At 44.2% G+C, this 60,948-nt stretch overlaps 4 protein-coding genes across 7 annotated transcripts in view; 2 read left to right on the forward strand and 2 right to left on the reverse strand.

The window, feature by feature from the left end:
* Nucleotides 1-5,753, reverse strand: part of cemip2 (cell migration inducing hyaluronidase 2) — a 27,725-nt gene extending 21,972 nt beyond the window's left edge. The window contains exons 1-4 of one of the 2 annotated variants that reach the window (XM_076999014.1): nt 5,521-5,749; nt 3,171-3,504; nt 2,722-2,862; nt 1,693-2,260 (exon numbers count right to left, since the gene is read on the reverse strand). In XM_076999014.1, the coding sequence (XP_076855129.1) occupies nt 1,693-2,260; nt 2,722-2,862; nt 3,171-3,483 (1,022 nt within the window). In that variant the 5' untranslated portion in view covers nt 3,484-3,504; nt 5,521-5,749. Of the gene's footprint in view, nt 1-1,692; nt 2,261-2,721; nt 2,863-3,170; nt 3,505-5,520 lie in introns of both variants that reach the window. The other variant, XM_076999015.1, reaches the window with a different exon arrangement.
* Nucleotides 5,754-8,320: 2,567 nt separating this feature from the next.
* Nucleotides 8,321-19,977, reverse strand: abhd17b (abhydrolase domain containing 17B, depalmitoylase). Its single transcript, XM_076999026.1, has 4 exons — nt 19,705-19,977; nt 17,959-18,435; nt 10,416-10,595; nt 8,321-10,182 (listed from the first exon to the last, which is right to left on the reverse strand). The coding sequence occupies exons 2-4, from the start codon at nt 18,423-18,425 to the stop codon at nt 9,963-9,965; spliced, it is 867 nt and encodes a 288-aa protein (XP_076855141.1). The 5' UTR covers nt 18,426-18,435; nt 19,705-19,977; the 3' UTR covers nt 8,321-9,962.
* Nucleotides 19,978-20,839: 862 nt separating this feature from the next.
* c3h9orf85 (chromosome 3 C9orf85 homolog) lies at nt 20,840-29,935 on the forward strand. Its single transcript, XM_076999036.1, has 4 exons — nt 20,840-21,054; nt 25,781-25,887; nt 26,064-26,177; nt 29,108-29,935. The coding sequence occupies exons 1-4, from the start codon at nt 20,953-20,955 to the stop codon at nt 29,271-29,273; spliced, it is 489 nt and encodes a 162-aa protein (XP_076855151.1). The 5' UTR covers nt 20,840-20,952; the 3' UTR covers nt 29,274-29,935.
* Nucleotides 29,936-38,977: 9,042 nt separating this feature from the next.
* Nucleotides 38,978-59,781, forward strand: gda (guanine deaminase). 3 transcript variants are annotated; one of them, XM_076999021.1, is made up of 14 exons: nt 38,978-39,127; nt 40,038-40,126; nt 43,663-43,834; nt 44,205-44,292; nt 45,153-45,258; nt 45,516-45,543; nt 45,680-45,787; nt 48,862-48,969; nt 53,528-53,625; nt 54,000-54,067; nt 54,233-54,379; nt 54,652-54,770; nt 55,286-55,313; nt 59,580-59,781. In XM_076999021.1, exons 1-14 carry the CDS (start codon nt 38,999-39,001, stop codon nt 59,648-59,650), a joined length of 1,359 nt encoding a protein of 452 aa, XP_076855136.1. In that variant the 5' UTR covers nt 38,978-38,998; the 3' UTR covers nt 59,651-59,781. The 3 variants fall into 3 exon arrangements, with proteins under 3 accessions (XP_076855136.1, XP_076855138.1, XP_076855135.1); XM_076999023.1 differs by lacking the exon at nt 55,286-55,313 and having other exon boundaries at nt 59,580-59,779; XM_076999020.1 differs by lacking the exon at nt 59,580-59,781 and having other exon boundaries at nt 55,286-58,451.
* Nucleotides 59,782-60,948: the final 1,167 nt, after the last annotated feature.

Consider the following 60,948-nt stretch of genomic DNA (forward strand, 5'->3'; position numbering starts at 1 on the left):
ACACAGACCCACACGGCCCCCCTCAACACTGCCACACAGACCCACACACCCCCCCCCCCCTCAACACTGCCACACAGACCCACACGGCCCCCCTCAACACTGCCACACAGACCCACACCCCCCCCCCCTCAACACTGCCACACAGACCCACACGGCCCCCCTCAACACTGCCACACAGACCCACACGGCCCCCATTAACACAGACCCACACACCGCCCCCTCCCCCACTACCAAACTGCTGCACTTCCGGACACGTTGCCACTGACACTTCTCAGGAGTGCATTCCATCAGATGCATAATTAAAAACCAGTAGCTTCTGGTGAGTGTCTTAACTGTCCCCGCTCACACCACTCTTTCTGTCCCCGCTCACACCACTCTTTCTGTCCCCGCTCACACCACTCTTTCTGTCCCCGCTCACACCACTCTTTCTGTCCCCGCTCACACCACTCTTTCTGTCCCCGCTCACACCACTCTTTCTGTCCCCGCTCACACCACTCTTTCTGTCCCGCCGAAGACACCAAACCTACTGAAACTGCTTCTTTCCAGCACAAATCCTGGAAACATTGGCTAACCTTCCAGCGAAGGTTTTCTTACAGGAATACGGACGTCAGAAACACCGGGTGGGGGGGGGGGGTTGAGGGGGGTTGGCTTCTCGGGAGTGTTTTCCCTGGAACACACACACCCGGGTTGAAAGGGGAGGTGTGAAGATGGAGAGGAATTCAGTGCGACACAGAGGAACTAACGAAACCTTGCAAACACTGAGGCAGCTACGGTGTACAGCTCAAAATGTTCCATATTGGGAGCCCTGGCACTGCGAGTGTGTGTGTGTGTGTGTGTTGCCATTGGTTGCCATCTTTGACCTTGTGAGCATTTAACATGTAGCATGTACCGCTTACACACCCAGATAGCCACGACCCAGCGGGAATGAGTCAGACTCTTCTGCGATTCGTGGAAAACGCGATTCTTTCTGGCTTCTGATCAAATGTGACTTGCAAGGCGTAGTCTGATTTCCCCTGCTACTGTTCCACCGAAGTCAACAGAACAGCTTGCACAAACGTGTCGGAGCACAGAGATTTCTGCATCAACACCAGGAAAGATCTCTGTAAGTGCTCCTGTCAGTCTCACTCTACTAAAGCTATGGATGCATTCTAGATAAGTCTAGATCAATTTCTAAAATGGTTTTAGAGATTACATGAGATTATTAGATCCCCATTTGCCCAATTTTAATATGCATATACTCATCTATGCATATGTGCATCTATTCATATATGAATCTATGCATTTAAGCATATGTGCATCTGTGCATAACAGTTTATGCTGCCTTTGCATGTCTTTGAGATTGTCCCTGAACAGTGCAGATCAGATGACTGGGTCTGACAAGCTGTCAAATTCTGCACTTTCAAAGTAACAATTAGCTCTACTTGTACCAGGATTACAAACTACTTCTTCAGCATGTATCTGTATCCGAGATGTGTGTGTGGGGGGGGAGGATCAGCAGAATCTCGGGTAGTCTTCAGAAGATATTCAGGCACCGCACTGCACATGGATGATTCATCTAACCCCAGATTAATAAATACAAATGGAAAATTATATCCGATTTAAATAAAATCCACAACAATCAACAACCAAAACAAAGTGGTGTAAACACTTTCTGTGTACACCTGAATTTGAGACCATTAGCTGCATGCGTACCTGAATTTTAGATCGTTAACGTAGGTGCTGCCCAGGACGTTCTGGATGGTTGTCTTGGTCTCCCCGAGGAGACTCTTGACAGCGGAGTCGCCCACGGCGAGCGCCACGACGCGCCCGGGCGGGAGGGATTGCAGCAGCTGCCCGAGGCGGAGACTGTCGTCGGGCACCTCGTGGGTGTCGAAGCGCTCGGCGTGCAGCAGGCCGCCCGTGTCCTGGTCCACCACGCGCAGGTTGATGCCGCGGCTGAAGTTCCTCTGGAAGGTGTAGGAGCCCGCCGGCAGGCCCGAGGCGGGGAGCGTGCGCGTCAGGAACGTCCAGGAGTGCCGGCGGGACCCGTGGAGCTCCAGCGTGCCGCCCGGCCGCACGCCTATGAACTTCCTTCCGAATCCCGGCACGTCTGCCACGCCCGCGTCGTCCGAGCGGCCCACCAGCGTCACGGTGGCCCGGGAGCGGTAGCGGCACTCCGGGCCACCGATGCGGAGGGCACCGCCGTCCTCGATGAGCACGTACCGTGTCCGCAGGGTGATGTTCTTAGAGCCGTCCTTGTTATCGGCGAAGACCACCAGCCCTGAGGAGCATCGCATAAGAGCTCCGTCAGGATTCTCACTCCACGTCACAGACTTCTAACGACTAAAAAGCTGAATCTCCATGATTTATAATGAACAGAACAACAAGCTGCCTTTGTTAAATCAAATAACCATAACAACCAGTCACACAGTACAGGAAGTGCTTGAAAATATAACACCGGGATAAATGGCGACTAAATTTGGCAACTGTAATATGATTTACATTATAATATGGCTGTAAAATTTCAATTTCTTACAGAAGAAATCTATATTTTGTTCTTTTTTTCCCCACTAACAGCACTGCTCATCTGTTGGACATCACGCTCCAAACTCAATGCTGATAAAAGTAAGGCATCACCAACCAACTCATTCTCCCATAACTGGTGTGTCCCTACACTGACACCGACTGTACCCCCCCCCCCCCCCCCCCCCCCCATCACTCGTCCCCACGTTCGGGCTTCACCTCCGGACTGGATGGTGAGAGAGTAGAGGGTGGTGGAGGACACCAGACGGAGCCGCTCTCCGCGCCGCACCACCGCAGCCTTCCGGGGATCCAGCCCTGGCTTCCAGTCTCTCAGCGTCTGGTCGTGATCCGGACAGTTCTCTACAACAGAACCACACCTGCCATTACCGGATGAATGAAAAGACGCACTAGGAGATCATGACAGACTGCTGGAGGAGGAGGAGGAGGAGGGTGATTAAGAGCTTCATCAAACTGCTTCAGGACTGTGTGGGAACAGGGATTGAGCTACTCTCGTTGAGATTGGCAGGGATTCACAAAGAGATTATTGAGTGTTTGTGAAAGCAATGAAAAGAGTGAGCCCACACACACACACACACACACACACACACACACACACACACACACACACACACACACACACACACACACACACACACACACACACTCACCGTCTAGGACATCTCCAGATGTAAGGCTGAGGATGAGGATTAGGGTGAGGAAGAAAGCTCCGAGGAAGACTCCGGTGCAAATATAAGTGTTCTTCCTCTGCTTGTTCTGAGCACGCTCCCGCCTGACCCTAACCTCGGACGGGTGGAGGGGTGGAGGGCGTGTAGGGGGCGGAGCCAGAGGCTTCAATGGTGGTGGGGGCGGAGCCTTGGTAGGAGTCGGGGATCGAACGGGTGCCACCCTGGCAGGAACGTAGCCCGCAGACCCATTGGCCGGAGCCACAAACACAGGAAGGTGGCCATTGTTCATCTGCATGGTACGACCGGGTGCCGCTTTCTGCAGGACGAAGAAATAAAAGAGACGCGACGTCTCCGTTCAGAAAACTCAAAATGTCATCACGGGAAGTGTGGCTGCAGTTGCAAGCGTCCACTTTCACAAGCGCCATCCGTGCAGAAGCACACGCCACTCTAGCGCGATGCAGCTGGGAGCTCGGTCAGCCGCTACGCCATGTGTGTGCGTTGCGGTGTGGGACTCTTGTGGGTTTTCACATTTTCAAGGTATTTACACAAACACATGGCACCAATTTAGAAAAATGCGCACACACTCAAAGTCAGAGAGAGAGAGACAGAGAGACAGAGACGAGGCCACATTCTCAAGCCAAAAAGAATGAACCCTAATGTCCTAAAACTCTGTTCATAAACACACCAACTCCAAGACTAATGTCTTTCACAGTGAGCATCTGAACCCATCATACAGTAGGCCAAACTGTCCTGACTTGTTTACCAAAAAGATTGAGACTTCTTCTAGGGCTTCAGTCCAGAACAGCAGTTGTTCGGTGAAACAGTGTGGAACTCCAAACTTTCCAAGCAGTGGTGCAGTACTGCCACAGAAAACCCCACTGCTCCCGGGGACACGTAGCAGGGCTGGGCCGTGGCTAACCCCCCGTATGGGCGCACGCCCGCGGCTCAGAAAGCCCCGTCCCAGGGACTGTCACTCCGCCTGAAGCTGGGACAGCGGGGGGGGGGGGGGGGGGGGGGGGGGGTAAATGAGTGCCAGGCGACCCAGTCCGGGGAGGGTGGAGAAGGTTGGGGGTCTGCTGCAGCCTCTCTTCACAAATCAACGGGTCTCATTGTCAGCTGAGCTGACGTGGAGAAGCTCTGCCTCGGGGTAGATGGCCCTCTTGGGGCAGATGGCCTTTAACGATGCCACAGGAGGGACCAGAGGCTTCTGTCTGCATCTGGCTACCAAACCTGGACTCTGACTTCCGGACTGGATTAAAACGTAGTGTCTGGAGCTGAAGGAGTCGATTTGAGACGTCTGGAAAAATCCAGACAGCATCAGGCTAGAGAAGTTTAATCTGAGCACCATTAGAGGTGACTCATAGATACGCTGAAAGGGTTTGGTGTCATTCTGACAGATTCATGCATTTCAGAGCATTTTCAAATCAGTACGTAATTGTGTGCTTTAACGGTGAATAAAAGGAGTCTACTTTTCACTCAGTCACTGAAATTCAACTATTGAGAACATTTCTGTGTTTAAAGCCACTATGTCTGGTAGGCATTACAATTCCTTCAGTAAAAGTAACAGAAACTGAAAAACTGGCAGTGTCTTTTCATATTTATATAAGAAATATATATATATATATATATATATATATATATATATATATATATATATATATATATATATACACACACACACACACATACATACATACACAAGCTGTTAGCAGACCCAGTCTTCTGTACCAGGCAGCCCAGGTGTTATGGTGAATTAAACTGCTATAGCAAGGCTTACTGTTCATGTATTCATCACCAATTACACTTTACGATTTGTTCTGTCTGTAATTCTGATTAGACTTTTCTTCTTCAAGTCCGTTATACGAACACAGACCAACATTTTAATACCAAAAGTGTAAACGACGACGCCAGATGCCAAAAAAGTGTCTATTTGGTGAATATACAGACAGCTGAGCCCGTCATATTTCATACATCTCGCTCCACAAATAACACCACACCACACGTTTGAAGTGGACAAAGTCGCTTTAACGGTTGACAGTGACATGAATACGGACACACACCATCACGAATACATGATATATCTGCGGGTCGAGGAAGACCACCAGAGTTACAACAGTTACAACAGCCCGCTCAGCGCTCCAAACTGGGAAAACTTTAACTTTAATTAACCCGGCCGTTCCCTGTGAAACTCCACTCTTGTTTTTCGTGGCTAAAACGCTCTTTTGACCCGGACATTTCCCTCAGAAGCGCGGACACTGGTGTTTCTCCTCGGGGTTTTACCGCCGCGGTCCCTCGCTGGCGTCTCACGGTAAACGGCGGCGGACGCGCTTACCCGTTCGTAGCACTACGCCGTTTTCTCGTCTGCCATTCGCTACTCCGCGCTGGCCAGTGGAAAAAGAGGACTATATTTTAATGACAAAAAGTACAGGAGAGGCTGCGTCCGGTGTACTTCACCCCCCAGAGCTTCTTCACATGGTTGTTGAATCCTGGAACGAACGAGCCCCGCACTAGGAGCGCCTCGGGGAGGAAGTGAAATTAGAGGCGCCGGAGCGCGCGCCGGAGCGCGAGGAGGGGCCTCGCGCCTCACACGTCACGCGCATGCTGGCGAGGTACGAGGACGGTGATGCGAAAGTGTTGAAAGGCTGAAAGAAGATTTGAAGGGACTTGAATCCATTTAAGGATTGTTTTTCATCGAGTGTCTTAAGAAGGAAACCTGTTAACACAAGCTTATTTTTCTTCTAATTTTCAGAGAAGGCGCTTTCATAGGTCTACTGCGGATTGTGTTTTAGTCAATAGGCCTACAATAAAACGTATTGTTATTAAATTGCATTCAGAGCTATGTGACAATTATAAATGTTCCAGAGCTATGAACGATTATATCGAACATATCTAAGAAATCCAAAACGGGTTTTTTTTTTTACACATTTTTTACACATTCAGATCCTTATAAAGATCAAAGGTCTGTTCAAAGGTCAACAGCTCCAGGCTGATGAACGGAGCCCTCTGACCTATGGTCATAGATATTTGACTGGAAAACGTAAAGAGTTCACATATCAACAACATCTAATGCTGTTGACAAGTTGACTTATAGCCTGCTGAGTCATGGCATCCCACTCTTCTTGAAGGGCCCTCAGGTCATTGGGGTTCTGGGGTACAGAGTTGAGCCTCTATACAACTCGGCTGATTCCATAGCTTTCTTATGGGATCCAGGTCTGGAGAAAGAGCAGGGCCGCTCCTTTAGAACCCCAGTCCTCCAACAGCCGTTCCCTAACGATGCGATCTCAATGAGCTGAAGCATTGTAATCCATGAGGAGGACATTATTGTAGCACCACCACAGACACCACATCTCCAACATCATTGGTGGCCATCATTCCCGCTCAGCATGAATTTGACTTTCATCAGTTTCCAGCACTGATGTCCACTGGTCCTTCATCCAGCAGAAATACACCCTGGATCATGCAAGACGATGACACCAGTGCCTGGTGGTGTGGTCAGGTACACTCGCAGGTCATCTAGCACACAGACCACTCTGATCTGAATGGTTTTGAATGGTCTGACACGATACTTGGGTGACTCTCGCCTCCGTTAAATGTGCCTGGATCCGCAGGGCTCTGTTCACAATGAAGCATCATCAGTGTGGGACGTGGCCAAAGGACGTTCACTTCTGCGCCTGTCTGTGACTCTTCCAGTCTCTCTGTATCTCTGTTGCAACCTGCTGATGACACACTGTGTCGCTCCAAGCTCAGCGGTCACTTCTATCTGTCAATATCCTGCTTGAAGCTTCGCAATGGCAAGGTACAGTTGATCAATTATTAGGGGTCATCTTGGTCTTCACCCAAAAGCCAAAGATCCCTTTTTTTAATTTATAACTTTTTGTGGTGAATGTATGTCAAGTTCAGTCCATTAGAGGCAACACTGTATTTTTATGTTATGTGGCCACTTCAATGCCCTAAGACAAAAAAGAAAAATTGATGTCTATTCTTGGCCATATTTATTGTTTTAGACTGACCACAGGAGGGCACCATACTGTTACTTTTCATACCTTGACGGCATTTCTGCACAGCACTGGTTATATACAGTAATAGGGTTAATTGGTCTAGATGGTAATGACCACTAACAGTGGTGGTTTGGACTTATCGGTAGACTGGCAAGATATCTGAAAAAAAAAATTCCAAATGAAATTTAAAATATTGTGCAAAACAACTGTTTTCTTTACTTTATGTTGTTTTTCAGACCACCTCTGTGATAAAATATTCCAAATCTACAGCAGTTTATATATAGTGGTCGGACAAAACATGCCAGTACGTGTACAGCTTTCTTTACGGTGTATTGCATCCCAAAATACAACATGACCTTTCTCAATATTCTGTGTCTCAGTGTGGTACAGTATTGGTCAAAGTCATAATGGATATTGAACTGTATAATCCTATATGTGTAGTATGCAGTGTACAGTTTATACTAGTGTAGTATGTAGTGCTAGTATGCCAGGTCAAATACAGCCCAGGAACAGCCCAAGACATCTAGTAATGGGTACTAGTCAACATTTTTTTGAAAGCTATTCATAAATTATTTTTGGAGAATATCAAAAACACTGGCTTGAGTGATGCACTTCTTAAAAATAAACAAACATTTCTGAATCTTGCCTGTGAAATGTTCCGGTTTTATCAGCAGAAAATTAAGTATCTGTTCAAGAACATCCTGCTCCTTTGTTTATGCTGTGCGTTTCGAACACTCAGGTCAGGAGGCACCGTCTCTGCTCCGTGTCTGGGCACGTCAGCCTGGTCACGTCATTATGGGCCAGGGACTTCACGAAGACATGCTAATTACAAGTTAGCGAGGCCCAAGTGAAGAGATGCTCCTCGGGTTAGTCACAGGTCCTTATCAACAGCAGGAAAAGAAGCACAAGTCTCCTGCACTTACATGCAAACAACGAATCAAACACAACAAAGGACTGTTTCTTCTTCCATGGCATTTAGAACCTCTTATAATGTTTTATTATAACTATAGTTAGGAGCATCAGAACACACATCATGACAGTTTAAAAAAAAAAAAAGAAAAAAAAAGAAAAAAAAAGACCCCCCCCCCCCCCCCCCCCCCCCCCAAAAAAAGCTAAGAAAGAGTAAAAAAACAAAAACCCAAAAATGTAACATTAGTTCAGGACAAACACTTTCTCTGACTTTTTCATCATAATCATTTCAATTTATTAGCAATAACCTGCATTGATACCATTTTAAGAATACAGCTACTAAAAAATTACCATACAAACAAATAATATTTACAAAGTGTAATAAGACAACAGTCATTTGTTATAATCGGAGATATAGGGAGAGGTCTTTTAACTTCATCTATAGATATCTTCAAGCATGTCCACCCATAATTATATGAACAGTCGGGTATCATCTGATGGTATGTTTCAGGCAACAGGCAACAAAGGTCACCATGGGCTACTATCACCATGGGCTACTATCAGTCGTGGTCAGCAACAGCCCACAGAAACACATCACTGATTTTATGGCAATCCCACACCTCCAACCAATCTGGGGCGGGGCCCTGATAATACAGGTACTCAGGTGAGGCTCCTCCCCTTTCAAAATGAGCTGAAATCAAAAATCGGAGAAGATGAGATGAAATGATCCCGTACACTGTAACCCTGGTCACAGCTGTGCACGTGGTCAAAATAAGATGACAAACCATCAAGAAAGTGCAAAACGCGTGTACAGATCAGTGGCTTCCACCAGCAGGCTCATCACAGGAGCTACTGGATCCAGCTTACTGGAACCAGCAGCATGGACCTGGAGGTTCTGGAGTACCCTGGCAGACACCACGGCGGAGGCTAGGAGGACGCGCTCTGTTCTCGCGAGACGCCAGTGTGACGTGCCGATTATTCCAAAGAGAACCAATCTTTAGACAGGACATGGAGACTGCGTGTTGGGTCTTGCTGTCCAGGATGAGTTTATTCACCCCTCAAAGATCTGCAACGGTAAACTAAGAAATGAAGAACCCAGAAAAGAAAAAGACAACTGATGGGAGCTGATGGGCTGGTGAGCACACACACGTGAACACATGAACGACCTGCCGAAAGACTCCGGGCAGGCGTCCTGACGGCGAGCACACGTGTTTGAACAGGAGACGTCCTGACAGCCGTCCCCCAGCAGACGTCCTGACAGCCGTCCCCCAGCAGACGTCCTGACAGCCGTCCCCCAGCAGACGTCCTGACAGCCGTCCCCCAGCAGACGTCCTGACAGCCGTCCCCCAGCAGACGTCCTGACAGCCGTCCCCCAGCAGACGTCCTACGCTGAAGGTGTTTCTGGGGTGAACACTTGGCATGGCTCTTATAAAGACTGTGTGCAGGTCCCGGGTCGGTCGGTCCATTCACGCACCCACCCGGACCCCTCTGGGTGGAGCACGTGGAGAAACGTAAAGTCTAAAAGGAGTCATAATTGATGTCGGCGTGTCCGAGTGGTTAGGGCTTGGTGTGAGCAGCAACATTCATTTCAACACGCACACGCGCGCGCGCACACACACACACACACACACACACACACACACACACACACACACACACACACACACACACACACACACACACACACACCTCCCCCTCAAAAGGCAGCGTTTGTTTCCTCCGCCCCTTACCCCCCCCCCCAACACATCAAGGCCTAAAAGCCAAAGCAAACGCTGCTGTTGTCAAAAAGGGGGAGGCGCCAGAGGTATGAGCGGTGGGCGTGGCCAGGAGCATGGCCGCCCACGCCTCTCCGCCCCCACGCTCCAGCTCACAGGTTGACGAGCTCATGAGCCACAAACTGCTTGAGGCGCTCCAGGTACTGTCCGTACAGCTCCACGTCGTTGTGCCCGGCGCCCTCCACCCAGAGTGGCTCCACGGGCCGCTGGCACCGCTCGTACAGAGCCAGGCCGTGCGAGAAGTCGATCACCTCGTCCTCCGTGCCGTGGATCAGCAGCACCGGCGAAGTCACCTTTGAGATCTTGTCGATGCTGCGGGAAAGGAAAAATTATTAAACAACCTACAAGTGCGAGAACGCGAACGCGAACACACACAGCTAAGACTGAGCAGTGGGTGTGAACCTCTGCCAATGGCCCGGCTACACGAACACTGCATGCGGACCCGTGCCGAATTTAGGCGTCCACTTTCGTGACGCGAAAGAACAACGTACGGAAAGAGATTAGAGAGAGAGAGAGAGAGAGAGAGAGAGAGAGAGACCACTCACTTGGGGAAGGCGTCAAAGCAGTAAGTCTTCTTGGTGTCGGGGAAGGCCACCCTCATGCCCGAGGTGAGGGGTGAGTGGAGAACCACGGCTGCGCTCTCGTACCGTGACGCCAGGTCCACAGAGGGCACCGTGCCGATGCTCTGACCATACACGATCACGTTCTCCGGTCTGATGCCATACCTGGGACGAAACACATTTAATCATCACACACGCACACTCCGACGTCATCATGTCTGCATTCATCCCACACACTGGAGTCATGCTTCACTAGATCCATGACACACAGGCAATCAACACACGCTTGTACCTACACCTCAAGACACATGGCCCAAGCCAGCTGTATGCCAGAGGTCGCTGGGGTCATGAGTAGGAGTAGGACTAGCCATGTGCTTCTGGAGCTCCAAGCACAGGGTTTTTGTATTTACACATTTTTAACAACGTTAACATTAACGTGATTCCAACGAAGTTATATTAATATTGTTTCATGCCTATATTTTAAACAACATTTAAAAAAATATTACATCCCTTCATCGGTTTGTTTACAGAGAAATACGTTTTGTTATTATGCTTGATTATGTGGACGGCAATTTATAGAACAATCATAAACTTAAACTGCTATTGTGATATTTGTCGTAAAAATTGCATTTAGTTATGTCCACAAAATCCCTTTCAGCCCTACAGTAATGTATGAAACAGGGACGTATGAAATTGTAAAAGGCTGTGATTTAGAGTGGTCCATTTGGAAATGCACCTTGAGTACTCGATTTCATTACTGATTTGAATCACTCACTCCCAATACTCTTTAGCTAATGAGCACTCTCCGAGATCAGGGCAGTTTGGGTCAGCGCCGACCAGCCGAGGAGGTCCAGACAGTCCTGCATCCGGCTGCTCTACGCGAAAATGCAGCATTCGCGTGTGCCACATTAGAACAGATGACGTTGCGACGTTTTTCTGCGTAATCGTTCTTTCGCGATTACGTTTTTCCATATCCCGTTTTTTTTTTTTTTAGAAATTATATCGGTTTCACGGTATTTGACGGGTTTTCCCCCCATGCATGATGTGTTAACAGCACTGATTATGAAAAGAGTTACTGCAGTTAGAAAAATGTCTCCATTCAAGTATTACATGTAATACAGATTTGCATGGCCCCACATGATCAGTTTTCAAATGGTAGCACTAAAGTAGTGAATGAATCACATTCAACCTTGTATTTAAAACATTTTTCCGACAGCATCAATACTGTAGGTTTATACAACTTATGTGAACCAGCTACACATAATATTATAAATTGCACACCAGTTTCTTAATTACAAATAAGAGGTATTTAGACATAAAGTAGACAGGGCTGTTTATCAATGGGACTTTTCAGTACAATACAACCAAATGTCTTACCTTTAAATAACATAATATTTAGACAAAATTACAGCGGTCGAATACTGGGGAGACGGTACCATCTATTTTCTAATGTGATAAAAAGCGAATTATTTCGAATCATTTTGACCATATGTGTATTTGTATAAATATGTAACTTAATTAAGCTGAAGGTGCTGAAAAATATTGAAATGGACCTTGAAAGTGCCGTACAAGTGCTTGAATTCCACCTTGTAATGTTGTATGAACCCTGCAAACATAACTGCAAACATAGCTCTTCAGCAAAACACAGCGCTGAAGAGCGGCATGCGCAAAGTACAAAAATTCGAGAGGTGCGCGAGCTCGCGACGCGACCTTCGCGTCAAGTTTTAAGCAGCTTTATGGGTGGTGCAGCAGATTGATCTCGTTAGCACCAGCCACGGCAACTTTTGCTCGACAGTATTTGCATTAAGTGACTGTGTTTGGTCCAGGTCCGACCTTTAAAACCCTATGTACTTCCTGACAACAGACACGGTTCCTTTCTTTGGCAAAAGTTCCTTTTTTACTTCAATGTTTGGGAGAATTTGTGGTTCAGAACATCCCTCGTTTTCAGCAAGCTAGATTCGCGCTCTGTTGCATGTGTGCTTAGCGGCGCAGCAATAAAAAGTGTCCATTGAGAAACAATTAACGACCGTACTGTGTTCCGGACATGTGAAGGCTATTTAAAACGGTGCGGCCGGTATGTGAAAAATTCTTACGATAACAAAAATAAACACCGGTTTTCGGTGCAAACCGGTATACCGCCCAGCACTAGCTGGGAGAGAGGCGGTAAAGCAAAGAGAGGTCGACGGCTTGACCTGTAGGTCAGAGGTCATAGGACCCTTAAAGGACCAGGGTCAGCAGGAAGATACGGCGGGAGGACAGACATGAGTCCGCAGTGGAAAAGGGAGGAGCGTCTATCTGGAGCCAAGAGACCAGAAGCTGATGATGGGAATGAATAACCGTGTCTCTCCCACTAGGGAGCGCTGTGGAGGCCACATTCCGCTACTGATTAGCACGAACACGATCAGTCAGCTGACTCTACAGAAAAAGAAAAGTACAAATCTGATGAAGTGTGCCAGGCATTCAGAGACACAACACAGCAAAGAGATACAAGCAAAGAATAATGATTATTTACTCAATATAGCTGGGCAAAGCATATAGAATCATTATATGTGGAATACCCGGCATTGGTTAAATATTAAAGCAAATAGTCTCTAATGGTGTTTAAGGCCGAATTGGAGGAAGCAATGTATTTAAATGAAACAGGTAATGGCCCAGAATCCTGTTGGGAAAAGTGTTGAGAAGGATCTGAAAGAGACATGACTTGTATTTCGGGGCGAAGTTCTAAGAGAGTCACATGACACTAGAGAGTTTGAACAGAAGAACAAATCATGTTTTGCTTTGACAGTAAAGAGATTACACAAAAGGTTTCATTCAAGCTGGCCAAGCCCAAACACGCGGCCGCGCGTACCAGGCCAGCTCTACCCGTTCTCACACACACACACACACACACACACACGTCTTTAAACTTTCCTGGCGCCCTGGTGGTAGTAAACTCCTCACGCCCTGTCCTAAAACACCCAGTTCCGGCCATCTGTCCGCCCACAGTGGGAGCTACTGGGTCCATGTTTTGTGGGTGGGTTTATTTTTTTATTTGGCCATCCTGTGATGACCCCCCTCCCATTATGAACTCGCATGTAATTGCAGAAGGAAGCGCTGACATGTCGTCACGACACCACCAGGGACGTCTAGGGGAAGCCCAGTGCCGTATTCCTCCACAATCCCGTGTCTGTCTCTCTCAGGACCCGTCTCTGCATCTCTCTCTCTCCCTCCCTCCCTCTCCCTCCCTCTCCTTCCTTGCGTTTTGTTCACCCCAATATCAGTACAGTACAGCCAGTACAGCGAGTCAATTAAACCCTCACAAGAACAGTAATCCTGACGTCTATCCCTCTGATAAAGCATGTGCAATCCACATGTTAGAGTTGTAAAAAGACTGAATAAAACTGCTACCCAGAATCCTTTTCTGCACTTGTGATGGGTCAAAGTCAGCGCTATGTGCTTGCATCAGGAAGTTGTTCCTCACTTCCGGGGCGACACACCTCAAGGCTGCCACTAGGCCTGCCCCGACTGGGATCATGAGAGAAATCAGTTGCCAGGCAACCGGTCAATATTTGGACTTGCGGTATTGGTTTTGAGCACCTCCCCCGGCCCCGCCCATCCCCCAACCCATCAAGGCCGAACCACTCAACAGCAGACAGGAACTCAATTCCCCTACAGCGCTTTAAAAACAACAACAACAAAAAAACTCCTTATCTTTCCTGGTTGTAAAACACGTATCGAGTCTGGTCTCGCTACCGCTCGTCCTGTCAGGCCATTGTCGGGATAAAATTAAGTCTGTGCCCCTTCCTGTGGGACTTCACTGCCGCCTTCGTCATTGTCTCCTAGTGCATCGGCCCCTCATTGCGTTTCCGCCCCCCCCCCCCCATCCCGACCTCCCGTCTGCCCCCCCCCTCCTCGCTCACATTGTATTGCCTCAGTCTTCGTCCGCAGTGCCGCCTCCTTCCTCCTCTTCGTCATCCTCGCTGCGCCCCTCCCCCGCCTTCCCTCTCGCCTCCAGCGACTCGCCGTGGAGAAGCAGATGGGCCGGGCCCGATCCAGCCCACACTCCCAGCACCGCGCACGCCGGGCCGTAGGCACTTCTGCAGTGGTTCTCGTAGGGGTGTGTGAGTGCATGTGTGTTCATCTGCTTACTCATCACTGACTCAACTGGTCAGGTAGTGAGGCGTGTCCACCCTTCATGGAAAAGTGCGTACACGAGGATGCAAGTAAAACCAACAGCATTCCGGTAAACCAAACCTCAGTCGATAGCCGGGTTTGCTCCACTGTAGTTTGTAGGCATGCGTTTATTATTCAGCTCATTTATGACTTGCATGCTGCTAGCCAGGGCTTCCCGTTACTTACTGCCATGGTTTTTACGTGAGGGGCACGTCCCGCGCTTCACCTGCCGCTCTACTCCACGGCTCCCCCTGCAGGCCACGTTCATTAGACGGGAAAAAAAAACACAAGGAAGGCCCGGAGAGCCAGTGCTAGCGGCAACGGGCAGGTGGCGAACTGCCATCGCGCCAGGGAGCGTCATCGCGACGGCCACGAGTCCCGTCGATCGACGCTTCGACCATCACGGCTATTGGAAACGCGACAGACAGACAACGTTCGAATTGAGGGAGCGAGTTTGGGCCACCACCCCAGTCCCGGAACGGCCGGTAGCAGAACTGTGCAAGAACAAGTGCTGAATAAAATGGTGTCTGGCCAAGGAGGGAGGAAGCCAGAACAGCTTAGCCTACGTGCCAGCGAGGAGGCGTTGGAGTGAAGACGGGGGGAGCAAGAAACCCATACGGGCCAGAACCTGTTAGGAGAGGTAGAAGAGAGAGAAGACTCCGCGGGAGCAGAGAAAGAGCCCGTTGAGGGGAGGATATAGGCTGTTCAGAGAAGGGCTGCATGGCCGTCGCTGGTCAAAATGACGACGTCGTTTGTCAAATGTGGCCCAAGAGCGTCAGCTGCACACAATGACTGCCGAGGACACGCACACACATGCGTGTGTTTTAGCACTCACCCACACGTAGCGCAGACCCTGAGACAAAACACATAAGCTGCTGTCGCATAGACTTAAAGCATGCGAATGCTTCAGACACACACACACACACACACACACACACACAAAGCCTCTTTGTATCTTTGTTGCCACAACAACAGTGTGAACCCAAGCTCCATCAGAGAGCCAGTTTCATCAGTTCTCGTGACCCATAAGCAGATCCAAGACTCGCAAACGCAGCTATTTTGAGCAGAGAGTATATGAGAGTATGTGAGAGTATGTGCCAATGTGCCTTCTTACTCTTTCTGCAACCCAAACCTGCATGAGAGGAGTTACAAGGTTGGTCTCACTATTAACGCGGATGCTGGATTTATACACAGTCTTTATTAGGAACATTTTCTCAGACAGCATCGTATTGCCATGTAGTTCTGTTTACCTAATCTATGATGAGATCTGACCTAGTTTGTGCTGCACACTTCAAAAAACATTAACGCCTAAACAAAGCATCAAAAATAGAAACTACGGTAAAGGTATTGGGGGGGAGGGGCGAAGGGTGGGGGTGGGGCCTTGTGCACGTCTGTGGGAGATGATTAAAGCAGAGCCTGGAGCAGCAGAAACGTGACCTGCTAGCCCACGGCCGGGAGATTGCTCGAGGAGGTCCGGTCAGCCACCGCAGCAGACCGAGAGCAAAAGGGAACTCGATACAAGCTACAAACGTGGTATTAAAGTAGAGAGGTCAACGGAGCGATGGTCACGCGGAAATCAAGGAATTGGTCGAAGCACACAAACAAAGACGGCTAGAAGCAGACTACTGCTTTGCTTAAAGGGACACGTGTGCCTTGCACGCTCATGGGTTCCACGTGTCCGGGCGTTTTCTATCTCTTCGTATTCTACTGGAAACGTGAATGAAGGCTTTTTCGGTGATCAACTTTAAGCAGTTAGCTTGGCTAAACGTATTTGAACTTGTTAAAACGAATTGGATAAACAAACATATGACTACAACAGGAACTACTTTCTATAAAATATGGCCTCAGAGCATGAAAAAACCCAGCAGCCTCTAGTTGAGTAACATCTCAATTTTATCGATGGAGGAAGAGAGATACCACAATCTACAGGCTCGAACTTATTCCCGCTGTTAAAATGATTTTTGAAAACCCTACATTGACAAAAACAATCACGACTCTTCCGAGCCACACCTTTCAGCATGATTATGAGCATGACGATTGTTCTGTGTTAATGGGGAAATAAACACGTGGTTGAGCCCATGGTTCGTGCCCGAGATTGGAACTTGTACACGACAGGAAGCCCCACAAAACTGGTCTGCGCCGGGACGTACTCTGTCCACACCTGGCGTTAGCATGCGGGCCGGGTGATCAGATTACATGGCAGATGTAAACAGTCATGTGTTTTGGCATCTCCATGTTGAACCTGTGAACGGGTTGCTCTCTGTAGAAGCTGCACACATATTTACTTTGCCACTCTTTCGTATTTGTTCTCAGACACAGGTGGCCCATCGACTCTTCAGGTCAGGCGGTTCAATTCTCTTTGATCACGTGGTCTGTTATGACCACAAGGGAAAATGATGAGGACAGATGAAACGCCGGTTGGGCTGTCAGGGGTGCATGAAGACACTTCACCATTACCTTTCAATTAGAATAGTGGGAGATATGGGAAGAGCAGACTGCAGCTGCTTTTCTACTGGTTATATGGTCCTCCTAGATGAACGTGTCGTTTTTTCTCAAAACCCACCCATCTGATCCCTTTCTGGGCTGCCCCTGATGATCACTTTGAATTTAAACTTAAACACATCCGTTTCACACTGGGTAAAGAATATAAAATGTTCAGAAATATTGATACAGCTATGACTGTATTGATGAGTGTATTCACGATATTTTGCTTTATCGATATTTTGTGCCCATTCCTAGTTCACACTGCAGGTCTCACGTGGCCTGCTGTGTCTCCGAAAATGACTTGTGCGATCGTAGTGCAACACAACTATGGGATACGCTGTACCCCGTTCACACTTGTACTCAGTGCTCGCCACTTATGATCAACTTATGGACATATGGGGCACATGTTAATTGCGGTGATTTCCCTTTCATTTAACAGCGAAACAAACCTGAGGTTAGCGACCACACTCAGTCTTGATCCAAGGTCTTGCAGGCAGCAGCCGTGAGCATTGACCACCATACCAAAGAGCGATATCCGTCAGTCACAGCGGCAAAAACGCCCATTTTCATACCGCTCTTTATACACAGAAACTCTCAGCTAGGTGGGAGTAGTGGAGAATCAAACATAACCCATGTTGAGGAGCTATGAAAAACTGGCAACACACTGGCAAAAACAACAAAGCCAGAACCTCGGCCACATGTCTAAAACTACACTACCCATCATACCCCAATTCCAGCTCCTGGAGAACGTTCCCGCTCCCGACCTATTGCACCAGGCAGACGGCATTCGGAAGGTCCCACCGGTCCCGACAGCTGCCGTTCTGTAACCCGCTCTCTCGGTCCGACATTCTACCACCCCTGGGCCCGCTCCGACGACACAAACGCTCCTCACCTCGTGCGCAGGGCGTGCCAGGCCGCCTCCACGTCGGCGTACAGGTTCTTCTCGGAGGGCTTCCCCGAGCTGGCGCCGTAGCCCGAGTAGTCGTAGGAGAAGACGTTGCAGTTGATGCGCGAGCCCAGGCCGATGTAGAAGCTGCTCATCTGGCCGAGGTCCACCGCGTTGCCGTGGGAGAACAGCAGCGTGTAGCGCGCGTTGGGCGAGCAGCGCACGAACATGCAGGCGATGCGGTTGCCCCGGGACGTCCGCGTCATGAAGCACTCGATGGCGTCCTTCTCCCGGGACGAGTACTGCCAGTCGGCGCGCTCGGACAGGTGCAGCGTCCACCGCGAGCCGCTCTCGTCGCAGATCAGGGTGTAGGTGGGTTCCGGAGGCAGGAAGGCCAGCTTGGAGGCGATCTTGCTCGGGCAGGGCGGACAGCAGAACAGACAGCACAGCTCACTCAGGGACAAATGATTCATCCTAATATCACTGCCAGGGAGGAGGGGGAAAAACAATTAGAACAACGACTACAAACAACAGATTATCAATCGTGAGCTGCATTTCCTGCTCTGTATCTTTCATTTTCTTTCTTTCTGGAGGGCTTGTGAAACGCTGCCCCTCCCTTCTAAATTACTTTGGGACATAGGTTACGCAAGAAGGTTTGAGCAAATAAAGGCAGAGTCTTCCAATAGAGCAAAACAAACAACAAAAAAAAACTATTGGTGATGAAATTCCAGCTTTATTTCAAATGGTTTCGTTATCTGACCCAATACTGTACGAAACCATTTCGTAGACTCCAGTTCAGTGGTTGGTATTGGGAAGACTCATATAAACTTCCAATAACTCGGCATATCCAACGAGGAGGCAACGGGAACGTACAGTTAAGCTTTTGAACATCAATTTGAGGCTTAGACCTTCTGACCAGTTCAATTACTGGCATACAAATATCATACACCGCAATCATTTTTATCTAGATTGGCACTCCCGACAGTGTCCAAGTAGCTGACAGTAAGGAACATGCCCTGAGGACTATCCTGGCATGTCCACACACACACACACACACACACACACACACACACACACACACACACACACACACACACACACACACACACACACACACACTACGTGAGTCACACATGACGAACACCTTCATTAGCGTGAGTAAGATCTTCTACAGCGATAAGCGAGCCAGACCAAACCTAAAGTGAGCGATACAACTCTGAAAATTGGACTCATGGTCGATATTCATTCATTCTAGAAAAAAACCCTCTATAAAAACATTTTTTACACGATGGTTGACGTTTTCCAGACGCGTTATTATAAGCAGTCGTTCATTCACACGTACAATAGCCTCGTTCATTCCGAGCTCTCTCGGTATCGGTTTTGTGTATAATTGATCATCCACCATCATACTGGATATTTTAAACTTCACCCTTTAACCAAAATGTGTTACGAACAACAAGTACATAAACGACACTGTGTAGTATTGGCTTTTAAACAGTGTGTTTAACTACCTGGAAGTGACCGTAGACACCACGCTGTGTTTATTTTCAGTATCAATATCAGTATCAATAACTGGACCCGGAAATGGATCAAATAAACCCGTTTACACCCCAGAGAGAGAATATGTTCTAATACCGAGAAAACGAGACCGGGAGTATGGGCTCGTTAGTTTTGTCTACACACGTATGAAGATGCTGAATGAACACAATCACCGACCAACAGCCTCATTATTCAACTCACGGACTGAAATACCTTTATAAACACGCGCAGCTCCTGGTGTGGGGTCCAAACGACCCGTCCGGTTACCGAGAGAACCGAGAAATCCGCGGTCTCCGCCGTAGGAGCCGCTCCACTCCGTCCTCCAACCGGCCAAGGGCGACGGGCGCAGTCCGCATGTGGTCCGAACGACCGGAGATACAGAAACACGAGCCGAGACTGAGGAACACGGGCACAGTTCCGACTGAACGACTCGGCCGCCTGCGCCACCACCGAATATCACGGCACCGCAACCGGTTTATTATCTACGGGAGTACCGGACATGCGCGTCACCGAGAACTCGATTTACCGAGAAGACCGTAAGAGAAACGCACACGAATCGAGCGGCGTTTGAGTTTGATACGTGTTTACTATAGCAACGGCGACAAACGTTATTATATATTTGTATATATTATATATAAGCAACAGTTAATTAAACGTTATTATATATTTGTTTATATAATAGTTATTTAAACGTAATTATATATTTGTATATATTATATATAAGCAACAGTTAATTAAACGTTATTATATATTTGTTTTTATAATAGTTATTTAAACGTTATTATATATTTGTATATATTATATATACGTAACAGTTAATTAAACGTTATATATTTGTATATTATATATAAGCAACAGTTAATTAAACGTTATTAAATATTTGTATAACAATTATTTAAACGTTATTATATATTTGCATATATTATATATAAGCAACAGTTAATTAACAGTTATTTAAACGTTATTATATATTTGTATATATTATATATAACCAACAGTTAATTAAACGTTATTACATATTTGTATATATAACAGTTATTTAAACATTATTATATATATGTAATATATATAAGCAACAGTTAATTAACAGTTATTTAAACGTTATTATATATTTGTTTCAGGGTTAAAGGTAATACATTTATATGAACTTTTTAACACAAAAAGATAACATTATGTTAAAAATATATATTATTTTTAACATAAAAATCTTAAGTGATTTGTGTTGTAGTTGTTGTTGGGGTTTTCATTTAGTTGAGGCTTTAATTTGTGGTATTTATGGTTTATTATAGTGATTACGTTTCATCGGCAGAATACGGTAACCAACTGCTGTTGGGGTTTACTTCCGGTACCGTTGCATGACGTAATCGCCGTGGCCGCCACGCGGGATACGCCGCCGGTTCTGATCGGTTTTGATCGGTTTACCAGGTGCGCTGAGGCGCTGCTGTGGAACTGCGGACTGAAATGAGCTCCCGGAGAGGCGGCGCGTCTAGTTCGCGGAGCCAGAAATACCAGAACACCACCGCGTTTAAAAACGATAAATATGGCGCAAGTCCTCGAGTAAAGGTAGGCAGTGGTGATGGAGGTGCAGCTAATGGAGTGTGGATGATCTCGTGTGTGTGTGTTTGTATGGAGTGTGGATGATCTCGTGTGTGTGTGTTTGTATGGAGTGTGGATGATCTTGTGTGTGTGTGTTTGTATGGAGTGTGGATGATCTCGTGTGTGTGTTTGTATGGAGTGTGGATGATCTCGTGTGTGTGTTTGTATGGAGTGTGGATGATCTCGTGTGTGTGTTCTCGTGTGTGTGTTTGTATGGAGTGTGGATGATCTCGTGTGTGTGTTTGTATGGAGTGTGGATGATCTCGTGTGTGTGTGTTTGTATGGAGTGTGGATGATCTCGTGTGTGTGTTTGTATGGAGTGTGGATGATCTCGTGTGTGTGTTTGTATGGAGTGTGGATGATCTTGTGTGTGTGTTTGTATGGAGTGTGGATGATCTCGTGTGTGTGTTTGTATGGAGTGTGCATGATCTCGTGTGTGTGTTTGTATGGAGTGTGCATGATCTCGTGTGTGTGTTTGTATGGAGTGTGCATGATCTCGTGTGTGTGTGTTTGTATGGAGTGTGGATGATCTCGTGTGTGTGTGTTTGTATGGAGTGTGGATGATCTCGTGTGTGTGTGTTTGTATGGAGTGTGGATGATCTCGTGTGTGTGTGTTTGTATGGAGTGTGGATGATCTTGTGTGTGTGTTTGTATGGAGTGTGGATGATCTCGTGTGTGTGTTTGTATGGAGTGTGGATGATCTTGTGTGTGTGTGTTTGTATGGAGTGTGGATGATCTTGTGTGTGTGTTTGTATGGAGTGTGGATGATCTCGTGTGTGTTTTTGTATGGAGTGTGGATGCTCTCGTGTGTGTGTGTTTGTATGGAGTGTGGATGATCTCGTGTGTGTGTTTGTATGGAGTGTGCATGATCTCGTGTGTGTGTTTGTATGGAGTGTGCATGATCTCGTGTGTGTGTTTGTATGGAGTGTGCATGATCTCGTGTGTGTGTTTGTATGGAGTGTGGATGATCTCGTGTGTGTGTGTGTTTGTATGGAGTGTGGATGATCTCGTGTGTGTGTGTGTGTGTTTGTATGGAGTGTGGATGATCTCTTGTGTGTGTGTTTGTATGGAGTGTGGATGATCTCTTGTGTGTGTTTTTGTATGGAGTGTGGATGATCTCGTGTGTGTGTTTGTATGGAGTGTGGATGATCTCGTGTGTGTGTTTGTATGGAGTGTGGATGTTCTCGTGTGTGTTTTTGTATGGAGTGTGGATGTTCTCATGTGTGTTTGTATGGAGTGTAGATGATCTCGTGTGTGTGTGTTTGTATGGAGTGTGGATGATCTCGTGTGTGTGTTTGTATGGAGTGTGGATGATCTCGTGTGTGTGTGTTTGTATGGAGTGTGGATGATCTCGTGTGTGTGTGTTTGTATGGAGTGTGGATGATCTCGTGTGTGTTTTTGTATGGAGTGTGGATGATCTCGTGTGTGTGTTTGTATGGAGTGTGCATGATCTCGTGTGTGTGTTTGTATGGAGTGTGCATGATCTCGTGTGTGTGTTTGTATGGAGTGTGCATGATCTCATGTGTGTGTGTTTGTATGGAGTGTGCATGATCTCGTGTGTGTTTGTTTGTATGGAGTGTGGATGATCTCGTGTGTGTGTGTTTGTATGGAGTGTAGATGATCTCGTGTGTGTGTGTGTGTGTGTGTGTGTTTGTATGGAGTGTGAATGATCTCGTGTGTGTGTTTGTATGGAGTGTGGATGATCTCGTGTGTGTGTGTTTGTATGGAGTGTGGATGATCTTGTGTGTGTTTTTGTATGGAGTGTGGATGATCTCGTGTGTGTGTGTTTGTATGGAGTGTGGATGATCTCGTGTGTGTGTTTGTATGGAGTGTGCATGATCTCGTGTGTGTGTTTGTATGGAGTGTGGATGATCTCGTGTGTGTTTTTGTATGGAGTGTGGATGATCTCGTGTGTGTTTTTGTATGGAGTGTGTATGATCTCGTGTGTGTGTGTTTGTATGGAGTGTGGATGATCTCGTGTGTGTTTGTATGGAGTGTGGATGATCTCGTGTGTGTTTGTATGGAGTGTGGATGTTCTCATGTGTGTTTGTATGGAGTGTGGATGATCTCGTGTGTGTTTGTATGGAGTGTGGATGATCTCGTGTGTGTTTGTATGGAGTGTGGATGTTCTCATGTGTGTTTGTATGGAGTGTGGATGATCTCGTGTGTGTTTGTATGGAGTGTGGATGATCTCGTGTGTGTTTGTATGGAGTGTGGATGTTCTCATGTGTGTTTGTATGGAGTGTGGATGATCTCGTGTGTGTTTGTATGGAGTGTGGATGATCTCGTGTGTGTTTGTATGGAGTGTGGATGTTCTCATGTGTGTTTGTATGGAGTGTAGATGATCTTGTGTGTGTGTGTTTGTATGGAGTGTGGATGATCTCGTGTGTGTGTGTTTGTATGGAGTGTGGATGATCTCGTGTGTGTTTTTGTATGGAGTGTGGATGATCTCGTGTGTGTGTTTGTATGGAGTGTGCATGATCTCGTGTGTGTGTTTGTATGGAGTGTGCATGATCTCGTGTGTGTGTTTGTATGGAGTGTGCATGATCTCATGTGTGTGTGTTTGTATGGAGTGTGCATGATCTCGTGTGTGTTTGTTTGTATGGAGTGTGGATGATCTCGTGTGTGTGTGTTTGTATGGAGTGTAGATGATCTCGTGTGTGTGTGTGTGTGTGTGTTTGTATGGAGTGTGAATGATCTCGTGTGTGTGTTTGTATGGAGTGTGGATGATCTCGTGTGTGTGTGTTTGTATGGAGTGTGGATGATCTTGTGTGTGTTTTTGTATGGAGTGTGGATGATCTCGTGTGTGTGTGTTTGTATGGAGTGTGGATGATCTCGTGTGTGTGTTTGTATGGAGTGTGCATGATCTCGTGTGTGTGTTTGTATGGAGTGTGGATGATCTCGTGTGTGTTTTTGTATGGAGTGTGGATGATCTCGTGTGTGTTTTTGTATGGAGTGTGTATGATCTCGTGTGTGTGTGTTTGTATGGAGTGTGGATGATCTCGTGTGTGTTTGTATGGAGTGTGGATGATCTCGTGTGTGTTTGTATGGAGTGTGGATGTTCTCATGTGTGTTTGTATGGAGTGTGGATGATCTCGTGTGTGTTTGTATGGAGTGTGGATGATCTCGTGTGTGTTTGTATGGAGTGTGGATGTTCTCATGTGTGTTTGTATGGAGTGTGGATGATCTCGTGTGTGTTTGTATGGAGTGTGGATGATCTCGTGTGTGTTTGTATGGAGTGTGGATGTTCTCATGTGTGTTTGTATGGAGTGTGGATGATCTCGTGTGTGTTTGTATGGAGTGTGGATGATCTCGTGTGTGTTTGTATGGAGTGTGGATGTTCTCATGTGTGTTTGTATGGAGTGTAGATGATCTTGTGTGTGTGTGTGTTTGTATGGAGTGTGGATGATCTTGTGTGTGTGTGTTTGTATGGAGTGTGGATGATCTCGTGTGTGTGTTTGTATGGAGTGTGGATGATCTCGTGTGTGTGTTTGTATGGAGTGTGGATGATCTTGTGTGTGTGTTTTTGTATGGAGTGTGGATGATCTCGTGTGTGTGTTTGTATGGAGTGTGGATGATCTCGTGTGTGTTTTTGTATGGAGTGTGTATGATCTCGTGTGTGTGTGTTTGTATGGAGTGTGGATGATCTCGTGTGTGTTTTTGTATGGAGTGTGTATGATCTCGTGTGTGTGTGTTTGTATGGAGTGTGGATGATCTCGTGTGTGTTTGTATGGAGTGTGGATGATCTCGTGTGTGTTTGTATGGAGTGTGGATGTTCTCATGTGTGTTTGTATGGAGTGTGGATGATCTCGTGTGTGTTTGTATGGAGTGTGGATGATCTCGTGTGTGTTTGTATGGAGTGTGGATGTTCTCATGTGTGTTTGTATGGAGTGTGGATGATCTCGTGTGTGTTTGTATGGAGTGTGGATGATCTCGTGTGTGTTTGTATGGAGTGTGGATGTTCTCATGTGTGTTTGTATGGAGTGTAGATGATCTTGTGTGTGTGTGTTTGTATGGAGTGTGGATGATCTTGTGTGTGTGTGTTTGTATGGAGTGTGGATGATCTCGTGTGTGTGTTTGTATGGAGTGTGGATGATCTTGTGTGTGTGTTTTTGTATGGAGTGTGGATGATCTCGTGTGTGTGTGTTTGTATGGAGTGTGGATGATCTCGTGTGTGTTTTTGTATTGAGTGTGGATGATCTCGTGTGTGTGTGTGTGTGTTTGTATGGAGTGTGGATGATCTCGTATGTGTGTGTGTGTTTGTATGGAGTGTGAATGATCTCGTATGTGTTTTTGTATTGAGTGTGGATGATCTCGTGTGTGTGTGTGTGTTTGTATGGAGTGTGGATGATCTCGTGTGTGTTTGTATTGAGTGTGGATGATCTCGTATGTGTTTTTGTATGGAGTGTGGATGATCTCGTGTGTGTTTGTATTGAGTGTGGATGATCTCGTATGTGTTTTTGTATTGAGTGTGGATGATCTCGTATGTGTTTTTGTATGGAGTGTGGATGATCTCGTATGTGTTTTTGTATGGAGTGTGGATGATCTTGTATGTGTTTTTGTATGGAGTGTGGATGATCTCGTATGTGTTTTTGTATGGAGTGTGGATGATCTCGTGTGTATGAAGTGTGGATAATCTCGTGTGTGTTTTTGTATGGAATGTAGATGATCTTGTGTTTTCTGACCTACTCAGAAAGCAAATGCGAAGGTTCATGATGGTCTATGCCAACGATGCAAGGAGATACTGGAGTGGAAAGTCAAGTATAACAAATACAAGTTACTCACACAGCCCCGCAAATGGTGATTTTATTTTATAATTTTACTTCTGAGCTGTACAGTTGTCGTGTCTCTAAGTAAATATTGGTCATGTTTTTATCAGTCAATGTAATCAAGAAGCATTCACGTTATTGATACTGGTATAAATTTTACTACTGAATGGGAGGCCATTTCTTACGCGATGCTCTGTCTCCCTCTAGCGTAAAGTGCCTTCAGAAGTCAGTGAAAGATGCATATTACATCATGTGCAAGCCCTGTGCGTTAAAACTGGAGCTTTGTGCCAAATGCGGGAAGAAAGAAGAGATCGTCATTCCGTAAGTATCAGTCAGCGGCAGCGTACGGAGTCAGACAACTAACACTTTACACTTACAAAGGCAGAATCGTGTAGAAAATGTGAAGAAATGCATCTTAGTGCATTTAACCACTGAATCTGATAAGAAGCACCATTCCTTTTCTGCCATCTGTTTCTCATGGATGCAATTTCACACATTTCTAAACATTGGTGTGGTGGTTCTAAATAGCATATTTTCCTGGAACAAAGTTCGCTTTGACAGCTACATAGGAAATAGGTTTTCTCTGCCTGCTACATGGCATCTATTCAGAAGACTTAATTAACACCTAACCTATCCGGCCTGTTCCTCTACGCTATATTTCAGGAATTCTAAATAACACTAACACCTCCATGATAACCTTAATAACTTGTAATGGAAAGTTGTTCATCAGAACAGTAGTATGTGTACAAGCTTATGAGAGTAATGTTGTAATACTAGTGTAACACTAACAGCATAAACACTGCTGCAAGTTTATTTTGGCCCCTCACATTCACAAACATTGTATATTCTGATAAGTCACAGGTCTTGTGATTGTGGTGTGAGATAAATCGGTTAGACCAGCATTTCTAGGATCAGGTAGTGTTCAGTGAGCGTAATGTGTGACCTAGATGTGCTTGTTTTAGTATCACCCAAATGACTGTGATCCTTTGGGCTTTGAACACATGACTGTTTAAAAGAATCACAGAAAAATGGTGACTGGTGAGCTCGTTGCCCAAAATAGCTTGTGGAATAGAGGAGTTGCGGTTTCACAAACTGATGAATCCACTGAGCTGTCCTGCAATGGCACAGGTGGGCTGCAGGTGGCGCTCTGGCGGTGCGGGCAAATGTTTTTTTGACACACATCAAGGCCATGGATGCCGGTTTAGGAAAGACAAGCTGTGTCAGAACCTCCTTTAGCTTCCTCAATGTCTGCTGCATAAAAACACACAATCCTCATTGGGTTCCAGGAACAAGACATTTATTCATTGCTATGAAGCGTCTCTGATATGAAGGGGGAAGCCCCGTTTGAGCTGGTGTATTTGAGCATTTGAATGTGCAGTGATGTCAGAATGGCACATCACTCCTCCACAACGATGTCGAGTATCTTGCTAAAGCCATCGTTTGGAGGAATCTTGCTATTATGAAGGCAAGAATTGCAGTTCCCTGCTAGTCACTTTAAAGTCAGTGTTGGGTTGAGTGAACAAGGAAAACCAGCAACTCTTTGCTGGGGGGGGGGGACATCCTCACATACCTTAATGAACTAGCCGCCAGTGCCTTGTTGCCACTGGCGAGATGTGTCTCGTTAGGGGAGGAGCATGTGACATGTCCACTAGATGTCGTCACATTACACAGATCTCTATGGTCACAATCGCACAAGTACATTATCATCGGGGACAACTTAACACCAGTGTTTCCAGTGTTTTGCACACAGTGCAGCTTGAAAGTTTGTGAACCACCCAAACATGGTTGTTTTCTAAAATATTTTTTTTATATATCTTATGAAACGAACATCCAAGTCTCAATTTGTAAAGCAGACATTCCAAATAACAAACACACTGAAAATTATATACATTTTCATTATCTATTTAACAAAAGTATTTTCTGTCTCTAAAAACTGAAAATCTGCCAAGTGCAAAGTATATGAACTTTCTTCAACCTAACTTATTCTATAACCCGTCATTGCAATTTGAACCTTAATGGTGAACAAGAACAGTCAAAAGCAGTTGGGTCTGGTTTTCAAAGTAAAATACAAAATTTATTAAAGACAAAATACAGAAAAATAGAAAGATGGATCGATCCAGAGATCTTCGTTACACACACTCAAGAGTGTCTGCAAGAGAGAGCTGCCCCCCCTCTCACAGACCATAGTTCTTATACTATTTTGCTACATGATTACATCATACTTCTGTGACATGAGTTAAGCATGTTAGGTCTCATTGGTGGCCCACATGAGGTGAGGTGATGGGGAGAGGTATCCAGACGCCAGGCACGTCAGATATACTACCATTCTGACGCCAGACGCCCTTATCTACAGGCCCGAGACCTTCAGCAACTCACAAGGAGTGCTCACACACACACACACAAAATGTACTACTAGATAGTGAGAGAGAGAGAGAGAGAGAGAGAGAGAGAGAGAGAGAGATGGAGAGCCTACAAGCATGTAAAGCATAGAATGATCAACGTGTACTAGACCTAACATATGTTCCAGATACCTTAATAAAGTGATTTCCATTCTCCTTATTACTAAGAGTGATCAATAAATATTTGAATAGTGATGAATATGATCACAGAGAGACCAAATATGAAATTTGCCCCGACAAGCCACAAACGAGTGTCTCACATCTGCTTTTTGCGATTGTTGCCCACTCCTCCTTGCAGAACTCCACCAGTTGAGAAAGGTTGGAGGGACATCTGGCATGTACCACCCGCTTCAGATCTTACCACAGCATTTCTATGGGATTGATGACCGGACTTTGGGCCAATCCAGAGTGCAGATGATCTTTCTCTTAAGCCATTACTTGGTAGTTTTGTTGTAATGTCATTTCTGTCTCATCTTCAACTCCCTGACTGATGGCAGGTGATTCTGCTCAAGAATTTGTTGCTAGGCCTGGGAATTGATGCTTCCATAGATAATATGGAGTCATCCAGGTCTGGAGGCAGAAAAGCAGGTCCAGACAGTCACATCTCCACCATGCCTCACTTTTGGGAGGAGGTTCTTCTCTTTATAGGCAGTGTTAACTTTTATCCAAAGATGGCACCTGTGATTGTAGCCACATCATTACATTTTGGGCTCATTTATCCAAATAATGGATTTATCAAAGTGCTCTCTGGCGTAGTTTAAATGGGCAACTTTGTTCTTGTTTTGTTGTCCCTTAAGTTAACCATGGTCAGCCATGAGAGGCTATAAGGGTTGTAATGTTTACCTGTTGTAGGCTGGGCGGAGCAGAGGGGGAGGAGCCACAAGAGACCACAGATCAGCACACGCAAAGCAGTGAGCAGAGGGCACCAGACTCCCATTGGACGGACGAGGATGATGAGATCGACGACGATGAGGATGGTGACGGCGAGGAATGCATTTCAGAGGCTGCGGGAAAATAAGTCATTACGATGAAGAGGGACTGAACTAACGAACCCTGAATATGCAGTCTCGTTTCAGAAAGGTCGTCCATTTCAGTATTGCTTCTTGAAGCTTACTGGATAAAATTACAGTTGCTTTTTAACTGTCTGTCACTGTATGCGCATACAAATTTGAGAGCTTACGGAGTTGAGGTTTTTAAATATGCATTTGCTGCACAGAATCACCTCTGAAATGACTTTAGGGCTCTGTTTCATATGGGTTTGAGTGCGATATGAGAGCATTGGTAATTTGAGTGCGATATGAGAGCATTGGTTAGCAATACTGCTTGACTTTTGATTACTGTTTTTTTTAGCAAATTGTATACAATACTTAGCCAATGCTACAACCAGTTATGTTTGTGTTTATGGGAATTTATTGTTATACATTCATTCCTAAATTGAGGAAACGTGGATTTAGCTCCTGGGTGGGATACACATGTGGTGAATCAACAAGGACGTGAACTTTCGGGGTTTCCTTTTGATATTGGTTGCGTCCCTAATGCTTCTTTAAGTTAGCCAGTCATCACAAAAGAAACGTTTGCATGCAAATGAGCGTGTCTGGTGATGTGGGATCCTAACACGTTAGTGAGTCCCATCCAATCAAGTGTAGCTATTTGAAATAAAAGAGAACACTCTTTTTGCTATTCTTGGATCAACTGCATTGTCATTTACCATCACTGGTATTATCACTAATGCACACTTTGCAGAACTGACCAGTAGGTGATGCGTGACATTAGATGCGTGTGTAGTACCGCTGTATTTCGTTAGTAAAAGACTCTTATGTGTCTCTCTATCAGTCCCACACTTTAAAAATAACTACTGATACCTGCATTGTACCTGCTGAAGTAATGATGCAGTTCATGAAAGTTTTTGTAAAGGACATCGAATCTTCCTGCCTGTCCATGTTTCAAAGAAAAGGAGATGAAGAATTCCAGATGTTGCCTGAGGCTGAAATCTAAATATTGTGATAAAATTAAAAATTTTTTTAACTAAACCACAATTATTAGACTATTATCTGAGTTGCAAACAAGTCAGTTTTGATCATCTGTAGTGCCTTTGCAGGGGGAGAGGTAAAGAACAGCTTCTCAGACACCAGACGAGTGATGAGCACCTGGCCCAACAGCACAAAGTGAATGATGTAGCCAGAGAAACCAGGGTGATTCTCAATGAAGTACAAGAAATCAATATCTGATGGAGTAGTTCTGAATGGTCCCACTATAATGCACACATTGCTGTGTATGGGCGTGTTCATTGGCATGGCTGAATGTGACAGAATAGCGCTTTAGTTGATTAGCATTTCTTGACCAAATTAGACAGTGATTCTGAATATATATATATATATATATATATATATATATATATATATATATATATATATATATATATATATTGTTTCCTTCTTTGAATTTTGACCTTTGAATGTTAGACCTGAAACATCTATGGGTCACTGTAGCAGTAACTCACCGCGTAGAGGTTACTGACTAGCCTATATTGAGTAGAGAAGTCTATATTCCCATGAGTTTTTCACGTCCCCCCAGCAGGAGAATGGGTAGGCACTTTTCCAGTCAGAGGACTATATCCGCTTGTCATGATCGGCACGATTCACTGCAGAGTGCCTGATCATTAAAGTGAGAATATGGCGCTGAAGATCTGAAGTCACCGTAAGCATCTGGACTCCATGTAGATGAGGGGATTGTCTGATGAGGTTGTCTGGGTGTCCTTGACCTGGAACGACACTGTTCTTACGCAGTGAAGTAAAAGTAATTTGCAGTGTTAGGCGAACGTGCTGAGGCGCATGGGTGTTAGGACGAGTGCACGTGGGTGTTAGGACAGTGGGAAGGTCGCGCGTCTGTAATGATCTCTTAAAGGTTCACCATGTTCTTCAGCATTGTAGATCATTGAGTATGAAGAGGCATGAATTGGCTGTTACTGGACAGATTAGTGAAAGGGAACTATTGGCGCATTTCCACTAGGGCCTGCTTGGCGCGGTACGGTTCGATTCGCGACGGTTTGTGAGTGTTTCCATTAGTACCAGGACCCGTTTAGCCGGCCCCTTTGGGTACTTTTTTCGTACCGACTCGCTCGAGGTTCTAACCGTTCCGAAGCGGTACAGTTCTGTGACGTGGAGGAACAGCATGACACTGATTGGCCAGGGAGTGTCGTCACAGGTTGCGTCAGGAGAGCGACTCCTCCGCTATGCTATGGACTCCTCAGCCATTTTTAAAACCCAAGGAGCGAAGTCTGTTCCCTGGTCAAACGCCGAGGTACAAACCTTTCTGTTAATAATCAGCGATCAAAAAATCCAGGGCGAACTGGACGGGGCCACTAGAAATGTAAAGGTTTTTAGCGAGGTTTCCGCGCTAATGGCCACTCATGGCTACCAGCGGTCCGTTCAGCAGTGCCGGTCGGTCCAAGCTAAAAAAGCTTAACGCGATTACCGGACGGTGAAGGACCATAACGGACGCAGCGGAGCAAACCGCAAAGACTGGAAATGGTTCCAGCAAATGGATGTCATATACGGTCACCGGCCAGCCAGTAACGGAAGAGAAAACGTGCTGGACACGGCGATGTCGGTGCTGGAGGCCACGGAGAATGGTGAGTGTATTGTGATTTCAGTTTTACTACTAGGCTCGTAAAAGATGTAACATGAACGTAATATGAACGCATCTATTGTAAACGCAGGAATTTAGAGCTGTGTTTGTAGTTAATGTTACCACCACAGTCACTACTGTACAATAGCTAGCTCTTAGCCTTGCTAGTTGCTAGTTAGCTGTAGCCATAGCAGCGATGACGTGCTACACATTTTGTGCAGTTATGCTATATTGTTGTTGCTTTCACGGGAATACTTGTGTTTAATATTTGTTATTTTTTACGTTCAAGATTCCCCTTCCACTTACGAGGCGAGCGGAGTTGGCGGAAAATGTTTCCTTCAACCGGGCTTTCCTCGGGGTGCTTGGCGAACTTGTGAACACCATGCGAGACAGACGCCAGTAAAAGCACACAAAATGTTGCTTGTAGTACTATAAATATTTATTTCATATAAAGCTATACGTATATATTTGCTTTTTGCACTTTTTTAAACTATAACTATAATTTACATATGTTGTACTTTAAATATCTATATTTCATAATAAAGTTTGATTTCATTTGATTGTATGACAGATGCTTTTTATGCAGGGTGTGTTCAGCCTGTTTGAGTAATACCAAATTATTATCAATAATTAGAGCAACCACATACAATAATGAAGATAAAGATAAATAAGATACAATAATGCTATTTGTTAAGGGGTGTTGTGCCGGTGTTGTGGTCGCATACAAATGATGTCACGACACTACAACCCGCGCGCCAACAGCGACTCCACCCACATTGGGGTGGTTCACCATTGTAATGGAAACACAACGCGACCGTACCGTTCCGTTGCGAAGCGACCCGTATCGAACCGTACCGCGCCAAGCAGGCCCTAGTGGAAATGCGCCATAACAGTCCTCTGTAGGGTTGCAACGGTATGAGATTTTCACGGTATGATAACCGTCTCAGAAAATACCGCGGTATCACGGTATCACAGTTCGTATATTATTAAAAGACACACTGACCCTTAAAGAAATTACAACAAAAGTTTTTTTTTTTTGTTCAATGAACTATTTATTGTAGAAACCTGGAACTATTGTATACAAAATGTCTCCTTTAAAAAAAATAAGATGTACATGTGTTTATATAAATACTGCAAAATTAGAGAAACCTAAATCATGGATTTCAGTCCAATTATTTAAGTTTAAATTATTTAATATCTGACAAACTGAACCTGGGTCAGTGTCTGATCAACAACTGTTGTAAACGGGCAAGTTAGAATATAACCAGATACTGCAGAAATAGAGGATTTATTTCTGACGTGATCCTCACAATAGATTTCTATTTTAAGGTTTTCACGTCGAGTCTGGTTTTAACATATGAAAAAAAGGGCACGTTAGAATTTGAAAATTAACGCATGTAAATTAATGGCGTCTTTCACATCCAGTGAAAGCGAAGACCTTAAAAAGCTAGGTCTATACTTTCACTAGTGACCGTAGCGCGCGACTCCGCACATTTCTCCTGTGTTAACAAATAGCTACGAGCCTCTTGTAATTCCAGGACGAAACATGAGAGAACGTGAAGTCGTTAAGATTGGGCGTTTTGAACATAAACAACCATTAAATAATGTGATTAAAATGTGAATTATTTCGAATCATTTCGAGTATATGTATAAATATTTAACTTAATTAAGTTTAACGTGCTGGGAAATATTGAAATGGACCCTGAAAGTGACGTACAAGTGCTTGAATTCCAACTTATAAAGGTGTATGAACCCTGCAAACATGACTTTGTTCATTGCGGTGAGCCGCGCGCAAAGTTACAAAATTCGAGAGCTGCACGACCTCGCGAATCGACAGCGCGCGAGACCCTCGCGCACGGCTAGCCAACGCGATTACGTCATTTTCGCCGCTGATTTTAGTTTAGCCTTTTTTTTTGTTAAAAATTTGTTAAGTCTGATGCACTTTCTGCCATTCTCACCGCTGTGTGCTGAGTAGCTGAACCAGAGCGAAGTTGCGCATGCGCGGGTGAGTTTCTCCGCTGGCTTGCCTTTTACCGGTAATAAGCAAACGCACACGGTATGATAACCGTGCGTTTTAATACCGTGAAACCGGTTACCGCTGCAACCCTAGTCCTCTGGCTGCATTCTGTGGTTGACAGACAGTACAGCTTGAATACTGTATTTTTTGGGTGACCGTTAAACCTTCATGTTAAACCTTCAGAGTTAAACCCTCAATGCGTCCCCTACTTTGACACTAAATGTGTCATTGCATGGTTCAGGGTACTGAGGTTGGGTGTCAAGCTCAGAGGCCTCAGTGTAGACTTTTGATGTAATGATAGCAAAACTGAGAAATCAATCAAATAGCATCTAACATGAGTTTGAATTGGTGGTGTGAAAAAATAAGAACTATAGCATGTGAGAACCACAGTGAGACAGAACATCATTAAACCAGCAGAAACACGAATGCATGGAAGAGCTGTTGCACTCATCTCTAAAAGAGAAGAAACATCATGAGAAGATGTCACCCATGTAAAGAAGGTAGTTCCCACTCACACCTGAAGCTCTGGATGGTATTGCTGTTGCCAGTATTGGAGCAAGACTGTATCCCATGTAGCCCATATATCAAGCTACATGGCTATCAGACTAGACCACTAAAGTGACTTTAAGACCAGACGTTTGGAAGATCAAGGGAAGAAGCAGTCAATGTCTAACAACATCTGGAACTTCTAGGAAGATCTTCATTTCAGGCAGCAAGTTCTTGAGGTTTAATTATATTGCCTCATAGGAAGAATTGATGTATAAAATATAAAGGCCAAACTGCTGGTTAGAGACAGGAGCAGTCTGATGCTTACAGAGAAGAATACCATCTATAGTAGTATTTTCTTTACCAGCAGCACAAAGATGTCAGAAGAGGAAGTAAGGCCACTATCAATGAGCATTTATCACACATTTGCCTCCATTAACGTGTCCTTAAAAGGAACTAACTGATCTACAGTTACAAGGTCAAATGGACTCAATGGCCAATTATCAGATCTGATCATTTCCCCTGAGTTTATATTGTGAGTGATCAGAAGGGCATTGGTATTCAGAGAGACAGCTGGAACACAGTCTTCACGTATACCTTGTAAAACTCTGAAAAGCGAATGGTTTGTAAAGTTCTGCAACCTTTTTTCTGTCATCCAATCAAGACAATTGCAAACAAATCATGGAAAAGCACTGAAAGTTGTTGAGCATATCTAAGACAAACATATAATCTATAGTTATCAACACAATTTCTATTAACATCATTATTTATAGTTTCCACTTTCTGCCATATTGACCCCTGTAAAATCTTATTTACATATCTGAGCAGGGTTGTCACCTTCAGTTTATTCACTTTATCTGTATCTGTCACAAGCTTGCCTTATACTTGAGCATTACTAACGTGTTTAACCATCAGCATGTTCTACAGAGATAATTCCACCCAGTACCTGATTAATTCGACCTCCATCGCATGACCCCACCGAGGCAGGGGGAGGTCAACACCTTTTCTCTGACACACGTAACCACCACAACGTTTCGAACAAACACCAAACACGATGTCACTGGACTGCTCAGTGTACTTGGAGGAGAGTGACACCTGCCAGCTCTGCTGTGTCAGCAAAGAGACACCCGGGTTTGCTGATGGTGCACTAGTAAGAATTTCTAGAGGTAATGGACCCAGCTTCCACCAGCAGCGCATACTTCACCGAGGAAGATGATCCTCCAGCCTGAACCACATTCATACATAGCCCCATTATTTATCTCCACTCTGAGTCAGAACACTCTGAAAACTGTAGTTCCTCAGAGGAGAATAAATGTGACTGAATCAGGTTGCTAAAATAACAAACCCAAATGAATGCACTAACTCTGGTGGGAACTGAGGTGCACAATAACAAAAATTCCATCAAGGAAACCAATTTGGGAGTGGGTCATGTTTCCTTAGATGCAAACACCTTGGAAAAACTATCCAAAGACTTCAACCATCTCAAAGAAATGGGCATTGAGGTCATTGACCAACTCAGCACTGAGTTTGCTATTTTCAGCAAAGAGATTGATCTTATCTATGTTCTGAATGATATTTTATCTCTCTGATTCTGGTTCTGCATCTTACCTTAGCACAACCTTCAACACAGTTAGTCAGAATGTTCACATTTATTGACTGTTATCCTGGTTTCCATCATACCACACATCTAAAACTGCTAAAACTGCTCCTGGTGTTCCCCAAGGCTCTGTCTTTGGGCCTTCATTATTTAGCATTATTTAGCCTTTACACCTCTCACACAGTCTGCTATCTCACCCTTTGCACTATGCATTCCTTTAAAGATGCTGAGATGCTGGTGCATTATTTCATTTTTTCCAACAGGTCATTTTTGTGCCCTGTGTCATCAGCCAGTTCCTCGGCCAGTTCAGCAACTGCAGAAACCCACAGTGCACATCCAGGCCTTCACAGGCTCAAAAGGTCCACCACACGCTGATGATGCTGACCCAGACAAATTCCACCTAGATCCACTCAATGTCTATGCATGCTTTGATGCCCTAAGCACTGCACCAGTGAGGTAATCCTCCCACAAAGAACCAGGCACTCTGTTTGTTCTCAGAGAACACGAAGGGAAGCTATGTGACAGTTGTCACCTTCAAAATCTTGTTGATCCAATCAGTTGTCCCACAGTTCTTCATTCCAATGCCAAAGTAGTCCGTGTTCTCAAGGACGCCCAGACCAGCTGTATCACTGTATCTGTTTGGCCAATCACATCATCACAAGACTCTGCATCAACACACCTTTCCATCCCCGTGAGGAACATCTCCCACTTATGCAACATCCTCAAGGCAACCACCGTTGTGAATGATCCCACCTGCCCCACAATATGATTGCTTCCATACCATCTAATCTCAAATGTCACTGTTATCACGTCCACATCCATTAATGCTTTGCCACAGTCATGTCAGTTTCAATGAGACTGCTGAGATGTCTTATAGTCATGAAATGCAGTAATTCACAACTCCCATATACTGGAATGACTGCTCCCCCTACCCACCTGCAAACTTGAGATATTGTCAGCACTTTAGACGTCATTCACGCATACATATTTCTGGCAATAGGAGAGAAATGTTGTTCATCTTGTTGTGTACTGCACGCCATGATGACAATATAGCCGTACCTGACTTAGGTTTACACAGTACTCAAATTTCTGTTTAGGAAAATAGTTATGTTGAAACAGTTTGAGTTAATAAGGTAGTCAGGTTCCTTAAACCTTATGAGTTGCCTTGCCAGATTTTATGGTTTCATTGTATGACAGCATGTGTGCTCCTTGGGAATCAAAGCCAAGATCTTGGGAGTACTAACACCTTACATTACCTGCTTTACTGGGCAGGGGTGTTGGGCATAGGGTAGTGCTGGAGCTGAACGCCCAAGGCTCTCCTTGGATATGAAATGAAACTTATTGCTGTGCAAGCAAAGCACTTCTGAATACGTAAAATAAGGAACTATTTTTTATATGAATGAGCAGATGTTTGTTTTTAAAGATGTAAATTGTTTCCACAGCTGAGGAACGACCTCTGAAACATTCTGTTTATCTGGGAAACATTGTTTACTTCAGTCTGTCTGTCTGTCTGTATTTGAGCTACTTTGCGACCTTTTTGAGACTTCTCTGCTCAAATAATGTAAATCTATATTAGAACATTTTCAAATTATTTGAGAGTGTGGCTCCCCTTTTCTTTACTGTTGTTTTAAAAGATTAATTCACCTACAAGTTTCAACCCTTGGTTATGAATGCCATGTGCCCTGCCTATTTGCTATAAAGTTGGCAAATGAATGTTGTATATTGGCCTGAAGAGAGTGTGGTATTGAATTTTGAGAAGGGAAAAGAGAATGAGAGCTTCTTAAATATGTCTGTGTGTATTAGAGTTGGTATCACACTTCCCTTCTCCGATGCCCTCGGTTTTTGTTACCTGTTGGCTCAGTTGAGTCCACAGGTGGGTCAGAGGATCCATTTTTCCACAGCACTATGTATCAGGAAGTCACACCCCTATCTGGATCCACTTCCTCATTCTGAACTCACACCTGTTTCACATCATAAAATACACCTGTCGTTTATTAGCAGTATTTAAACCCGGACTTTAATTCAGCTCCTTGTGAAATATTGTCAGCTATTCTTGTTCTGCACTGAGCATTCTCTTGCTGTCTGTAAGCCAGCTTGTGTTTTACATTTGTGTGTGTGTGTGTGTGTGTGTGTGTGTGTGTGTGTGTGTGTGTGTGTGTGTGTGTGTGTGTGTGTGTGTGTGTGTGTTTCCTGGATTTTGGATAGCTCATTTCTTTGTCTGCTTTGACTTTGGACTGTGTTATGGCTGTTATGTGAATGTACTGTATTCTGTACACTGGCTGTTCCCCTCTCTGTTGTGTACTTTGGCCTGTTCCGACTACTATGTGATTGCCCCAAACGCACAAATGAAGACCAGTCATATGATTTAATCTGCAAGCTTCTGGATTGAAAGTCGCTTGAGTTCATTTTGAGACATTTTATTGCCTGTTGCTGAGCCGTTTACAGTGTCCTACTACTGCAAGAGTCTAATCCTCACTGTGAAGAAGGAGGAGGAGTTCTATACCAGGTGGAGATGACATAAAGAAAGTAGAAATCAAGGAGAGAGAGAGAGAGAGAGAGAGAGAGAGAGAGAGAGACAGAGAGACAGAATAAAAATTGAAAAAGCTTTTACACTGCTCTGTGCTATATGGAATCTTTCAGAACCTATTCAGTTCAGCTAACAAAATAATGTTCATCATGTTTTCAAATTTTAACATACGCAAGGTGTGACCTAACATTGTGGAAATCAAATAATTAAGAGGAAAACCAAGGATCTTACACTTAATGAAAAATGGTATGGGTAAAAAGTATTGCAATTGTACTGTAAATGTAATCATTAAAGTGCATTGGCCAACATAAGACTGATGAAGAAGTTGAAGAATGCATGCATAACAAAACAAAATATAACCCTCAGTGAGGATCATATCTACCATTTAATCAGAATGAAAACAACGTCCATCATTGCAGTAACGTGACTCATTCGTGCCCACTATATAAAAGAACAAGGAAGCGCGTGGGACCTTCAAACCTTGTCACTATGTCGCTCCAAAACCACAACGTTGCAAGCATTGCGCGCGTGTACAGGGGGACGTTTGTTCATTCCACACGAGAGGTAGCTCTGAATATCTTAAATGATTTTGTACTGGGAGTGGACAGTCGAGGAAAGGTTTGTAATTACTTTTATACGAATTTATAAACACAGACATTACGTGTTTACAATGTCAGATTACAATATTTTTTTTATAAAACGCTAAGTTATGTAGATAACAGCCTCACGTATGTTATATTCCAGTTTGGCAACTGTAAATGTATGTTGGAAATGTTATGAATGTTATCATGTGTTTTGATTGTGCGTTTGCGTGAGCAAGTGCACCTTATCGCAATGTCTTTGTGCACATCAAACAAAGCTTTTATACATTAAACAAAGTTCAATCCACTGATAAAAAAATGTATAAGATGAAGATTCTTTCAGCCTCGCATGACTAATCGACCACAAAAAAGACAAGATTTTTAGACATTAAACAAAAAAGTTCAAACCACTGAAAAGGCTTAAGATGTAGAATATTTCACCCTAGCTGAGTAATCGACCACAAATACAGTAGTTTACAGTACTTTAGGGCTACTCTAATACTTTTCGTAACTCAACAAGTTGCGCGCGCTGTCCCGAAGTGAGCCGCAACAGCTGGATTATAGGAGCAAGGTGAGGCGTGCAGGTAATCCGGGTAATCCAGGCGCCCGTGCAGGTGCGCGAGCCACACACCTGCTCCAGGTAACAGGTACAGGAGGCGCCCTACGCTCAGACCTCGCAGTCCGTTTCATACGAGTTGGTCAACGCTTTATATACGATATATATTGATCAATTATAATTATTATTTGGAAAATCACTGCTTGGAAATTAAAATGTTCCTGGTGAACGTGTGAATAAACTGCGTGTCTCACTATTTACTGAGAATGGCGAGTAAAGTCCTTAATATTAAAGCTTTGCAAAATGTCTTATCAACGTGTGAGTGTGTCGGTTAGTTGCTGCTTGTCTACATTTGGCTGTAAATGGTGTCTGATCTCTCTCCTGTCAATAGATTGCTTTTATACAGGAAGGTGGAAATGTTGACAGTCTATCACAGGAATGGGGCTTCGATACCTCCGATGTCCAAAATCTTGGGCAGCAGTAAGTAACTTTAACGCAACATATAATATTAATATTAAATGAAGGCCTATCTCAGAAAATGAGAAAACTTGATTTTGCTCTCAACACCATTTCGCGCTTTTACGTAGACACAATTATAGATCTTACCAGAATTTATGTTTTTTATTATTAGAAATATTGTTAATAATTATTAGTGGTTCTTTTCACAAGCACAAACAGAACTTTTTTTATGACTATTTTAAGATTATTTCTTTCTTTTTCTTATTTGTAATAGTGCTTGCGCATTCAATGTAATCTGCGTGCTCGCGAAACTTTATAAACCTTCAAGAAATATCCGCGTGAGAGAAGAGGCGTAATAATTCTCAGTAATTGTTTTGTCATTTGCATTATCTGACTCAAGCAACCCTTGATTAAATATGCAAGCGTCTCACTCCTGCATTATCGGCAGTAACAAATCTATCAGAGTAAGGAGTGTTAAATTGCGCAAGAATTTAAGGATGCGATTTCATGCAAATAAATAAAGTAAAATACAGTGCATTCACAACAACAGCAATAATATGTCATATGTTGCCACGTAATAATCAATAATTAAATATGCATAACTACTACACTATACTGTATTTTAATTATGGGGCAGCAGTTACCAAACCCAAGGCAATTTGAAGTATGGTGCTTACAGCATCCCCTAGCGGATGGTAGAGGATCTGACCTCTACAATTTATAAATACAAAAATAATTGAATCATTTGGCTGCAAACTAGTGCTTCATCTACACCTGGCCGTTTCCTGACAATAATATTTGAATTCTACCCTGATAGAATTTGAATCACACGCATTTAAATTTGGTAATCAAAATGTCGCCAGTTAGTTACTTTGAAATCCAATGACTATGTGGTACTATTTTGTCGGGAATTCAGTTTTTGTCACAAAGTGTATTGGACATGGTTTTGGTTGTCATGATGTACTGAACTAGGTGGGGTTTTGGTTGTCATGAGATACCGTATCAGGCAGGGTTTTGGTTGTTGAATGTGGTATAAAGAGACAGATGCACTACCAAAACATCTGTCTAAAATGTGTCTCAGACCATTTCCCGAGGTGACTTCAGCAAATCTGTTTGATTTAAAATTTGTTGACATCTATATTTTAAAGTGTAGCATGGCCAGATCTTAAAGGGGCCTAAATGTTTTGTCCTTTACAATTGACTGATTACTTCCTTGTGACGGTAATGGGATACAACTAATCATTGAGAAGTAATCACGCTCATTATTTGTCTGATTTTGGTAGCAAACTTATTGCATATATGACCTCCACTTCAGGATTAAATAATTCTAACTCATGTTGAAAATATGACAGAATAAAACATTTTTTTCAATTATTTTGTCGTTGATTGTTGTCAGTCATCAATGTCCCCACATGGTCTGCCCAGAATGAAACACCATGCACTTTCAGGTTGTGCACACATATAAGAGTTCTGACCAAAGTTTCTGACTCTTAAACCCTCGAGGGAGTTTCTCACGAACTACTGCATTGTGGGTTTTCTCACAAACTAGACTTCATATCTAAACAAACATGGCGGCATGACTGTCACAATGTCTGGCAAAATTTGGTTCTTTGTCACTTGTTGTATGCTTCACAGCACACTCATACACAAATTCATGCTGCTTCACAGTAATGTTTTTATGTTTAGCTGCAGTTAATTAAAAATAATAAAAAGGTCTTCACTTTTTCTCATCTCCCCCTATAAATTGTGTACAATTTCATTAATGTCTTTTATGCCATTTATCCATTTTTTGTTGTCTAAAACATCTAATACAGAAAAATAAAACACTTTGTGTTTGTTCAGTTTATGCATCTCCTCACAGAAGTGTAAGTCTTAATAAAAACCCATATGTTTATACCTCGTTATATTAAATAATACCAGTGATGTATCTCTATAACTTCTGCAGCTCAGCAGGTCTATAAGATCAGGCACTAGAAGGGCCAAGGTGATGGGTTTGAGACCCAAGGAAGAGCACATACTGTCATACTGATAAATGTGTAAGTCACCCTGGATAACAGTGATTGCCAAAAGCTATGCCGGTAAAACTTGTCCATGATGTATATTTAGAACTTCTGCAAAGTCAGTGGAAAGGCCACGAGCTGTTCAGTGCACCATTCTGAGCACGCTTCATCATCTGAGAAGACCCATTTTCTCATGGTGTTTGTCAAAAATGATGTCTGCTCAAAGGCTGTTTAAAGACTTTTTGAGTTTGGGGTTTAAATGTATATTGTTGGTAAATGTTTTCACACCTTTGGTTGTTTGGTCTTTTTTTTCCATTTGTCTATCACATTAGGGTCCAATGGCACAATTCTGACAGAATTGTGTCAACTGACAGGATTGTGTCACCTGACAGGGATTGTGACAGAATTGCACAGAATTGCATGTACCAAGTCCGATCAGTTCCACCCAGTCAGGAATATTGTACTGACTTAATAGTAAAGACCCTAAAAAACAATGCGTAAGCTGTTTTTCATGAATATGTTTTTATTTGCATATTTAAATCTGAAGAAGAGTCCAGTTGAATATCTGTACTGTACTATAGAAAGACATGTAGAAATATTCAAAATTGTTGGGAAGTACACAGAGTTTCCAGAGAAACCGGACATTTCAGAAGTCTGTCATCAGCTTCTCTCAGCTTCAAAAGCTTCTGTCATCTTCAACAGCTTCTGTCAGCTTTCTGCCTTCCTGTATCCATACAAACCCTGTTTTGTTGAATCTCCTAACATGTGCTCAGTCAGGCATTTTCAGGTTTCAGGTGCGTTACGTAACCTAAAAGGCATTAAAATAAACCAATTTTACCAATTATATCAATATATCCAAAATCATCTATTATAGCACATTGTTATGTCTTGCGTGCTTTTGGAGTGCCTGTTTTGTACACATGAATAACGAAATAAATAAAACTCCCTTGCCTGAGTAATCAGTTCGGGTGTTAAACCTGGAAAATATAGCAAACCTCAGATTTGAAATCTTTATTGCCATCCTTAATGACCTTACAAGAAAACTTGTTTCTGCCGAGTCCATGCAACCAAACCTTATAGAAGCTGGATCACCACAACAAACTCAACTTTCCGTCACAAAGATTTCCACACCTGGTATTCCAAAGCCACGTCCCTCATACCTGTAATAATCACTGGGATAGCGAGCTGCACCTCACATAGCCAAACACGTGAGTTTAGGGAGCACTCAGCCACTAGGCAGTGTTTCGCCATAAGACCCTAGAGGTTCAGTTATGTATGTCACTCCCTCCTAAATTTTTCCATCCTGTCAGGCTTCAAAAACAGAAGTCCATAAGATTGTATAATTACGTTCATAACCAGTCAGGTCAGGAATCTGTTCCTCACATGCTTTAGCTGAATGAGGAGAATCCAAAATGACCAACCAAACTGAAATTACCCATGGGCATATCTGATGGGTTTTCACCCATGGCAGTGTCTGATGGGTTTTCACCCATGGGCATATCTGATGGGTTTTGACCCATGGGCGTGTCTGATGGCGACGTGTGTGTTCTGCCACAGTGAGTTCTTCATGCCAGGGATGGTGGACACACACATCCATGCTTCGCAGTACACCTACACGGGCACGGCGCTGGACCTGCCCTTGCTGCAGTGGCTGGAAACATACACCTTCCCCGTGGAGTCACGCTTCCAGGACCTCGACTTCGCCAGGGACGTCTACACCAAAGTGGTGGTGAGTTCCAGCAGCACAAAAACTAATATATCCACCATGTCCTCTCCATTAAGATATGATATGAAATTCTTAAATGTGCGTGAGTTATGCTTGTTCTAAGAATAGCAATAGGGAGCAGTCCCTGTTTCCTATGAAAACAAAATGTTAAAACCATACCTACAGAATTCAGGCATGGTCCAGATATGGTCCAGGTATGGTTCAGGCATGGGTCAGACGTGGGTCAGGCACAGGTTAGGCATGGGTATGATCTGTGAACACCATCACAAGAATCATGTGAGAAATGAATTAAGTAGGTCCTTGAGACTGGATTGTTTGTTTTGTTTATTATAATCTTTTTACTTATCTTTTGTACATTGTCTGTGTTGGACAGAAAAGAACTCTACGCAATGGGACCACGACTGCATGTTACTTTGCTACTATACACACAGATGCCTCATTATTGCTCGGACAAATTGCAGGTAAATCCCCCCCCCCCCACACACACACATACACACTCCCACACACACAGAGTGACCTTTGGTGTTTGTTTGCCAGATAAGAGTATGCCTTCATGTTTGATTTGCCTATTATGTAAGAAGTCCCAGAGCTAGTTCATTAGCATGTTATCTGTGAGACACGAAGAAAAGGTTCTGAAACAGCAGTTTGACTTTCTGTACACCAGTAATGTGTATTGAGCGCCTCACCTAATGTGAATCTCACACGCCAGTACATGGATCTCTCATGCTTTATGGCTCATTGTAGAAGTTCTTCCTGGGTTTCGCAAAGCAAGTAGCAAAACTATTACAAAACTAAAACCATTACATCATGGATGCTAGTTTCTAGTTTCTTTAAGGGGAATGCTACACTTTAACAGTTTAGCAACCCAAGCTAACAGCAAATGTGAGTAGCAGCTAACAATTAGCAGGACATCATTTTTAATTCTTACCCCCACACTTTAGTGGCGGTTCTAGACCATCTGAACTGGTGTGGCCAGACTGGACCCAGTAGGTCTGTTAGGTCAGTTAGAGGGGGTCCCAAATGTTTAACCTAACTTGCTATATATATCATAGCAACAAAATCGCTAAGTTGCCATTCACAATATGACGTGTTTCAGACCACGCCTCATTTAGGGGGCCAAAGATGTGACAGAAACACCCCCCCCCCCCCTCACCCCCCCCCCTCACCAGAACCGCTTCTGCCACCCATAATGTAGATCTGAATACTAATTTAAAGACTGATGTATTGAGTCTTCATGTATGAAAACAAAAATGTAGGAAAATACACGTATATGTAAATATTAAAGTTATCCAAGAAGATGTCTCCTGATCCCTTGTGCTAGATGACCTCGGGCAGAGGGCTCTTGTGGGGAAGGTGTGTATGGACCACAACCAGATGGTTCCGCACTATAAGGAGCACCTGTCAGAGAGCAAAGACGAGACCCTTCGGTGAGTCTTACTGCCGGGTCGCGGAGCTCCGTTCACGTTCTGTGCTGGCCGGCCCGTTCAGGCCCTGATCTGGATGTCTCTTAGGGTTAAGAGACAAATAAGAACACTGTGCTAATCATGTAATGGCATTATCATCATGCTTAAGCGATATCATTAGCTGTAATGTGGTTAACCAGCTGATGATTTCGTGTTAGCATGTCCAATGATCTGGCTGATTTTGCTCTTTGTTCGATAATCCTACTTTTTTTTTTTTACAGTTTCATCCATGAACTTCTCCAGAAAGAGGTAAAGTCCATGGCTTGTCTTATAATCAAATAGAGAATAAATAAGAACATTATGCAGTTAGAGCATCTATATTTGAGTTTTTCTACATTTCTTAATGTTGCCTATATGATTAACCTGTGTGTGTGTGTGGAGACAGTATCCTCATGTGAAGCCGGTTGTGACCCCTCGCTTTGCTGTGACCTGTTCATCCTCACTGCTCCAAGCTCTGGGAGAGATCGCCAGGAACTATGACCTTCACATTCAGGTAAACGACCTCTGAACTCTCACTCTCTCTGTCACACACACACACACACACGCACACACACACACACACACACACACACACACACACACACACACACACACACACACACAGACACAGACAAAAGTCATTCAGAAAAGGACACTTTCCATGTGAACAATTAGTTTTCATTGCAGCCATGAGCATATAGCCTGCCAACCCACACAGGCATGTCCACACATGACAAATAACGAACATGAACCAGATGATCCCATAAATGTTTCCATAAACCTCTATGTGTATTACAGACATGCTTCATGTCCTGAGTAGTACCTAACATTAAATCATACTACTACCTTTACATATTCACAAATGTTCATGTTAGCACTTTGCTCTCAGGAGGGCAGCGTATGATGACATGTGGTGAAATATATGCTAATGTGATAACAATATTATCTGCGAGGGTGATTTCCTGATCATGAGGGAAAGGCTATGTTTACTATTTAATGCTAAGATTCAGAGCCAGATTGCCCTGTACGCTCACTACGCACACTGTGTAGGACCCCGCAAATGAACAAAGGCCCCAGGCGGCATCCGGACCAGATGACCGAACCACCTCAACTGGCTCCTCTCTAAGTGGGGGGCGATTCTACTCTGAGCCTCTCCTGGATGACCATGCTCCATACCTTATCTCTAAGGCAGAACCAGGACACCCTGTGGAGAAAACTCCCTACCCACTACCCAGAGCTCGTGACCATATGTAACAGTATGTAGATTGACCAGTAAATTGAAAGCTTTTGCCTTTTGGCTCAGCTCTCACTTCACCACAAATGTCCCGTACAGCGTCCGCAATTACTACAGCTATACTCCAACCACAGCACCGATCCGCCTGTCAATCTCTCATTCCATCCTTCCCTCACTCATGAACAAGAACCCGACATACCTCAACTCCTCCACTTGTGGCAAGGACTCACTCCTGATCCAGAGAGGGCACTCCACCCATGTCCGACTGAGTACCATGGTCTCAGTTTTAGAGGTGCTGATTCTCATCCCAGCCGTCTCGCACTCGGCTGCAAACTGGTCCAGTGAGAGCTGCAGGTCTCGGCCCGATGATGCCAACAGGACCACGTTATCCGCAAAAAGGAGACGTGGAATCCTGAGGCCACCAAACAGAACCCCCTCCACCACTTGGCTACACCGAGAAATTCAGTCCATAAATGTTATGAACAGAATCGGTGACAAAGCGCAGCCCTGGCCGAGTTCAACTCCCACCGGGAACCAGTCTGACTTACTGTTGGCCATGCGAACCAAGCTCCTGCTCCATTCATACAGGGACTGGATAGCCCGTAGCAGTAGGCCCCGTACCCCATAGTCCCAGAGCGCCCCCCAGAGGAATCATCAAGGAACATGGTCAAATACCTTCTCCAAATCTGCAAAGCACATGTGGACTGGTTGAGCAAAACCCCATGCATCCTCTAGGACCCTTGCAAGGGTGAAAAGCTGGTCCAATGTTCCACGACCAGGACGGAACCCACATTGTTCCTCTTGTAACTGAGATTCGATTATCGACTGGACTCTCTTCTCCAGAACCCCTGCATAGACCTTACCAGGGAGGATGAGGAGTGTGATCCCCCAATAGTTGGAGCCCACCCTCCAGTCCCCCTTCTTAAAATGGGGAACCACCACCCCAGTTTGCCAGTCCAGAGGCACTGCCCGGAATGTACACACAATGTTGCAAAGATGTGTCAGCCAGGACAGTCCCACAACATCCAGAGCCTTAAGGAACTCAGGGTGGATTTTATTCACCCCCAGAGCCTTGCCGCAAAGGAGTCAACTACCCTGGTCACCTCAGCCCGAGTGATGAGCAAACCTCCGTTTGAGTCCTCCAGTTCTGCTTCCTCTGTGGAAGGCGGGATGGTGGGATTGAGAAGATCCTTGAAGTATTCCTTCCACCGCCTAATGACATCCCCAGTCGAAGTCAGCAGATCCCCAGCCCCACTTTATGCAGTGTTGGTCGGAAACCTCTTTTCCCTCCTCAGTTTCTTGACGGTTTGCCAGAATCTTCTCAGAGACAATCAAAAGTCGAAAGATTCCATGGTCTCACTGAACTCTTCCCACACCCGAGTGTTTGCCTCAGTGACAGCCAAAGCCGCAATCCACTTGGCCCTCCTGTACCCATCTGCTGTCTCTGGAGTCCCACAAGCCTACCAGGCCCGATAAGACTCTTTCTGAAGTTAATTATGTTAAGACTGTTCCTTTATATGGTTTTTTAATAAACATAGTTTGTTTACACCTCATTTTGTTATGTATATGGATGTTTATTCTTAAGCCAATGGATGAGGGATAACACTAGAGAAGAATTAGGTGCAGCTGTCACAAAATCACTTTACCAAAATTGTGCTTAGGGTTCCAGGACAGTCTGAACTGGCCCTGCTCACAGTTCACATGTAATGACTTATAAAAAAGGTTGTGATGTTTGAACTACACATACCAGAGTTGCTGGCAGCATTGTGCTGTTAGATAGCCTAGCAACAGTAGTCCTGTGCTGAAAGAATTGACTTTGCAGTAGTGTGTCAGTGGTATGTCATTCACGTCACCCCAGCTTGTTCAACAATGGGTAGGATGTCTGTAGACTGTAGTGCTGGTCAAAAAGTCAGAAGGAATTTATTTGTCATACATTGTACAAGTACAAGATGAAATGCTGTTTCCCTGGGGCCCATGTTAAAGCACCAGGAACCCAGAGAGGCCGCAGCAACACTGTGCACCGCCGGCTCTGCAGAATGGGGGAGAACATAGAGAGATAACATTAGAAGGAGACAAAAAAATATGACCACAGATTATTCTCTCAACAGGACAACAGTCTGTGTGCACACAAAAAAATCCCCATAACACATACAAGCATTGATAACACAGACAGGACAAGGACTCTCAAGGGTTTACTGCTTCTGGAGTTGTCCTGATTGGCTGACAACCTTAGACATGATGTTGCTAATTTCATTAACAGGAATATTACTAATATTACAAATATTACTACCACTGTTTAACATATTAAAAAATAAAATTCTCTGTGTTGTAATTGTTTAGCTATTTATTTCCAGAGCCACATCAGTGAGAATAAGGAGGAGGTGGAGGTGGTGAAGCAGCTCTTTCCAGACTGTGGGTCCTACACAGACGTTTACCTCAGACATGGTCTGCTCACACACAAGGTGAGATGTGGCCAAACATTGGATTTCTTTTACCTGTTATCCCTCTGTTCAAACTGGAAGCATTTTAGTAATTCAGTCCTATTTTAGGCTTTGAGTTGCCATAGTCATAGAGATTTTCTAGGTTATGTCTCAAACAGTAGAACAGTTCAATACTGAACTTTCTAGTGAGTCAGCCATTTTCTGTGGTGTCTGATTATTAAAATTGCTTTAGTGAACTGGAGCTTCCCTGAAAAATTCTTATAGTTTATAAAAGTTTAAAATGGACAAAGGATGTGTAGGTTTGTTTTTAATTCTAGTTTTTATATTTGATATATTAGCCCATGTATCCATTTCCCAGCAAGTAATACTATGGAGTAGTTTGTCAAATGGCCAACAGGGTGGTGGCTCCCCATGACAGGAATCAAGAATGCATTTATGGGGATTTTTAATAATTGTATATGGAATAAAAATTTATACGACATTACTTTTAATTTAGTTATTTTGACATAGATGCTTTTGGATCTAAAGAGATAAAACATGACTAGAGAATAAAGTCTTAAAATTTAAACTTTCTTCAATAACACTTTTTCTCAAAAATGTGTTCTCATTATAAAGTATGTAACAGTACAGTATTCTCTCACAGTGATTAAAAGAGACAGCAAGGCTTTGGCATTGCGAATAAAATATCAAATGTAGTTTTTTTAAGCACTGATATAGTAAGCAAGTGAATTTTATTACTAAACAATCAATCTAAATAGGAAGGGCTACAGAGGAGAACAAAATTGCTGTTGAAATTCATTAAGCAACAGACAACTATAAGGCAGTAGAGTAGAGCTTGTAGTCCGCTTTGTTAGAGATTTATACAGAGCTTGACCCCAGTATAAAATAACAAAAATTCTAAGAGAGTCTAAAAGCTGAAACCAAAAATAAGCACTAACAGAGACAGAGGGTGTTCGTGAACAGAGGGTGTTCTTCAAGCACAAAGCCTTCACCAAACAAAGGCAAAGAACATCCACAAAAATGAAGCAAAAAGCAAGAGTAACAACCATCACTAAGGAAAACACACAGATTAAATACACAGGCTAATGAAGGGCTTGACACGACTGGTGACTGCATTAAGGGGGAGGAAAATATAAGAGCCTTGATGGAAATGAGACCAGACCAAAATGAAGAGCATATGTAATGACAGTTTTCTTTAAAGTGCACCGGCTACCAAGTCTTAAGGGTTGATAGGCTACAACTCATTTGCAGAGCATTGGAACCAGGTCCATATTCACTGGTAATATGCCCCAGAGAACATATGTAAGTAGAGAAACAGACAGGTCCTAACATGGATCTCTGAGGAACCTCAAAAGAGGAGAAGTTATTATACAAGTTAACCGACAACATTCTGAAATAGAAACTGAACCAGTTTAGAATTGTACAGTTGATACCAGTGCATTGCCCCAGGTGATAAATGATCACATTATCCACAGTGTCAAAAGCTACACACTGATTTAATAAAACGAGGACACAACACAACTGCCAGAATGTATTCCTAGTAACATATCATTGGTCACCATCGAAAGTGCAGATTGGTACTATGGAGCAGCCGTAAACCAGATTGTAAAACCTGGACTGAACCAGTGCATCTTTAAAACAGGGCACTGTGCCAGAAATGAAAGCAGCAATAATAATGTGTAAGTAAAATTATCTCAAGCTTCATATGAGATATTATCTCAATCTTCATTTGAGAGATCATCTTAAGCTTCATATGAGAGATTATCTCAATCTTCATTTGAGAGATCATCTCAAGCTTCATATGAGAGATTATCTCAATCTTCATTTGAGAGATCATCTCAAGCTTCATATGAGAGATTATCTCAATCTTCATTTGAGAGATCATCTCAAGCTTCATATGAGAGATTATCTCAAGCTTTATATGAGAGATTATCTAAAGATCCATGCGAGTGGATTATCTCAGGCCTCATATGAGAGATTATCTCAATCTTCCTTTGAGAGATTATATCAAGCTTCATATGAGCGATTATCTCAAGATTCATTTGAGTGATTATCTCAGGGCTCATATGAGAGATTATATCAAACTTCATATTGAGTGACTATCTCAGGCCTCATGTGAGAGATTATATTCAGCTTCATATGAGAGATTACATCAAGCGTCAGGTGGAGAAGGAGGCATGAGCTCCCATAGTGCTACACAGTGTTTCTTATTTTGGATGGGATCCAAAAAACACATCTATTAACACCTGTAATTTGGCTTTAACAGCATCCTGAAATCTAGCCAAAAAGGTTTTTGAAATTTCAAATGATTGAGCCGAGCCTCCCTAAATTCCTGCCTAAGCGCCCTGGTAGGGTAATTCACCAAGGCCGGGATTCACACCTGACAAAGAACAGAACTGGTCAATTAACTCCTCAGTATCTAACTGAGGACTAGCAGCAGGGTATGTTAGACATGTAGTATGTGCAGTCAAACAGATGTTGTTTTAAAATTGTGATGTGCTCACTATATGGAAAACGTCCTCATTTTGCTGTGCTGTCAGGGAAACACCCTAAGAGAGTCCCACCTTCAGTCCTCCCCCGACCTATGGTCCCACCTTCAGTCTTCACTTGCCTGGTCCTTCTTCCTGGGGTGTGCCAGTTCTCAATATGATAGACTCAGGGTCAGTGATACCAAGAAGCTCACACAGCTTTATTAAGGAAGACATCAGAGTTGATGTAGGTGGTTGAGCAAGCTGTCTCAGCATTAATGGATGTGCATGATATCCCTATGTAAGATGGGTTGCCAGATAGGGTGTTGGTGTGATGGTCAACCAGATGTCTGTACACTCTATCTACAGAAAGATTCTTCTTGTAGGGAATACTAACACCCACAACTCTCACAGATGCATTATGCTATAGATCCATACAGGGGAAGTTCTGTGATCAGGAAAGCCAGCATCTCTTAAATTTCAGTGTCTTCAATCGAGAAGCCATATAACAAAAGGTCCAGTGTACAGCCACTTTCCTGAGTGGACCCATTTACATACCAGACAGGTCCTGAGGAGTCCAGCAGGTGAAAGACCTCATGAAGCACTGTTTACAAACATTGCAAAATTCCATTTTTTTGGGTGGCACAAAGCAAGAACACAATGCAAGAGTCTCATGAATGAACTCTAATCCACCGAGCCTCACCATTGTGCTTCATAGTAAAAGAAGCACAGCATTGATCTAAAGTTCTAAAAATCCACGGCAACTCCCCCTCCTTGTTGAGTAATCTGAGGTGAGAGCAATGGAGTGTGAACTCCACTCCAGGTTTTCTTATTACTGCTCCTCACTCAGAGTCCCTCCAGTCCAGCTCCGCTCCAGGTACATTAACTCCACTCCAGGTTTTCTTATTGCTGCTCCTCACTCAGAGTCTCTCCAGTCCAGCTCCGCTCCAAATACATTAACTCCACTCCAGGTTTTCTTAAGGTTTCTCGGTGAACCCGGTGAACCTGTATGGCTGTGCACCCTGCTCTGTTCCCACTGTGTACCACTCAGATACTCTGCTCACTGTCTGTAAGGGCTTTTCTCTAGAAGTGGACCCATTTGCCCAGTAGTAACTCAGGTTTCTGTTAGAAACAAAAAGTCCAGTTCTCGGGATTAAAATGTATAATCTGAAATATAAATGGAAGCTGTTAACTGTAATGCATCATGCATTTTAAGTAAGCTTATGTTCTTCTTACTGCCAGTCAGGGATCCATTGCAACCTACATTTAGAAACTGAACACTGAACCATAGCTCAATTCTACAGCATTACTTATTGTGGCATTTCGGGTAACGAGCAACATATTGTAGGATTAGTGGAAGATTGCGGTTGACTTCAACTTATCTGAGTGTGGAGATTGTTTGAGTGGAACACATCCGTGCATTTTAATTGTTACTAAATGAAATGTCAGCTTTTAACGATATAGAATGACATTGAGATATTTAAATTCACTATTTCACTACTGTCTGTGATTGAGTGATGAAGTCCACATTTTTAGATCATCTGTAAGTAGCTTTCCTCATCACAGTGTGTGTAAGCATTCTCACCGCATCACCCCCAAGTCAAACAAGTACACAGGAGTCGTTCACATACCTCGAGAAAATGCCAAATGCGTTTGGTAAAAACACAAACAAGCTAATTACAAAATATATGAGCATTACTGTTTTTCCCTTTCGCATAACTAATGGCCATTCCAACTTTTGTGACATTAGAAAAGATGATCTGGGAGTCTCCACACTGCCCCCTAGTGTTCTAAAGCAGACCGACACTGACTTTTTCATGGTATATCAAGTTGTCACAAAAACGCAAATAAAAAATGCAAAATTACATCGAATTACTTTTAAATCTAATACTTTTAAATGATCAAATTTGAGAATCCTTTAAGCAAACTTTTCTGTTGAAATGAAGACTAATGCTTATACTGACATTTATATATTTAGTTGGGTTTTGTGAACCTTACATAAATAGAACTTTGATGATGATGATGATGATGATAATTATGATGATGATGATGATGGTAATTATGATGACGATGATGATGATGACAGTAATTATGATGATGATGATTGATAGACGGTGATGGCTCATGGGTGCCACCTGAGCGACGAGGAGCTGATGGTTTTTCATAAAAGTGGAGCCTCCATATCCCACTGCCCCAGCAGCAACATCTCGTATGTATGACTTGTTTTGGTCTCACTCATCTCAGCTTGGCTCGGGGCTAGTGGGGAGGATATTACTCCTCAAAAATAGAGAGCATACTACAACTGTGATGAATTTACAGTTAAACACATTTACTTTATGATCAATAAATGTGTACTTTTTAAATGCATTGTGGATCACAATGGATAAACAATCACTTAATGACCCCTCTCTCACTCAATGACTCTCTCTCTCTGTCTCTCCCTCTCTCTGTCTCTTTCCATCCCCCCCTCTCTTCATCCTTCTCTCCCTCTTTCCATTGTTCTCTCTCCCTCTCTCTATCTCTCTCTCTCTCTCTCTCTCTCTCTCTCTCTCTCTCTCTCTCTCTCTCTCTCTCTCTCTCTAGTCTAATGAGTGGCATGCTTAATGTCCGGAAAGTTCTAGACCACAACGTGAAGTTAGGCTTGGGCACAGGTGAGCTCTGAAAATTCATTCAACATACCTCACACCCAATCGATTTCAAAGCCCTTTTACACTGTGTCTGTAAATGACCCAGAGGTCATGAGTGGAAATTGTTGTTTTTTCCATGTGACGGTGATTCTCGTATGTTCCCTGAGTGATGTTTGCTCTCTGGTGCAGATGTAGCAGGGGGTTACTCTCCCTCCATGCTGGACGCAGTTCGCCGGGCCATGGACAACTCCAAAGCCCTGACCATGCGGGACGCTCGGGTGCAGCCGCTCACCTTCGAGGAAGCCTTCCGGCTGGCCACGCTCGGGGGTAGCGAGGGTACGACCCCCTAGAACCCCTCTGAGGGGAATCGACCTCCAACCATGAGCTGTATTCTGTGCCACTCCAAAAATGTAAAATCCCCTAATTAGGGCTTTTAGTAGGAGTTTTATGACTGAATGTCATGGAATGATTTGTAATCAGACATTAAATGAGAGTGAGTGACAATCACATTCCCTGTCATGTTTCACAAAGGCAGTCTGCTGGGACAGTGTTTTGTAAATGTGTCTCTGTGAGCCTAACTGGCTTCATTGATTCCCTGACACTTGCAGCACTCTCATTGGATGACCAGACAGGAAATTTCGAGGTGGGGAAGGACTTTGATGCTCTGAGAGTGAACGTGGGTGTTCCTGGAGGTCCAGTCGATGTGTTTCCTGGAGATGACCCCAAGGTTCGACCCGTACCTGACAGTTCCTCACGTAAACAACACTTTGACCAGTTTCTCCATATCAGACAACACTGGCCCATTGATGTCCATAATTCACAGACATCACGGACTACAGGGTGTGGGGGAGTATAGATTTTGGAACATGTTCATATTTGCGTTCTAAATGTAAACATTCCAAAACATGGCCTACGTAATCTGTTTGCTTATTTTGTTCTCATGGATAAAAGCACATGGCAGAGATTCATTTAGACTGAGATAATCTGGTAATCAGTCATGAGACTAAGTTACTCATAATTTGTAATATGAAAAATGAAGTCCTCCACAGAGTCCATATTATAGTTTTACAATTTCAGAGTTTTTTAAGGGGTCAGGACACACTGACACATTTCTAACACACTTTAGATATACAGTTAGAGTAGGCATGACGTGGCTCCTTATAGATGCACATTAGCTAAGAAAACATATAGTTATTCCAGTGTGAAAAAGTAATGGCATTGTTCTATTTTTGTGCCTCTCAGGTCATTTTGGAGAAATTCCTGAATCTGGGTGAGATACCATGGCGATACCATATATTTCTCCATTATATATGGATAATTTATCATACACAATTCAACACATTTTTGGCTTAATCTGATTTTGGAAAATGATTTTGACTTGTTTGAGGTGACATATTGCCAATATATGTCGGACGTAGGACCAGGGGGCACCTGGGGTGTCAGACTCCATCTTTTTCTGGCTGATGTCACTGAGGTTGTAGAGAAGCTCTGCAATGGAAGGGCACCAGGGGAGGGTGAGGTTCAGTCTTGGGGCTGTGTTGGCCTGAAGGGCCTGTATGTTTGGGGACTGTGTTGGCCTGAAGGGCCTGTATGTTTGGGGCTGTGTTGGCCTGAAGGGCCTGTATGTTTGGGGCTGTGTTGGCCTGAAGGGCCTGTATGTTTGGGGACTGTGTTGGCCTGAAGGGCCTGGATGTTTGGGGCTGTGTTGGCCTGAAGGGCCTGGATGTTTGGGGCTGTGTTGGCCTGAAGGGCCTGGATGTTTGGGGCTGTGTTGGCCTGAAGGGCCTGGATGTTTGGGGCTGTGTTGGCCTGAAGGGCCTGGATGTTTGGGGCTGTGTTGGCCTGAAGGGCCTGTATGTTTGGGGACTGTGTTGGCCTGAAGGGCCTGTATGTTTGGGGCTGTGTTGGCCTGAAGGGCCTGTATGTTTGGGGACTGTGTTGGCCTGAAGGGCTTGGATGTTTGGGGCTGTGTTGGCCTGAAGGGCCTGGACGTTTGGGGCTGTGTTGGCCTGAAGGGCCTGTATGTTTGGGGCTGTGTTGGCCTGAAGGGCCTGTATGTTTGGGGACTGTGTTGGCCTGAAGGGCCTGGATGTTTGGGGACTGTGTTGGCCTGAAGGGCCTGTATGTTTGGGGCTGTGTTGGCCTGAAGGGCCTGTATGTTTGGGGACTGTGTTGGCCTGAAGGGCCTGTATGTTTGGGGCTGTGTTGGCCTGAAGGGCCTGTATGTTTGGGGACTGTGTTGGCCTGAAGGGCTTGGATGTTTGGGGCTGTGTTGGCCTGAAGGGCCTGGACGTTTGGGGCTGTGTTGGCCTGAAGGGCCTGTATGTTTGGGGCTGTGTTGGCCTGAAGGGCCTGTATGTTTGGGGACTGTGTTGGCCTGAAGGGCCTGTATGTTTGGGGCTGTGTTGGCCTGAAGGGCCTGTATGTTTGGGGACTGTGTTGGCCTGAAGGGCCTGTATGTTTGGGGCTGTGTTGGCCTGAAGGGCCTGTATGTTTGGGGACTGTGTTGGCCTGAAGGGCCTGGATGTTTGGGGACTGTGTTGGCCTGAAGGGCCTGGATGTTTGGGGCTGTGTTGGCCTGAAGGGCCTGGATGTTTGGGGACTGTGTTGGCCTGAAGGGCCTGGATGTTTGGGGACTGTGTTGGCCTGAAGGGCCTGGATGTTTGGGGCTGTGTTGGCCTGAAGGGCCTGGACGTTTGGGGCTGTGTTGGCCTGAAGGGCCTGTATGTTTGAGGCTGTGTTGGCCTGAAGGGCCTGTATGTTTGGGGACTGTGTGTAAGTCTATTCCTGGGTACTCTAAAGGAAGATTTGTTTAATAATCATGCGTGAGATTCAGGATGACCAATGTGAGCTCCATCATAGCTGTGGAATGGTAGACAACCTCTTGACCCTCTCCTGGAAAGTTGAAGTGGCATGGCAGTTTGCCCCTCCAGTATGTGTGCGTTGTGAAACCCGAGAAACATGTGACCAATAGATGTTCTGTAGGTGGTGATCTGGGAGTATGGGCTATCGGAGTAGTAGAGTGACCATCATAATATAGGTCTAGGAGTATGGGCTATCAGAGTACTAGTGTAACCATCATACTGTAGGTGGTGATCTAGGAGTATGGGCTATTAGAGTACTAGTGTAACCATCATACTGTAGGTGGTGATCTAGAAGTATGGGCTATCAGAGTACTAGTGTAACCATCATACTGTAGGTGGTGATCTAGGAGTATGGGCTATCAGAGTACTAGTGTAACCATCATAATGTAGGTGGTGATCTAGGAGTATGGGCTATTAGAGTACTAGTGTAACCATCATACTGTAGGTGGTGATCTAGGTGTATGGGCTATCAGAGTACTAGTAGAACCATCATACTGTAGGTGGTGATCTAGGTGTATGGGCTATTAGAGTACTAGTGTAACCATCATACTGTAGGTGGTGATCTAGGTGTATGGGCTATCAGAGTACTAGTAGAACCATCATACTGTAGGTGGTGATCTAGGAGTATGTGCTATCAGAGTACTAGTAGAACCATCATACTGTAGGTGGTGATCTAGGAGTATGGGCGATTAGAGTACTAGTAGAACCATCTGCTGACAATATTGACCTTCTGGCTTCCTTGGAGGTCTTCAGTGTTCTTGAGTGGTTTGTGGTTGTGAAACAGTACAAGAGTCCACACCTGCAGGTCTGAAGCAGCTAGCACAGTTCACTCTCCATGACGAGCTGAGCAGGAGGAGGTGGTGATCTCCCACTACACAGACACTGCTCCTCTGAGAGACAGTGGTTCGGGCATCCGTTAGGACGCCCCCTGGTGACTGTTCACTGGTGGTGCACCAGGTATGGCCAATGGGGAGGAAGCACAAGGACAGAGTCACACCATTACATGCAAACTACAGGGATGTCAGGATTTGCAGGTTGTGTGGAACACAGTAATATGAAATGGCGTTAGATCCAGACAGCGCAAAAAGAGGGCAGGGACCTACGTGGGACCTACGTGTGGTGATCCAAGATTTAGTGTTTCACTCACTACTGCATCATCTCTTGTGGAACACATTACATTTGTCCAGGCACCAGATAGGATCACTAAGCCAGTATAATGGCCAGCTATACTATTTCACCAGTAGCGTTTATGGTGGGAAAACAGGGACAATGGCTTTGTTGGGGAAATTTAGAGAAGCCGAGAATCACTTGGCAATGGATGTGAGTCACATGTTTTGGAGTAATGTCCTTCTATATTGGATGTCCTTCCAGCTCTGACAATGGGGAGGTGAAGATCGTGTAAATTATGTGTAGTGCTGTTGACAATGAAGTGTATTTTTTGGCATATTAAGATTGTTTGTCGCAGGGTTGGTATACAAAATCAGGTACTTCAAAGCAAGAGGCAAGAAGCAGTGTACTGGAGAGCAAGCACAAGCTTTATATTTATATATTATATATATATATATATATATATATATATATATATATATATATATATATATATATAGCAAGAAAAAACTACAGGTCCCAGAATGCATTGCTTTAACTACACAGAGGAGTTGTACTCTGAAAGTAAATGGATACTATGTTTACCAGTTCTATTTGTGGATAGAGCAGGTGAAGCACTTGAAACCATCTCTAGGGTTTACAGAGAATGGTCCTAAAAAGATAAAATATCCAGTGAGCGGCAGTTCTGTGGGTGCAAATGCCTTGTTGATGCCAGAGGTCAGAGGAGAATGGCCAGACTGGTTTGAGCTGATAGAACGGCAACAGTAGCTCAAATAACCAGTCGTTACAACCGAGGCATGCAGAAGAGCATCTCTGAATGCACAACACGTCGAAACTTGAGGCGGATGGGCTACAGTAGCAGAAGACCACACTGGGTGCCACTCCTGTCAGCTAAGAACAGGAAACTGAGGCTACAATTCACACATGCTCACTAAAATTGGACAATAGAAGATTGTGAAAAGTTTGCCCTGGTCTGATGAGTCTCAATTTTTGCTGCAACATTCAGATGGTAGGGTCAGAATTTAGCATTTTATACATGAAAGCATGGATCCATCCTTCCTTGTATCAACAGTTCAGGCTGGTGGTGGTGCAATGGTGTGGGGGATATTTTCCTGGAACACTTTGGGCCCATTAGTACCAATTGAGCATTGTGTGAACACCACAGCCAACCTGAGTATCGTTGCTGACCAAGTCCATCCCTTTATGACCACAGTGTACCCATCTTCTGATGGCTACTTCCAGCAGGATAATGTGCCATGTCATAAAGCCTGAATCATCTCAGACTGGTTTTCTGAACACGACAATGAGGTCACTGTACTCGAATGGCCTCCACAGTCACCAGATCTCAATCCAATAGAGCACCTTTGGGATGTGGTGGAACGAGAGATTCGCATCATGGATGTACAGCTGACAAATCTGCAGCAACTGCGTGATGCCATCATGTCAATATGGACCAGTACTAGCAAGGTGTATCTAATAAATTGGCCAGTGAGTGTATATTTACATGTAATGTGAATTATTTTAAATAATTATTTTCTGCCTGTGTCCATGTCTCATTCACGCAGGTGATGATCGGAACACTGTTGAGGTGTACGTGGCCGGAAGAAGAGTAGTACCATTCCCAGAGACCAAGTAGATTTTCTAGGACATTATATGAACTTGACCATACCTGTCAGTACCAGATAGTGTTGGTGCTGTGCAGTAGATCACAGATAGATAGATAGATAGATAGATAGATAGATAGATAGATAGATAGATAGATAGATAGATAGATAGATAGATAGATAGATAGATAGATAGATAGATAGATAGATAGATAGATAGATAGATAGATAGATAGATCTATTCATATAAACATCACTGTGCTGTATTGTCGTTTCACCGAAGTGTGTAAAATGTTATTAGAAATTAAAGACATTCTAAGCATTTAGTTCTATTTGTTGGCTTATTGCAATGTAAGAAGACTGTGTGTACATGTGTACATAAAGAAGTCAGGTATAGTATAGGTCCAGTATAGCCTCCTATTTCACATCAAGGGCACTAGATAGACCTTACTAATAAGGGCACTAGATAGAGCTTACTAATAAAAGCACTAGATAGGCCTTACTAATAAGGGCACTAGATATAGCTTACCTGTTTGCCAAATTGAACTTGTAAATATGCTAATAATAAAACAACTGAATGGCCTCAATAGTTTAAATATTTAAGCCTGCATGTTCAACACACACACTTGCACACACATACACACACACAGACACTTACACACACAAACCCTAAACGTGGTCTTTCAAAGCTGTCTGCTCCACCTGCGTTGTTTTTTCTCACTCTGTGAGTGAAGCAGACTGCCACGTGCACGTGGCTCAGTAAAATGCCGAGAAGCCTCAGAAATGACCGCAGAGATTTGAGGCTTTTTCGTAAACAGATAATCTGCTTTACAGACAGCGTGCAGTGTGCTTTAATTCACAGAATCACCCATAGGGGGCGACAGCGTCTCATTAGTGGTTCGCTAAACCAGACACACAAACGCTGAAGCGCCCTGGCTGCTAGTTTACATAAAAGGAGCTTGTTTTGAAAGGCTGGGCCATTATTGGCATAAGCTTTGAAAAGTTTCATGTATTCGGGATTTTCCGTTTTTTGGTTAAAAATCTGTTCACAGACAGTATTCAGAACTTGTAACACATTTGTCCTTTCCTTTTGGCCTTCTCTCAAACACAGAAACACGCACACCTCTGATTCCTCTAGGCCCTGTAATTACCAAACGACTGTAGCAACAGAGGCCAGTGTGTATGGCGTCTGCTCATTTCAGTCCTGCACTGCTAGACTGACTTCCTGAACTTAGCGGTGGCGTTCAAGAAATCCATCAGACCTTGACTGTAATCTGAGAGCGTTTTTCTCTCACTCACCCGTGAAACTGTTACAATCTGATCATGATAA

Source organism: Brachyhypopomus gauderio, chromosome 3 (assembly GCF_052324685.1).
Source record: "Brachyhypopomus gauderio isolate BG-103 chromosome 3, BGAUD_0.2, whole genome shotgun sequence".
Lineage (NCBI taxonomy): Eukaryota > Metazoa > Chordata > Actinopteri > Gymnotiformes > Hypopomidae > Brachyhypopomus > Brachyhypopomus gauderio.

Excerpts from the sequence above, each read along its gene's own strand:
- gda (XM_076999020.1), top strand. The coding sequence starts at position 38,999 with ATGTCGCTCCAAAACCACAACGTTGCAAGCATTGCGCGCGTGTACAGG. Across the intron at positions 44,293-45,152 it reads ATTGCTCGGACAAATTGCAG|ATGACCTCGGGCAGAGGGCT; the intron begins GTAAATCCCCCC and ends CCCTTGTGCTAG. Across the intron at positions 53,626-53,999 it reads TGCCCCAGCAGCAACATCTC|TCTAATGAGTGGCATGCTTA; the intron begins GTATGTATGACT and ends CTCTCTCTCTAG.
- abhd17b (XM_076999026.1), bottom strand. The coding sequence starts at position 18,425 with ATGAATCATTTGTCCCTGAGTGAGCTGTGCTGTCTGTTCTGCTGTCCG. Across the intron at positions 10,596-17,958 it reads TGGCACGCCCTGCGCACGAG|GTATGGCATCAGACCGGAGA; the intron begins GTGAGGAGCGTT and ends GTTTCGTCCCAG. Across the intron at positions 10,183-10,415 it reads TGCTTTGACGCCTTCCCCAA|CATCGACAAGATCTCAAAGG; the intron begins GTGAGTGGTCTC and ends CCTTTCCCGCAG.
- c3h9orf85 (XM_076999036.1), top strand. The coding sequence starts at position 20,953 with ATGAGCTCCCGGAGAGGCGGCGCGTCTAGTTCGCGGAGCCAGAAATAC. Across the intron at positions 25,888-26,063 it reads CTCACACAGCCCCGCAAATG|CGTAAAGTGCCTTCAGAAGT; the intron begins GTGATTTTATTT and ends GTCTCCCTCTAG. Across the intron at positions 26,178-29,107 it reads AAAGAAGAGATCGTCATTCC|GCTGGGCGGAGCAGAGGGGG; the intron begins GTAAGTATCAGT and ends TACCTGTTGTAG.